The sequence below is a fragment of the Nyctereutes procyonoides genome, unplaced genomic scaffold, assembly GCF_905146905.1.
Source record: "Nyctereutes procyonoides isolate TBG_1078 unplaced genomic scaffold, NYPRO_anot_genome, whole genome shotgun sequence".
Lineage (NCBI taxonomy): Eukaryota > Metazoa > Chordata > Mammalia > Carnivora > Canidae > Nyctereutes > Nyctereutes procyonoides.
The window spans coordinates 24,122,964-24,183,302 of NW_026575135.1; the positions used below are offsets into that span (position 1 = coordinate 24,122,964).

The following is a 60,339-nucleotide window of genomic DNA, read 5'->3' on the forward strand; positions in this document are numbered from 1 at the left end:
CAGTCTTTCCTTGACTCTTATGAACTTAACATTTTTTAAGATTTCAGGATGGTTATTTTCTAGAATGTTTCAATATTTGGGTTTTTCTAATGTTCCCCATTGAAACTGTAAGTATTTTGTGGAGTAGGTACTTTGAAATTATGTAAACATCTTGTTACTCATCAAATGTTCATTCTTTTATTTATATCAGTATGAATTCATGGTTTCTTATTTTGTTCAATTGGCTGTAAACTGTTCCTATCAATATTTTTTTTCATGCTCAAATTGTTCCAGATTTGGCCAATGGGAGCTCCTTCAAACTGATTTTTGTGTTCTTTTGACATATTCTCATTATTCTTTGACCCCTTTTTAAAGACTTTTTGGTACATGATTTTCTTCTTTTTTTAAAAGATTTTATTTACCTATTCATGAGAGACAGAAAGAGAGAGAGGCAGAAACACAACACAGGCAGAGGGAGAAGCAGGCTCCATGCAGGGAGCCCAACGTGGGACTTGATCCCGGGTCCCCAGGATCATGACCGGAGCTGAAGGCAGTGCTAAACCACTGAGCCACCCAGGCTGCCCGGTACATGATTTTCTAGGCTCATCTTGTAATATCCCTGGTCCATCCCTGAAATCAGCCTTTTCTCCAAGAATACCTAGTTCCTTTTATTAGATAATGATAGATAGTGTTAGATATGCTCATTGCTATTGGGAAGTTTCTGCTCCCAGCACTTCTCCCAGGAATTTACTCATGTTTACATGTAAATATATACACACACCCCTATATTTATTTCATTATCTATCTATATTTTTATCTATCTATATATTGAAAATCATGAATTCACACCAATTTCTCACATATATATCAGTATATATACTGATATACTCAGATATATATATGTATATGTATATGCATATATAGTTACTTTTAACCAGTCTCTCTGGGTTTAACAATCCTTTCATCCCACTTGGGCTCTAACACCCTGTACTAGGCTGCCCTAATTCACAGAAACCCGTAATACCCTAATACTCCATGTAGGTCCTTGTTACTCTGCTTGGGCTTTGACACCCTGCACTGGGCTTCCATCCTCCTCACTCATCACTCCACCCTTTCTCTTTATTGGTTGGGCTTTGACACACTGTATGGTGTTTAGACTCCTACCTTGCTTATCCCTACCTAATGGTTTTTGGACTGACTTGCTCAGGGAGAGGAAGAGGAAGGGGAAGAAGGGAATTTGCTTTTTTTGATTTTGAGGAACTTATCTGGACCTGATTGAGATGATGAAATTCTATACCTGGAGCCTGACCTGAAGTCTTAACAGGCTGAGCCTTTGGGGGATCCAGGAGGAGATTAATGTATTCTACATGTGGAAAGAATGTAAATAATGTGTGACCACTGGGCAAACTACAGTGGATTAAAAAAGATGGCTGCAGATTCTTTACTCCTCCACCCAACAAGAGGAGGACACATCTACTCCCTTAGAATCTAGCCTGCTCAATGAATTGTTTTAACTAAAATACCCAAACAAGTGATGCTTAAGGCTGGGCCTTATGGGATCCACATCTTCTTACCTTGTCTTGAAATGCCCCTTTTCAGAATGTATCCTACAGTTTGGGAGGAAACCCAAGTAGCTGTGTGAAAGGCCTTTATAGAGAGGTCCAAACGGAGGAGAACCAAGACCCCTGACCCATGATCATTCTAAGCCAGCCTCTAGCCCGCACAAACTGCCAGTCATGTGAGTGAAGCCATTTTGGAATTTCCAACTGTGCCAGTGCCTCAGATGACACCATGTGAAGCAGAACTGCCAGTCAACCCACACAATTGTGAGAAAGAAATTGTTGAAGATATGAATTTCTGGGGTGCTATCTTAGGCAGAAACAGATAACTGAAATAACAGTTTACCATGTGCCAGGCACTATTCTGTGTCCTTCTAATTTACTAAGGTGAAAGAGAAATGTAAACTGACAGGTGCAGATAAGGGTGCTATGAAAGGGCAGAGCAAATACCACTAACCAGTTGAAGGCAGCCTGCAGGCAGAACCAGAGACCTGGGTGACTCTGCTTTGAACAGGCAAACTACAAAACCCAGATCCCAGTTTTTGGCCAGTCAGCTCTTCAACTTCCTCTCCCAGTTATCTTCTCTGATGGGATTAGTTTCTACTTGACAAAGTGGGATGTGGAAAGAGGTAGAGAAGTTTGCCTTGGGTCTGTTTCTCATACCAGTTCATGTTTGGACAGCTGGACAATATTGCTTTGATGGCTTCTGACCTTCTGAATCTTTCTGAAGCAAAAAATTTACACATTGTAGGTACCTCTAGATGGGGGTGGAGGTACTGATAACTTGGGTGAGAGGGTCATTGGCTCTGCATGTTCCCAAGGAATAGACAGCAAGTGTTTCTTTTCCTTGCTTCCTGGCCACCAAGAGGGTCATGGAATAAGTCTGTGACCCCTAACCTCCCTCCCCTCCACCCTGTCTCCTGGCAACTACCTGGACACATATAGGATATATCTTCATCTTCCCTGCCTCAGTTTTCAGATGGGGGATTTTTTTAGACCCATCCTCCCTCACTGGCCAGGTATTTTCCTCTAGGCATAGGCTGTTGGGGTCAGCTTCACACTTCACCAGTTCCCTGGTGAACAACTCTTATGTGCTTAAAATAACTTAGTGGGGGATCCCTAGGTGGCGCAGCGGTTTGGTGCCTGCCTTTGGCCCAGGGCGCGATCCTGGAGACCCGGGATCGAATCCCACATCGGGCTCCCGGTGAATGGAGCCTGCTTCTCCCTCTGCCTATGTCTCTGCCTCTCTCTCTTTCTCTCTCTGTGACTATCATAAATAAATAAAAATTAAAAACAAATAAAAAAAATAACTTAGTGGGATGGGGTGCTGGGTGGCTCATTCCGTTGAGCATCCAACTCTTGATCTCGGCTCAGGTCATGAGATTGAGCCGCATGTCAGGCTCAGTGTTGGGCATGGAGCTTGCTTAAGATTCTCTTTCTCCCTCTGCTCCACCTGCCCCCCCCATGCACCCTCTAAATAAATAAATAAATAAATAAATAAATAAATAAATAAATAAATAAAAATAACTTAGCAGGATGCCTGGATAACTCAGTCAGTTAAGCATCTGACTCTTGATTTGGCTCAGGTCATGATCTCAGGGTAGTGAGACTGACCCCTGTGTTAAGCTCTATGCTGGCTGTGGAGCCTATTTAAGATTTTCTCTCCCTCCCCCTCTACTCCCCACCCACTCCGATCGTGTGTGTGCACACTCACATGTGCTCTCTCTCTCTCAAAATAAAATAACTTAGCAATATTTCTTCCTTTGTCCCCTTCCCACATAATCAAGATGATCATAAGCATTCATTAAACAGGCAGTTTAACAAATATTTATTTACTCAGTGCCAGCTATGTACTAGTTTAGTTTGAGGAGCTGAGGATACAGTAGTGAAGAAGAGAGAAAGTTTCTGGACTCATGGAGCTGATTTTCTAATAAAAGAGACAGACAACAAATAAATATATTGTGTTGGGTAGTGATGCATGCTCTGAAAAAATCAAACAGGTTAAATAGATTTGGGTGGGAGATTATTCTACATAGGGGTAGTCTGAGAAGACCACTCTCTTAAGGTGACATTTGAGAGATCTGAATTAAATACGAGGGATGAGCATTTCAAACTAAGTGAATAGCAAGTACAAAGCCCTGTGGCAGGAAGAAATAAGAAAATTCAGAAAATAGCAATCAGGTTAGTGTGGCTAAAGCAGGTAGAGAGCATGGTAGAGAATGACAGATGTGGGTGGGGAAGAAAGACAGGAACCAATTAGATAGGGCTTCTCTACACATTTGGATTTTTGTTCTAAATAAAATGGCATGCTCTGATTTATGCTTACGAAGATCTTCCTAGATGCTGTTTGGAGATGAGATGAGGGAGGGGCCATGGAGGAGGTGAAAGCAGGGTGACCAATTAGAAAGCTACCATTATAACTCAGGACAAGATGATGGTAGCTTGGTCCAAGATAGTTATGAGAGGATTAGTAAGTGGTTAATTCTCATGATTTAAGTGTAGCACTGACAAGACTTGCTGAGGGACTGGAAATGGCATTTGAGCATTAAGGAAGCACATCAAAGACACCTTTTAGGTTTGGGGCTCGAGGAACTGGATGAACAATGGTGCCATTCTCTGAGGTCGGTTAAGAGTGAGAGTGGAGTATAGGGAGTAGGTTGTCAGGGGCAGGATGTATTGACTTTGAGATACTGCTAAGATAAGGCACTTGAGAATAAGTCTGGAGATGTAGGCCGGAGATGGAAATTCTACAGTCATCAGTGAACAGATGATTATAAATTACTCTTAGGGAATGCGTAGATAGAAAAGAGCCTCATGTGCTATGTTCCGAGGCCTTCCACAACAGGGGAAGACAGAAATTTTGTATCATTAATATATAGACACCATCAGTCACACCTAGGGAGTCCATACAGACAGAAAAGAGCATCGTGGACTATGGTCTGGGGCCTTCAACAACTGGGGAAGAGGAGAAGACTACAAGGAAGACAGGAGTCACCAGTGAAGCTGGTGGAAGATCAGGAAGTCAAGTGAGGAAAAGTATTCTCTATGATCAAGAGTCAACTCCTGAGTCTCAGTTTTCTCACCTGTGAAATGGGGATAGTAAAAGTGCCTACTTCAAAGTGTTGTTAGGATTGAGACAATGCATTATAAAGCAGTTAAGCTTGTGCTTGACGGGCATACAGTTAACTCTCAAGCTACGTGAGCTATCGCTTATTCCCTCCACTTCAGAATTGGCTGCCAAAGCCTCAGCTTCTCCATCCACATAAATAGCACCACTTCCATGAGTCCTTCTCAGGGGTGAGGTGTCCCCTGCTCACACATCAAGTGTGCCTGAGGAGTGCCCTCTGGGTCAAATTCGAACCAAGCAACTTCAGTGCCTAAGTCTCTCACCCGGGCAGCCTCCAGCTCTCACGCGCAAATCCACAAAGGGCAAATAGGTGGTAAATAAAGGTTCTGGAGTTAGAATTCTGCCTTTCAGCAGCTGTGGGATCTTAGGTAAGCTTCTTAACCTTCCCGAGCCTCGAACTCTATCTGTAAAATAGGGGCCATTCCTGCTTCCCGGGATTGTGTCTGAGCTCACGCAAATTGTAAACAAAGCCGGCTGCTCTCCTGCAGGCCAGCCTGGGAGTTCCTGAGGCTCTCTGCCACCCTCCCACGCAAAGCACGGATCCTCGAGGGGCGGGCGGGACGCACCTCCAACCGAGCTGGGTGGGCCCCCGCATGCCCCGCCCGGGCTGGGCGGTCCCAGGCTGAGCCGGACGCGCGGAGACTCGCGCACGCGGTGCCCCGCGGGGTGCGGGTGAGCCGCGCCTCCTGCTGGGCCCCCACGGCGGTGGAGGGGCCTGGCGCCGCCGGAGCCGGGGTACAGAACGCCCCAGAGAATCCCTCCGCGGCGGCCCCACCTCCTGGGCGTCGAAGCCCGTTTCCTGGACAACCTTGTCCCCCATCCCGCTTCCGGACCCAAGCGGGCCTGCCCCGGCGGCCCGGCTGCAACGCCGTCGCGGCCCCCAACCCGTCAAGTCAACGACCCGCCGGCTTCCTGCGCCGCCGCGCCGCGGGCCCAGGCCCACAGGCCCACAGGCCCACAGGCCCACTGCCCAAGCCCGTCAGCACAGCAGGAAGTGGCGGCGCCTCTCGAGGGCAGCCAGGAGGAGGAGGAGCGCGCGGCGGCGGAGGCGCGGCTCGGCGGCGACCGAGGGCACACGCCCAGGGCTGGGGAGCCGCAGCGCGCAGCGCCGAGCGGGCCGGGAGGGCGCCCGCCGGCCGGGGAGCCGACTCCGCCCCCCGCAGCCCCCCGCCGCGGCTCCGCGCGCGCCTCGCGGCCCCGCCCCCGGAGGCCCCGCCCCCGGCCCCGGCCGGCGGCCCCGCCCCCGCCCCGCCCCCGCCCCCGCCCGCGCCCCCGCCCGCGCCCCCGCCCGCGCCTCGGGCGCACTTCTAGTCGCTGGGCGGCCGCGCGCGCCGGAGTCTCGGCGTTCCGCCGCCTGCCAGCGGGCGCTGCGTTCCCCCGCGGCCCCGCGGCCCCTCCCCCCAGAGCCGCGGTCGGGCAGCCTGGCCGGCGGCCCGCGGGCGGGCCGCCCCTCCCCGCTGTAGCCCACCGGCCTCTTAAAGCGGCGGCGGCGGGAAGATGAGGTTTCGGGAGCCGCTCCTGGGCGGCAGCGCCGCGATGCCGGGCGCGTCCCTGCAGCGGGCCTGCCGCCTGCTCGTGGCCGTCTGCGCGCTGCATCTTGGCGCCACCCTCGTCTACTACTTGGCCGGCCGCGACTTGAGCCGCCTGCCTCAGCTGGTCGGGGTCCCCACGCCGCTGCAGGGCGGCTCCAGCGGCGCCGCCGCCATCGAGCAGCCCTCCGGGGAGCTCCGGCCCCGAGGGGCCCCGCCGCTGCCGCCTCTGGACGCTTCCTCCGAGCTGCGCTCGGGTCGCGACTCCAGCCCAGGCGGGGACTCCGGCCCCCGCCCCGGCTCGGCGAGCAACTTGACGTCGGCCCCGGTGCCCGCCACCTCGGCGCTGCCGCTGCTCGCATGCCCTGAGGAGTCCCCACTGCTCGGTGAGTCCTCGGGGACTTTCCCGAATTTCCTCGGCAGGGTCCCCTGGACGTTCGCCCGTGCGCTCTCCCGGGCTCTCCAGCCTCCCAGGTCCGGATCGCGGCGCCTCGTCCCAGCGAGGTTCCGGGCGGGATGAGGGGAGAGGGTGGGAGCCGAGTCCTTTTGGATTCACGTTGAAGCCTGGGGTGGGGGTGGTACGAGGAAGCCGCAGGCCCCTCTGGCCCCAGAACCGGGGAAGGCCTTGGAGACTGCCGCGCCCTGGCCCACGCCTCAAGGAGTTTCGCAGTTTGGGTTTGCTTAGGGCTTGGAGCTGCCCTCGCCCTGCCGCCTCTGGGAGGGACCGGGAGGCAGCTCAGGGTGACCCACTCCAGTTTGGGAAACTGATGATGAGGCCTCCAGCGCGGAAGGAAGTTGACCTTCCAGTTGGCATCTAGTTCACATATCTGGTCTTCCCATACAACCACTCTCTCCTGAGCGTGGGTGAACTTTTCCTGAGCTTTTGGGCAAATGTGTTGCTTGTTAACGTCTGGTGCCTCCTCAGTTAAATGCGGGTGTGGGGGGGAAATGAATGGTACCTCTGTCAGGATTGTTTTGGAAGATTAGATGCAACAATATAAACAGGCATTTACATTAATGAAGGTAAGCCCTTGGTAAACTGTGCAGATCCCTGCCCCTAAGTAAGTGAGCCTGAGCGAGCTGAACCCTCCCAAGGACTGAGGGAGTTTGTAGGAGCAGAGCGTGTGTAGTAGGGGGCTTGGAGGGCTAACCTGTAACCAGTTCACACCGACTTGTCCCTTCCGGGGAGAAGCGTGGAGTCTCGGGTATCTTGCCCAGATAATCGGAAGGGTGGCCACCAGCCTCTGTGTCAGCATATGCTGGGAGCTTGAGATGGTGGGTTTTGCATTCCTCCTGTTTGGAGGAGGCTGAGCCCATCCCCTCCGGCAGGCAGGATGTTTCCTTGACCTGTGTAATCCACAGGCAGTCAGGCTCAAGGCAGCCACAGGTTGTTCTCCAGATTATCATACAGGTGGCTGCTCATTTTAAATGCCAGTTTGTAGAGATTCTGGTACTGAGTAAGGGGCCCTGGCAGGAGGGCAGGCATCCTGCCAATAGGAACTCTGTCACCTTCCCGTAAAACCCTGGCAGAGCAGGCCTTCTATGTGTCTTGCTCAATTTGTCCAATAATTGCTTCAATATTTTCATATCAAGTTTGGGAAGAAGAACATGGAATTGGTCAGACATGAATTGTGGAAATAAGGGGACTTTTTTTTTTTTTAAAGCAGAAAATTGAATCCCTTTGGACTTGGTCTAGGAAGCAGACTAGTCCTATAAAATAAAGTTTAAACTATTTGCTAAGTGTCTGGTCTCAGGCATCTTACAGAGTGTGTCAGAGTCTTTTTCTCGTATGTAAAATGGGGTTGTTGGTGCTTAACTCCCAGGGTTATTTTTAGGACTAAATGAGATTATGTACTTTTAAGAACATGGCAAATGGGACTTGGGACTTAAAGTTCCATTTTCTCAGACTCCCAAAGAGATGGCTCTGAACACCAGAGAGAGAAAGAGGGAAGAGAGAGGTAAGTCCCCAGAACCCGGAGAGGCCAGTTTTTTTTTTTCTCTTTAATTGTTCCCTTTATGTTTATGCAGAAAAAAAAATAAATAACCAAATTAAAGTGCCCCAAAGTTCATTAGATAGATATTTGAGGTATATATATATATATATATATATATATATATATAGTCTTTTCAATGAAGCGTGAGAACCCGTGGTGCTTTGTTTTTGTTTTGTAATGGCGTTCCTCATGATTGGTGACCAGTTACTGGTATTTCTGAGCTGAATTTTGAATTGGCAGCAAGAAGGGACTTCCTGAGAGATAATATTTGGAGGGCCAGGAGAGAGACCCTGGGCCTGCTGTAGCTTGGCCACTTAGTGTGACATGCATGGGATCGTGATGTTTGGGCTGCTGCTGCTGTGGAGGTACCATAAAGTGAAAGCTTTTTTTTTTTTTTTTTTTTTTTTAATTTTAATCAAGCCCTCAGTTTTGAGTGCTTAGGTGCAGCTCACTGAATGGGGGCTCCTGGCTGAGAGGGGTCCTCGAAGCTGAAAGTCTCTTTAGGAGTGTGTGGGTTGAGGGGAGTTGAACCGATCTGTTCATCTGGGCAGGTGTCAACCAAAGCCCTTGCGGGGTGGTTTTGAGGTTGATGGGAGAAAGCATCGGTGGGGTTTAGAACTGTGGCCTTTTCACTACTTGCGGTTCCTTTCCACGACTTGGCTCTACTTTCTGGTGTCCAGGGGTCTGGGCCAGATACTGTGATAAGCTCCTATGTGGTACGTGGAGGGTAATGAGCATGCCCTACCCTGAAGGAGCCAGGCACCAGACTAGGCTGTTGATGGGCCACTGTTGGATCCCTCGTGGGTTGTCAGAGCCTTGGGATAGACTTCAGATATACTTGGGTTTGAATCCTGCCTCTCTTTACTCTGTGTGATGTAAGGCAGGTTGCAGTGTTTAGAGTCATTGTAGGCCTTGCCTCAGGATCCCCCATGGGGTAGTGTGAGGCCTTCAGGACTAGGGACTGCAGGGGGGACATGGACCTTTCCTGAGAATTCCTACAAGTTCTCAGGGGAGTTCTCTCAGAAAGCTCAGGCCTGCAGGCACTGTCCTCTTGGCCCTCAGGCTGTGGCATCTAGTTCACTGAACATGATCTGAGGCTCCCTTTCCCAGCTGTCTGGGTATGTCTGAGGCGTAGTCAACCCGGGAGGAGCAGTGGTCTTACATTTTCTTTTCTTTTCCTGAAATGTTCGCCTCTGCTCAGATTTGGTGGCAGCTTAATGTGACTTAACTGGTACTGGTAGTGGAACTGCCAGCCCAGAGAGGGTCTAGGTGGGGGGGCGGGCAGTATCTCAGGTTGGACTGGTTAAGGTGGACAAGACTGACCTAGGGGCTCAAATGGGGCCTGGTACAGCTGACACAGTCCCCTCAAGGGTGCATAGGGTGTGGGGGCGGGGTGGGGTGAGTAGTCCTATACTGCTTAAACCCAGAGTCTTCCCTTGCCCACCTCTGCTTTAAAGAGATCCTCTTCATTTGTTCAAACGAGGACTATGATCTATAGATGGGCACCAGAGAGTCATGGGCTCCTGGGCCAGCAGACAGCCACCATAGGTAGCCAGGGTCCTGGGAAAGCATTTGTCCATGAGTCAACTTGCCCAGCTTTTGTGGGAGCTGTCAACCAAGCCTCTGTTGTGGTTTGTGCCCTTGGGAAAACAAAGCACTTTCTGCGTCTCTCCTGGGCTCTCAGCTCTCAGGTGTTTTTCCACCAGCATGCTGTCCCCTTCTCCCATATGCACACATGTGGATGTGAGCAGGCTGCCCAGGACAGAATGTACTTTGAGGACATCTGTCCTAGCCTCAGCTCGGGGAAGAGCTCTCTCTCTCCCTTTTGGGGATGAGTTTTGGAGCCTCATCACTTCCTGGCTTGGAGTAGAGCCTCATCCTCAGGGTGGTGTGAGGCATGGGGAGCCTCCCCTTGTTCAGATCTTTAAGCTTTGGGAAATTAGATAGCTAGTATTTTAAACCAGTTTGTCCTGTTGTTTTACCTTGGGAAAATAGTTTGTTGGCAAATAGAAAGATAAGCCTTCTTGTCTAACAGTCTTGAGATTGAGAAATACCCTCTATGACTGTTGGGTTTGCTTTCTTCCACTCAGCCTGATGGTGGCAGGAGTGATTCCTGCCTGTTGCCATCTATCCCAGACTCTAAGCAAGCATGGAAGCCCCCACCTCCTTGGGGCATGGGGAGCAGGAGTCAAATGTGGGATTGTATTCAAACTGCAGCATTTTGGACCCATAGCATCCCAGGATGGGACTTTCTAGTTCCCTGTCCCCATCTCTCATTGTGCTGGGGCTGGAATTTGGATCCTGATTCCCAGCCCAGTGCTTTTCCTTGAGGCTATTGCCCAGTAGACACCTAGGGTAGAGGCTCAGAGCAGGCTACTATGACCTAGAATTTGGGAGGATCCTTGCTAGGTATGTCTGTGTGTCCGCCTGAAAGGTCTTATGTGGTACCTGGCCTGGCTGGACATCCTTGCTGGCTAAGGCATCTGATAGCTTCATTCATTTATTTCCAACAATGTGCCTGTGTTGTGCTTGGTACTAGACCTGCAAAGAGGAAGATGACAAAATGCCTCCTTTCGGAACTCACAGTCCAGGCAGCGGAGGCATATTGAACTGTACTGATGTCATTTAGGAAACTAAAATATGTATGTTTAGTCTCTCCTGTCCATCCTACCCAGAGTTGGTATCAAAGTTCTTCAGTCCTGGTTTTGGTTGTTCCTCTAATTTCTGAAGCCTTACTTAGCTCTGCTGAGTAATCCGTACCTTGCTGCTTTATAATGACTGTAATGAGACATCAGCAGTCATATGGTCTTTGTGTAGCAACAGGGTAGGGATTTCCAGGCTGAGACTAGACTAATTTATGGGTTGGGAACGATGGGACAGTTAATGTTCAGGCAGTCCCTGCCTTTCTGTGGATTTCACCCTGGGGACCTTCTGGGCTTTGGGGGCAGGTCTGGGAGCTCATCCTCTTTGGGCTGAGCTGGGCTCTGGGTATGTAAGAAAGGGGCCCAGTTGTCCTGTGGTCAAGTTGAACCTAGTGATTTCTCCCCTGCTTGCTTACCAAGTGCCTCCTATGCCATCTTCACTATTCAGTGTTCCCTGCCGGCTCCTGATGACAAGAAGCAGAGATTGGAATTCTGCTTGTAATTGTATCCACCTGGAAATTCCAGTTGTTCTTATCCAGTTTAGTAGCAATCCATTTGTTTTAGGACAAGTGGTCTGCCCTTGTGGCTTAAATCCCCTGAGTACTGGCACTGTGGCCATTTTCCACTTGGCCCTGGCACTGCCCAGGGTAGTCTAGGCAATGAGATCATTGTAAAGGCCAGCCAGCCAGACCCTGACTCCTGAGGAAGTTAATAAAGCCTGGGATTGTAAGGGTTCCTGGGCACCGGACTGTGGCTGTGATTGTAAAGGCCCCAGTTATGGAGGTCTGTGTTTACCTGGGCCCACTCAGGTCACATGCTTGGGGAGAGATTGCAGATCCTCTCGTAAAGGTCAGAACCTCCAGGTTCAAAGGTCATGGTGGCTTAAAGTGGGATAGAGTCTGTTTGGGAGCTGGTTCTGAGTGGACGTGGCCTAAAGGGATTCGTCCTTAGAAGGCAGAAGGGCTGAGTCACACGCTCAGTGTTTCAGGTTCCACTTTCCAGCCTGGCCTCAGCCCGCCCCTTCCCTACACAAATGAAGGCCAGGAGATATATAATTGGCTGTTGCTGAATTCTTTGGCAGTGATTTTAATGTCTGGTCTGGGTGTGTTATGTAGCTGCTTCCCTTTCCCCTCTGCCACCTCTCCAAAGCCCCTCACAAAGCCCAGAGAGAGAACGATTTGCTTCCCTGGAATGCTACAGGCTAGGGCTCTGGGTCTTTGCTTTTCCCTGTTTTTTTTTTTTTTTTTGAGAAGTGGGTAATATCTCCCTCTTTTTTTTTTTTTTTTTGTAAAAGGTAATGCAGGCTTATTGAAAATAAGTTAAAAGAGGTAGGAAAGCACACCTATATTCCTTTCTTTCACCTAGAGGAAACATGTTGGTGAATCTCCTGCTAGATCTCCTGCTAGTCTTTTTTATGTACGTACTTAAGAATATAGATGAACAGATAGATTGGCATAAATATAGATAGCCTGGTATCCAGCATTTGTCACTTAAGATTCTTTCTCATGAGCTTGGTCCTACACCTTTAAAAACCACAAAAGCTGTGTCGTGTCATTCTGTCAACTGAATATGCTGTAACTGTGTTTTATCATTCAGTTGTTGAACACACACACATGAAGTTTTTGTTTTTTCTTAGTGGCCCTCTGAGGCTTCTGCATAGAACATTGCACTTTCTGGATTGTTTGGCTAGTAGAGCTTTCTAAAAAGGGGGAATAAAGGGTGAACACTTTTTTTGGGAAGAGCTAGGTTTTAAAACCAGTCTTACTAAAAGATAGACCCATTCAAAATTACAGGTTTACTTAGTGCTGGCAGAGGAGTATCATTTATTGCTGAATGAAGTATATGTCTAGAATTCTGATTAAAAAGGAAACTAGGTACAGGAAGTGCCTAGGGCAGGGGCAGTGGGCCAAAGCTGTAGGACAGACACTTGAGCAGAAATCTGTTGTCAACAGAAGCAATGGGGATGATGCCCCAGGAGTCAGCTTTTTCAGTAACTTCTCCATTTGTCTCCTTAGCAGCCAAGTCCCTAGGCCTGGCTTATGTGGACTGTGGTACTAGGGAAACACCAGCCTGCTAGCTCAGTGCAGTTGACATGAAGAACTATTTCCACAAGCTGGCAACTCAGACTGTGAAACAGACAGCATAGCATTCCCACCTCCAGGGAGTTCTGAGATCTGGGGAGGGGCTGTGAAGTGAGAACCTATATGCTTCTAGGACTTGCTTTTGAGAGAGCCTCAGAGACCATTAGAGCCCAGTCGGGGACTCTTTCAGGTGGTTTGAGCAATCTGGACTCAGGTCAGTAAGCCAGGTTCTTCCCAAGGTGTCATTCTGCTTTGAAGTTATCCCACTTTGATTGGCCTCACCGGATCTCCATTCTCCTCTTTTGAGGGACACTTTGGCTTTGGGAATCTGCCAGGGGTCATTTGGCACAGAGCCTGGGGTTCTGGGGGGAGGCTATGCTGAGGAAAGGGGCAGGGTCATGTCAGACTGGCATGACCAGTAAGGTAGGAGGTCAGGTTCCTTCCTGCCCCACCACATGGGTCAGGAGGTCATGGGGAGGGGCCCTGATAAGGGGGTTCAATAATTGGCTGGCCCCGGTGACAGGGTACATTTTCAAAATGCCTTTCAAAGTTTCTTCCTGTTTTGCATAATGTCCTTTTGCCTTTTGAAATCCTGAAAGTGCAGAGCTGTCATTAGTGTTTCAGGACACCACCACCACCAGCTTGAAAAAAACAGGATAGGACTCTACGTTAAGGGTGGGCTTCAGGGAAACTGGGATTTGCATTATAGGAGCTTGGTGACTTGGCATTGAGGTGTTAGGTAGCTCCTGGCATTCAGATGAATATGAAGGCAGCCTGGGCAGGGTCCCTGCCTGACTGAAAATGGGTGGACCTGAGTCTTCACGCCAAGTCAGGAAGAGCCCTAAGGAAGAAGGTGAATGAAGACTGATTTGCTCACTCAGCAAGCTTTTGTTAGTAACCACACTCCCTGAGCATGGGAGATAGACATGGACAAGGGCTGGTTCCCACTCAGCAGTGGACAGACCCTGACAATAGCGTGTAGTCAGAGAGAGGAAATATGGGTGCCCCCAAGGCACTGAGGAGGTGCAGAGAGCCAGATGGGTGATCTGGGCCAGGTCCAGAACCAAAATGAAGGGCCTCTCTTCCAACACTGATTTTAGCATCCTTGTCTCCCTCAGTGTGTTTGCAGTCTCCCTGGTTGGGAAGAGCAGGGGTCTACTGCTAAGTGTAGCCCGTCATTTCCTGTTTGCTGTGACATGGGAAGAAGGCCGTGGCTGAAGTCCCAGCTCCTGCACACAGTCACCAGCAGGGCAGGAGAGGACAGGAAGTGGGAGGCAGAGTGAAAGGAAGATAATGAGAGAGAGAGAGAGAAGCTGGTGTAGTGGGGACCATGCTGCATAGAGGAGAGCTGAAGATAGCTAAACCGAGGGCCCGAAGGAAAGAAGGTGAAGGGAGAGAAAGCTACAGAATGAGGGGGTTCTTGGTCTCAGGCGGTTAGGGGCAAGCCTCAAAGGCCACCAGTATGAGAATTCCGAGATCTGGTCCTCCTAACTCATTACATCATTTTGGGCAAGTCCCAACTCTGGGGGCCCCTCTTTCCCTCTGTGAAGTTTGAGCGGGCTGGACCTGTTGGCTTTGAGTGTCTTCCTTCTCTTCCTCCTAAAGTCTAGGTTGGTATGGAGGGAAATCCTGGTCACATCTGCAACACAAAAGACCTCTGAAATTCCCTGTGAAGCTCACTACCTACTGCCCATTTCAGGGATCCCCTGGTGAAACTTCTGTTGAGAATTTTGTCTTCTCTAAGGAGGCACAAATGTTTTAGCAGATGAATGGCCTTTGAAATGGCATAGGGGATGTTTCTTTTCATCACTGTAGCTGTTTCATATGGGAGAGATGTTTTTCTTTCTGTGCCTCAGTGGTCTCCCCTGTGAAATAGGGTAACAATAGTGTCTGCCTCATTGTGAGGTGGGTTGGTAGGCATAAAAGGGCCTAAAATAATGCCTAATACTGAATAAGCTCTGAATTTATGTTATCTATTATTGGTAGCACTAATAGTTATTATTTGTGATTATTTTGGTTTTTGCTTTGTAGGATTTCTTCATGTTTTTAGTTGAAAATACATCACCACATTAAATGTTTAAAAAAATATGATTCTGTTTACTATGTAACCAAACATGTGCCTACTACTGTAACAAAACTTGACAATACTTTCTAAGTGCATACATACTTTGTTGTAATCGTAGTGTGAAATATTTTAGCATTCTGCTAATTTCATTCAACTCTTATCTTAAACTGTTACGTTATTCATAATTATCCTAATTATCTTTTCCGAGCTGCTATCTAAAATTCTTATGGAGGGGCGCCTGGGTGACTCACTGGGTTAAGCATCCGACTCTTGATTTCAGTTCAGGTCATGATCTCAGGGTCATAAGATGGAGCCCTTTTGGGGCTCCCTGCATACTGGCGAATCTGCTTGAGATTCTTTCCTTCCTCGCCTCTCCTCTCAAGTAAATAAATAAATCTTTAAAAAAAATTAAATCCCTGTGGCTGTTCCCTTAGCATTCAACATTCCAGGTTTTTCTGTCATAGTCTTTTTTAAAAAATATATATCATAGATCATGTTGAACATTTTTGCTTATGTTTAGCTCTTTGCTTCAGTTGAATTATTTCCTTGGAATAGATTTGGAATAAATTTCTAGAGAGGACTTCTTAGGCCAGAGGAGATTGTCACCTTTATGACATTGGTTCACATTGCTAGTTCCCTTTCCAGAAAGGTTGGAATAATCCACAGGCCCTAAACTTTAAATTTCTGGACTAGGGGTATTAGCTTTTAAAGAATATAGATACCTAGGGAAGGCCAGATCTATCTGGAGTCTCATTTACACTCCCGGCTTGTGTGTGTGTGTGTGTGTGTGTGTGTGTGTGTGTGTGTGTGTGTGTGAAGCTCCTTGTGTAGGGCACTACTGCCATGTTTGATATGGGCTCTTCCTGTAGGCAGGCTATTGCATCTGGGCTGTCCCTGTTGAGGTGTATCCACAAAGGAGCCTTACCTGGTGGCTCTTAGAACACCTACCTCATGTGCCTTTGCCAAAGAATTAGCTTACACAAGATAAGAAATTGTCCTTCTTCATTTGTGAAGCCAAACCTGTAGAATAGAGGCAGACCCTCGCTTTAAAAGGCTGCCTTAAAAATGGTGTTGATCTAAAACTTTGCCTGGAAGTACCACATGCACCTATCCAGAAAAGCCATGTTAAGGTTCTGATGGGCTAACCCATGTGGATCTCCTCCAGTCTGATTGAGGGGATTCAGAAATGAGGCCCAAAGGAAGAAAGACTTACATTATATCGGGCAAAAATAAGTTGATCAGTAGCTATGAATTGCCAGTTCTGCCTTTATGGCCACCCCCTTCACATACCTTTTTTGTAGATGAACAGGTGCCTGCTGACGTCCATAAGTAGTAGAATGACTTTAGAACCAGTGATTTCAGTGACCAGAGGTTTACAAATTAAGCAGATGGGGTGCATTCAACTTGTGACAGCTGCTCCTTTCATCTTGTAGCCACTCTTGTCCTCTTCTGCTGCATTCCACAGCAGTCAGCTGCGATTTAACACTTTAACACTGTACTCCCTGGAGCCACGTGTAGTCAGGCTAGAGCTCTTCTCTAGCATATTGTTCCTGGGGTGCCCAGGGCAATACTTTCTTCCTTTGTAAAATGGGGAGATAGTTCTTACTTCAAGGGGTTGGTAAGAAAATTGAATGAGATGAGGTATGTGTTGATATCAGTGCTCTGTCTTTTGTTCAATGTCTAACCGTATTCCCTTGGGTGCAGAAGACCTATAATCAATATAGTAGGGTGCAGAGTAAAATTTCATCCAAATGCAGGTTGGTTTGTTTTTTCATCTGCCCTGAGGCAATTAAGTGGCTCAGGGAGAGAGGTGTGAGTATGTAACCACAACCGGAGGACAAGGTTTAGCCTGCTTAGAGACCAGAGTCTCCACTAAAGAGACCTACCCCAGGCCACAAGGAGGCCTCCATCTTGTTGCATCTACAACACTGGGAGCTTGGAGTGTGTGTTGCCATGTGTCAGATGTGCCAGGATTCAGTGGTGTTCCACAGCCTGCCCTTCTCCAGGTGGACATTTTTCATCAGTGTCCTGGGGAGAGGCCATCATAGGATATAAATAGGTGAATGGAGGGAGCATTGGATGTTTCGTGGAGTCTCAAGGGGTGAGAAGAGATGTGTTAAGAGTGGGAGTTGGGGGAGGGGGCAGCCTGGGGTGCCGAGTGACTTGGGGTTGGTGTGTTATTAGAAAGACTTAGGCAGAAATCTGTAGATAGCCTGTCTTGTAAAAGAAAGTAAGAAATATTGATCTGTAGTTCTTTTTTTTTTTTTTTCAGTTTTTTAAAAGTATATTAAAGATTTATTGAAGAGAGAGAGTGCACACACGTGCACCAGCTAGGGGCTAGGGGAGGGGTAAAGGGAGGGAGGGAGGGAGGAGGGGAGAGAGAGAGAGAGAGAGAGAGAGAGAGAGAGAGAAAGTAAGTGAGTGTTGAGAGAGAAAGAGAAAATCCCAAAGCAGACTCCCCACTGAGCTTGGAGTCTGACCCTGAGCTTGATCCCTATGATCTTGACCTGAGCCGAAATCAAGTGTCAGGATGCTTAACTCACTGAGCCACCCAGGTACCTCACAGCTTTATTTTATATAATTGATAAGTATCAATGATTTGTAGTTTTCTTATTGTGGTATCTTTGTCCAGTTTTGGTATCGAGGTGGTACTGCCTCAAGAATGAGCAGGGGAGTGTTCCCTCCTCTTCCAGTTTTAGGGAGAGTTTATCAAGGATTCGTATTTTTCAGATGTCTATAGAATTCACCATGGGCCATCTGAGCCTGGGCATTTCTTTGTGAGATGTTATTTGATTACTAATTCAATTTCTTGTTGCATGTCTATTTAGATTTTCTGTTTATTCTTGAGTCAGTTTTGGTAATTTGTGTCTTCCTAGAGATTTGTCTCCTTTATCTAAGCCACCTAATTCATTGGCATACAGTTGTTCACAGTATTCCCCTGGGATCCCTTTTATTTCTCTGAGGTTGGTAGGGGTGTTTCCTCTTTTATTCTGATTTTGGTAATCTGAGTCTTCGCTCCTTTTTTCTAGCCAGAAGTATGTCGTTTTTGTTGATCTTTTCAAGGAACCAACTTTTGGTTCACTGATCTTCTGTATTGTTTTTCTGTTCTCTATTTCATTAATTTCTGCTCTGATCTTTATTATTTTGTTCCTTCTGCTTGCTTCTGTTTGCTCCTCTTTTTCCAGTGTCTTAAGGTGGAAAGTTAGGTTGTTGATTTGAGATCTAAAGGTCATGTAATTTTAATATTTTATTAGATGCTATCAAATTGCCCTCCAATTCATGCTCATCAACAGTGTTTGAGAAGTGCCTGTTTTCCACGTCTATGCCAGTTATCAATCTTTTCTATTTGCCATCGATGATCAAACATATCTTGTTTTAATTAGTTTCTTTGATTACTGATGATGTTGAACAAACTTTCATGTGCTTGTTCATTAGCCATTTGTTTATCTTCTCTAAATTACTTGTTAATACTTTTACCTGTTTTTTTTTTTTAAGATTTATTTGTGTGAGAGAGAGCACGTACTTGTGTGTGAGTGAGCTGGGGAAGGGGCAGAGGGAGAGGGAGAGAGTCTCCAACTGACTCTGTGCTGAGTGTGGAGCCCAACGTGGGGCTTGATCTCACGACCCTGAGATCATGACCTGAGCTGAAACCAAGAGTCGGACAGGACACTTAACCTACTGAGCCACCCATTTTTCTATTAGTTTTTAAAACATGTTTGTAGGATATAACTCCTTTATTATATATTATTTGTAAATATGGTCTGTTACCTATATTTTAACTTTTTTTTCTGGTATCTTTGACCATACAGAAATTTCAAATTTTTTTGTATTTAAATCTGTCTTTTTCTTTATGGCTTCAAGTTGTTTTTACACTCAGGAAGGTCTTCATCCCAAGATTATAAATTTTTTCTATTAGTTGGTTCTTTAACATTTTAGTTCTTGTCTGTGGTTCTAAGCTGGTTCTTTAACATTTTAGTTCTTGTCTGTGACCATAAAAGATGAACAGAATCACTGTTTAACCTTCATGTGTTTCAAGAAACCTTATATTGTACCTAAAAGGCCCTTTGAGGTCTCAGCCTCTTCCAAATCTGGTAGATTCAGGGGAAAAGGCAAAGTAATATTTAATATCTGTTTTATTGCTAAGCATTGTGATGAGTATATACAGGTGACTCTTGAACAACATGGAGGTTAGTAGGGGTGCTGAACCCCCACCCCCTGTGCTATTGAAAATCCACGAATAACTTCTAATTCTCCAAAATTTAACTACTTTTAGCCTCTTGTTCACTGGAAGCCTTACTGATAACATATATGATGAACATGTATTTCATATGTTATATGTATTATATACTATATTCTTACCATAAAATAAGCTAGAGAAAAAAGATCATTTGTTAAGAAAATCATAAGGAAAATACATTTATGGTATGGTACTGCAAAAAACCTCTGTATAAGTGGACCCATGCCGTTCAAACCCGTGTTTAAGGGTCAACTGTATATGTGTTATCTCATTTACTGCCTGAAAAGAACACATTATTATTCTTGTTCCTTAGAGGGGGAAATTGGAACTGATTGCATCCAAAGTCACCCTGGTACCAGAAAGGTATTATCAGCAATGTGTGGCTAGCTGACTGCCCAGATGGCCTATAGGGCAGCAGCCTCTACATAGTTGAAGGTCTGGTTTTATTTATTTATTTATTTATTTATTTATTTATTTATTTATTTATTTATTTATTTACTTACTTACTTACTTACTTACTTACCTACCTACCTACTTATGAGAGACACAGAGAGAGAGGCAGAGACACAGGCAGAGAGAGAAGCAGGCTCCATGCAGGAAGCCCGATGTGGGACTCGATCCTGGGACCCCAGGATCATGCCCTGGGCTAAAGGGAGGTGCTCAACTGTTGAGCCACCCAGGCGTCCCAAGGTCTGGTTTTAGATGGAGAGAGGATGTATTTGTAACCAGCACTGAAGTTCCAGAAATTGAGTTAGGGCTCCAGAAGTGATCAGAGGGGCAGCTGACTCATGAATAAAGCTCCCATGAGACTTATTTATATGCTGGAATACTACATTGCTGCTTTATTGGGAAGATTAGAATTGTTGTCAGGTGGTTTAGAGTTCTCTGGCTGCTGGCAGTAGTACAAGACAAGCCATAGTATAATCAAATCAGGCAGCTGGTAAGTCAGAAGTCAGAGCAGAAAAATGAGTTATACTCTAATGTGGGATGGTGTCTGGCTCTTATGGCTCATGAATCCATCCCCACAGCATAGCAGACCTTTTTTCAGGGACCAGAGTTTAGTCTATTGTCAGGGCTTTTTCTCCCTTGTACAGCCCTGGAAGGACATATCCAGTTCCATTTTCACACTCCCTTTTTTGTTTCCTTCTTTCCTGTCTTTCCATCTAGCCATCAGACTTTATTTCATGGCCTGTTATCATCACCGACTCTCCTGCCTTATTTTCTTTGTTCTATTTTATTCTCATTCCTATCTCCATTTCCTAGCCCCACCATGAGCAACCATTGTAATATGTTTAATGTATATCTGGTTTTCTCTTGCCAAATTGGAGCTGCTGCTTTATATATCTATATATACACACTTTTAATTAAAAATAATTTTTTAGATTAATGTACAGTAAAATTGGGCCTTTTTGGCATGTAGTTCTATGAACTGTAACACCGTGTATATTTGTATAACCACCACCATGATAAGGATTCAGAATAATTTCATCACCCAAAAAATCCCCCTTGAAATCACATTTTCCTCCCACCCTTAGCCCCTGGTAACCACTGATCTATTCTCCATTACCAGTGTTGTATCTCTTTGAGAGTGTTATAAATATGTATCATACAATATATGTTCATGGATTTTTATTTTATTTTTTTAAGTTTATTTAAATTCCAGTTAGTTAACATACAGTGTTACGTTAGTTCTAGGTGTGCAATATAGTGATTAAACACTTTCATACATTGCCCCGTGTTCATCATGACAAGTTCACTCTTTAATCCCCATCCCCTTTTTATTTAACCCATCCTCCACCCACTTTCCCTCTGGTAACCATCACTTTAGTTAAGAGTCTGTTTCTTGGTTTGCCACCCCCGCCCGCCTCTTTTTTCCCCCTTTGCTCATTTGTTTCTTAAATTCCATATATGAGTAAAATCATATGGTATTTGTCTTTCTCTGACTTATTTCCCTTAGCATAGTACTCTCTAGTTCCACCCACATTGTTGCAAATGGCAAGATTTCATGCTTTTTGATGGCTAGTATTCCATTATGTATATATGGAATAATTTATTCATCAATTGATGGACACTTTGGCAGTTTCCATAATTTGGCTATTGTATATAATGCAGCTATAAACATTGGGGTGCATGTATCCCTTTGAATTAGTATTTTTCTTCTCTTTAGGTAAATACCTAGTAGTACAATTGCTGGATTGATGGGTAGTCTATTTTTAACTTTTCGAGGAACCTCCATACTGTTTTCCAGAGTGGCTGTACCAGTTTGCATTCGCACCAACAGGGCAAGAGGGTTCTCCTTTCTCTACATCCTTGACAACACCTGTTGTTTCTTGTGTTGTTGATTTTAGCCATTCTGATAGGTTTGAGGTGATATCTCATTGTCATTTTTATTTGTATTTCCCTGATGATGAGTGATTTTGAGGATCTTTTCATGTGTCTGTTGGCTGTACCTGTATTTTTAACTTATGTAAGGTGTATTATTTTATTGTTTATTCTGATTCTAATTTTTTTTTACTCAGTTCCGTTTTTAACTTTTTAAAAGCTTGACATAATTTCAAACTTAAAGAAAAGTTGCTAGAATTATACAGAAAATTTCTGGATATCCTCTTGGTTCCCCTAAGTTCCTTCCCCAAATATCCTTTCACTATAGTTGCAGTTGCTTTTATTTCTCCTCTTTCTCTCTCTTCATGTATATATGTGTGTCATAGGTTGTGAACTGTGCCCCTTTACCACTAAATATTCAGCATGTATTTTCTAAAAAACAATAATTTTTTGTATAACCATAGTATAATAATCAAAATCAGGAAATCAACATAGAAAAATTCCTGTTATCTCATTGCAGACTTTATGAAGATTTTTGTCAGTTGTCCCAAGGATGTCCTTATTGAAGACCATGCATTGTATTCAGTTGTCATGTCTCTTTAGGCTCTTAATCTGGAACAATGCCCAGGTTTTCTATTATATGATACTGACATTGTTGAAGAGTATAGGCCAGTTATTTTGTAGAAGGACCCTCAATTTGGATCTGATTTTTCTTTGTGATGAGGTTCAGGTTATGTGTTTCTGACAAGAATAACATTCAAGTGATTCTAAGTTCTAATTTTTAGTGCGTCATGTCTGGATGGAAACCTGTTATCAGTTTCCTTCTTACTAGCAGTGTGAACTTTGGTCATTTCATTATGGTGGTGTTTGCTATTTCTCCATTATTAAGTTTACTATTTTGCCGCCTTTAATTAAGTATCTTAAAGGCATTTGCTTGAAATTATATAAATATCTGGTTATTCTTCAAGCATGCATCCACTAGTTTTTAGCATCTATTGATGATTCTTACCTGAATCAGTTCTTATTATGGTGGTTGGTGATCCCATTCTATCATTCCTTCTGTATTTATTACTTGGTATTTTCCTGAAAGGAAGAGCTTTCCCTTCTACCCTATTCATATATGAGTTCAGACTTAGGGATTCTTACTTTATTCAATAGCTCATAATCCTTTACTAACATTATTTATTTTTTAAATTTTTTTAAATATTCTATTTATTCATGAGACACACACACACACACACACACACACACACACAGAGAGAGAGAGAGAGAGAGAGAGAGAAAGAGAGGCAAAGACAGGCAGAGGGAGAAGCAGGCTCCATGCAGGGAGCCTGACATGGGAATCAATCCTGGGTCTCCAGGATCAGGCCCTGGGCTGAAGGTGGCACTAAACTGTTGAGCCACCGGGGCTGCCCCTCATTATTTATTTTGATGCTCAGATTATCCCAGATTGGCCAGTGAGATCCTCTTCAGGCTGGCTCCTGTCTTTTTGACATATCCCGTCATTCTTTGAGCACTTTCTTTTAGGCACAGCAAGATGATCCAAGCTACTTTTGTTCATTCCCTGACTCAGCCCTGGAATCAGCAATTTCTCCAACAAGCCCTAGTTCTTTTTAGTAAAGAATGGTATTTAGAAACCAAGAACTGGGCCCCAGGCATTCGCCTATTTATTTATTTATTTATTTATTTATTTATTTATAGATTTATTTGAGAGAGAGAATGCGTGCATGAGAGAGAGTAGGGGGAGGGGCAGAGGGAGAGTGAGAATCCCAAGCAGACTCCCCACTTAGCATGGAGCCCTGTGTGGTGCCTCAGTCTTATGACCCATGACATTATGACCTGAGCTGAAACCAAGAGTTGGTATGCTTAATTGACTGAACCACCCAGGTGCCCCTCACCCTTGTTTTTAAGGTCCATCCATGTTGCTATGTGTATATACGTCTAGTGTCCATGGTGTTCATCTCAATTTTCTTTCTCCTGTAAGGATAGTTTCCCACACTGCCTCCAACACTATCTTCACAAATACTTCTGTAAGGAACAGCCTTTTCTACATGTCCTTGATGGACCTGTGGGTATGTATTGATGCAGGAGTGCCAGATACCACTCCAGAATGGCCACTCATCATATACATTTCCACTGGTCTCTACTTCCAACAAATACTCGGCATTAACTAGCTTCCTAATTTTTGGCCAAGTGTATCAATATCCTGGGATAGGTCTCATTTTAACTTGTCTTTCTCTGATGACAAATGCTCCTATGCTTGATGGCCTATTGAGTTTCTTCTTTGGTAAATTGCTTGTTCATGATAATCATTAACCACTTTTTTCTGTGGGGTTCTTACATTTTTCTTGATGATATGCAGGAGTTCCTTATACATCCTAGGTAATAATCCCTTGCTGGTCCCAGACATTGCAGATTCTGGATTGAATCTGTCCTCTATCTGTTCACTTTGCCTGTGCTATCCTTTTTTTGAATACAACCCCTTTGTTTCCTGTTTGTGAGGTCTCTCAGCAGCACTTCATTTTCTAGAACTATGTTCATACCCTTTGTTCTTCCACAGTGTAAGTGTGCTAGCATAGCTGATCTCAGCCATTCTCTTCAACAAAGTCTATCTTTATGATGACTTAGAGTCTTACTGAGTTGTATCAAGAATGACTTTACCTTTAGAGTGTGAGGCCTGTATGTAATTATTAGTCCTATATTTATTCAGCAATTATATGCTGTAGGCCTACTCTGTGTTAGGCAGTCTGCTATTACTGAAAAGGTTCAGAGGTTGTGAACCTAGCCTGTCCGTGGCTTTTCAGAGGTAGAGTAGGGATTTGAGCCTCTTCTTACCATACTGCTTCCCTCGGAAACTGAATTTGATTCCTGTCCCACTGTGTGTCAGATTTTTGTATCTAACAAATGGCCTAGGAAAGTGGAGAGCAAAGTGTTCTCCCCCAGCATCCTGAGGAGGGTAAACTAATAAGGAGAAGAATGGAGGCAAATGTGTCTCTTGCCATCCTAGGCCCAGAGTCCTCAAGTGGTAGGCTCTGAGCTACCTGTTGGTGACTGGTGAGTGGCTCCAGGCTGAGAGTGGAGGTCCCAATGGAAGCAGGAAGATGGCCTCGGTCTGGAGAGGGAGGTCATAAAATAAAACCCCAGGCCTAAATCATTCTAATCCTTTTTGAGACACTCATATCTTCTCTTGCAGAAGTGCTGTAGTTCTAAGATGAGAGAGAGAGAGATGCCCTAAGATCTTCCTGGAGCTAACAGAATTTCCAGGCAAATTGGCTTCCCAAGCCTTTCCTGGTAGTGGTAACTGTGGGCAGGAACAGTTTCCAGAATTTCCACAAATTCCAGAGGAGGGAGGGAGAGAAGCCAAAGAGAGAAGAGCTGAGTGAGGAGGAAATCTGCCTTTGGGCCAGGACCAAACAAAGCAGAAAATCCTCCTAGGACAGATTTTCCCTGGAGGTCAACACTGGGAAGCCTGTTTACTGACTGGGCTTTAAAAGCCTGTGGTCCCCAGCACAGTTTCTTGACCTCAGTATCTCTGTGGTTTCACCATGGATGGAAACTTTCTTTTGGGTCACCCCAGGACAGAAGTGTACTGTTACACCCCCCAGTTCCAGGGCCTTCCTGAGGTGTCCTTGCTTCTCCTACTCCACTAAGTTCTGGAGCCATGACCATGTATGATATAGAAATGTGCTTGAGAAGGGTTTAGATCAGTCAGGTCAAATAAGATTCACTTTTATGCCACCTTGGATCAGTTGGTGGCTCCCTGGAACCCTAGATTAAGAGGGATTCTGAAGCAGTCTCGGTGGGCGTAGCATAGAGAGCGAGTGGAGGGACATGTGTGTCTTGCAATTTGCTGTCTGCTGCCTAGGCGCATTCATGAACATCAGAAGCCTAAAGGATTAATGAGGGCAAGATAAGGATGAATTTTTTTTTAATAAAAAGCACTTTTATTATTATTTGGTAAGGACAAGCCTTCCCTTTATGCAAGATCAAATCCTGGATGGACCCCTGATGTTAAAATTACCCCCTATCAGGTTATACCCTGATACGTAAGTGATGGTGACTTTTTTTAAATAACCAGTTGAGGTATCATTTGCATTATCATACATAAAATCCACCTATTTTAAGTGTGTAATTCAGTTATATTTACTAACTTGACAGAGCTATGAATCCGTCACCATAATTTAGTTTTAGAAATTTCCATCACCCAATAAGACCCCTTAACCCATTTACACTTAATCTCCTTTCTAAACCCTGGCAAATTCAGAAAATAGCAATTAGGTTAGTGTGGCTAACGCAGGCAGAGAACATGGTAGAGAATGACAGATGTGGGTGCGGAAGAAAGACAGGAACCAATTAGATAGGGCTTCTACACATTTGGATTTTTGTTCTGAATAAAATGGCATGCTCTGATTTATGCTTACAAAGATCTTCCTAGATGCTGTTTTGTCCTATAGATTGCCTTTTATGGATATTTACCTTCCAAACTAGGGTCTTTCCCTGGAATTTTTGACAGTCTCTAAAGGGATGGCTTTTTTTTTTTTTTTTTTTTTTTTTTTTGCCATTCAGGTGTATCCTTGAGAAAGTGCCAATCCCTCTGTCCTTCATTTTACCTCATGCACAGCCTTGGGGTTGAAATGTAATCCTTAAACAAATTTTTTTTCTACCTTATTCATTTTTTCCTTTCGTTTATTTTTTTAAAGCTCTATGTGGGGCATTAACTCATGGCTCTGAAATCAGGACTTGTGTGCTATACCTGAGCCAGCCAGGTGCCCGGAAACTTAATTCTTAAGGTCTCTGTAGCTCTGATCTGCCAGGACTCTCTGGGGTTCTGGTGTGAGGTAGGTCCTGACCCTTCAGGGTGGTGGAATCTGACTCGGGCTTTGTTTCCTTAGGGTTAGGTCTTGATACTTCTGGTGACAGAATCCTGGACTGAGTGACCACTCAAGGCTTTTCTGGTGATCTCATGACCCACGTCAGACTGAGTTTTGGGGTTATTCTCTCAAGGAACAAATGGTATTTGGTGAAGAGCCTGTTTTCATGTGGCTGTGTGAGGTTTAGATGAGGAAATGCAATGTTTTCATTAGGTTAGGCTGTCCACTGCCACAAAGTCTGAAATTATAGGCCTAGAACCTGGAGGAAACTCATTTTAAAATTGAAGGTGAGGGCTGTGCCTCTAGATCATGAATCAGTTGCTATAGCTGGACACAAAAAGGCATATTTAGAGCCCAGGAAAGCGAGTGTTTGGGGGTGTGGTTGCCTTGGTCATAGATGCACAATGAGGACCACAATCTAGATTCTCGAACATCAAAAGCCAGATGGTTCCCAGCCCTGTTAGTTCTGCTTCTTTGAACTCATAGTTGAACAAGTGCTGTGTGGGTCAACATACATTTGTGACTCCTACTCCACCAGAAACTGTCCCAGGTACAAAAAAGAATGGGACACAACCCTTGCCCTCAAGGAGAGGAGGGTCTAATGAAGGGAGCGGGTAGATAGACTGGCGCCCTAACCCCACAGGACTCCACTGTAGGCTTATAAAGTTTGTAATGTTGGTGTGAAAGGGTGTTGTGGGCAGGTAGAGTGGAGACTGACTGGTCCAAGGGGAAAACTTGGAAGAGGGGATGACATTTGGCTTGAACTTTGAATTGTTCCCTTACCTCTTTCACAAGGGTTTTTGGCGTAGCTTATAAGGGTACATACTGTAAAAAGGACAGATATAAATAAAATCAAAAGAAAAGAAAATGTGACTTACAAAGATAAAGCCTGAGGAAGAGTTAAAATGTAGATATTCACACCTTCTGGCCCAACATAATTATTACATCTGTCCCTTTGCAAAAGCCAAAAGTAAAACATGTTCTGTTATATGATAAGTATTGTCAGAGAGCATAAATATATGGTAGTTCCTGAGTATAGATTGTTTTTCTTGGTACCTACTCTTTTTTTTAACCTAATTTTTTTTTTTTTTTTTTTTTTTTTTTTTTAGAGACAGTGTGAGAGACAGGGCACATATGTACCCAGGTGGGGTTGTGGATGTTGGGCAGAGGCAGAGGGAGAATCCCAAGCAGGCTCTGTGCCCAGCTCTTCAGAGCCCAACTCAGGGTGATCTCACAACCCTGAGATCATGACCTGAGCTGAAATCAGGAGTCAGACATCCAACCAACTGAGCCCCCCAGGCATCCGTCTTGGTACCTACTCTTAAAGAGCTTTGTGGGGGTGGGAGGGTGGTGGTGGTTAATGAGTCAGCCTGTAAAACACCATTTCTCAAAAAGTATAGGTCCAAGGACCTGCATTAAAGTTATCTAAAGTGCTTGTTAAAATGGCAGAGTCCTGGTCCCCAGTCCCAGACTTACCAAATCATGAGCTCTGAGGAGTAGGATCCAGGAATCTGCAGTTTTATGTGCTTTCCCAAATGATTCCTCTTGCACTCCACAGTTTGAACCTCTGCAATAGAAGGAAACCTCACCAGCATTTTGAAAGCCAGTACAATTGCAAGTAAGAGTACTTGACCTCGGGGTGCCTGGGTGACTCAGCTGGAAGATCACACAATTGTTAATCTCGGGGTTGTTACACTGGGTGTAGAGATTACTAAAAATAATAATAATAAAAATAACTTTAAACATTAACTTAAAAAAAAAGAGTACTTGGTCTTTGTTTGAAGATTGGGTAGGAATTTAATGAGGCAAGATAGCAGAGTGCAAAGAAAGGGCAGTTTCACTGATGTGGATGGTTCGTTGATGGCCACGTCACTTTCAGGTGATATTTTTGGCTAACCTACAAAGTGTGACAGTTCAGGACATGGGAGGACCACTTTTAAGCACAGATAGAGGAGTATCAAATGGATGCCACTGTTCTCGATTAGTCCAGCTTCCTCTTGGCCCACCTGGGCTCTGCTCTGCAAACCTCCTCGGGCAGGCTCCTTTATTCTTTGAGCAATACTTTTGTTTTTTTCTGTACCCCCAAGTGCAGGGTTCTGAGACCACAAATGTGTTCTGCTTCCTGCTGAGAAAGCGTTTCCGTCTCTGGGGTCTAATGGTGGCTTGGATGGTGAGTTGGCAGAAAGAGCAGTGGGTGTTGAAATTGTATTGAGTGTATGGTATGCTGGAGACATGATCAAGTCAGCATTAGTACTAAATTATTCCTCTTTTCTGGTCACTGAGTTGTATGTTTTAAAATCTTTATTTTTCTATTTTTTATTTCTTTTAAAGATTTTTTTATTTATTCATGAAAGACACACACACACACACACACACACACACACACAGAGAGGCAGAGACACAGGCAGAGGGAGAAACAGGCTCCATGCAAGGAGCCCGACACGGGACTCGATCCCTGGACTCCAGGATCATGCCCTGGGCCGAAGGCAGGCGCTAAGCCACTGGGCCACCCAGGGATCCCCTGAAATCTTTATTTTGGAAGATACTTGGTTTTGGGGGAGGGGATGAAGGAGAGGGTGTCACACTTCCTGTCCTTGGGTTATATTTTGAAATATTTATTATTTAATTTTAAAGATAGACCAAAGGTATAAAGAAAAAAAACCACCATGAAATAAATCATTTCCAGTACTTTTGAAGCCTTTGTGAGCTAGATTTTAAAATTAAATGAGTAATGGTTACCATGGGACTTGAGAAGTCTCTTCTGGTGGCTCTCTGTTGCCACGTTTCCTTGAAGTGTATTGAAAGTCTCTTGGCTGCTTGTATCAGCAGCAGGTAAGCAGGGAGAAGAGCTGTATGCTGTCCACTCAGGTAAGATATGTCGGCATACTCTGTGTCTATAACAACCAAGTGGGCACAACTTTTGCATGATGAGTCTTCTCTGAGAGGAGATGCTTCTGTGCAAAGCTTTCTTAGACTCTCTTCCCTGGTATACCAGATACCATTTCCTCTGTGCCATTTCAGTTGTTCTCACCACTGTCATCCTCACCAGTTTGCTGGTCTCCCTCCTGTCTGAGAGCAAAGAGCTCTGTATGCCTGGCGCCAGCCTGGCCTTGTGCAGAGGATGGTGCTTTTAATTTCTAGTCTGAGGAGCCATAGGGAGGCCCAGGAGTTCATGAGACCACTGTAGACAGCTGTTACCCCAAGCCTGGGGATTTGGTAGGACCCAGTTTCCAGTGTGTTATCTGACCTTCAGAAGATCAGTACAGAGAAAAACAGCCTACCCACATGATCCTGTGAACAGCACTGTCGTTGACGGGGAGATGGTTTGAAGAGGCACTATGTCATGCTGTCAGGGCTGAGGCCTCTCCGAGGAAGACATGCCAGTATCCCAACTTGAGAGCTGCAGAACTTTGGGCACTGCCTGGTCTCACAGTTTCTAAATATTTGAATTTCATTACCCAGGAAAGTTTCAAAAGAAACTTAGGAACCTTGATCCTGGGCTGTTGAGCATGGATTTTTTAAAAATTAAAATAAATCGATTTAGTTTAATAATCCACCATGATTTCATAAAAGGACATTTTAATTAAAGAGCCAGAAGCACCTGACGGGAAGCAAGGGCATTCCCACTGATTACATTTAGCTTTATGAAGAACACATTGTCTTTACTTTTACCATTTTGTGGCAGGCTGGTGAACATTGTCATGACCTAGCATCACGTCAAAGATTGTATCCTGAGCCACTGGCCCGTCAGCTGGGAAGTGGTGACTAGATGTTCAAGGCTGTTTTGCTGAGGATAGAGGAATGAACTAGTGGCTCAGCCAGCGTGAAAGTGAGACAGAGAATCCGTGCTGGGTTGGCTCTAGATTAGCAGGGCTTTGATGGAGGGGCACGCGTGTGTTTGGGTTTGCCATGCCGGGCAAGGGAGCAGTGGAATTTGTCTGAGTTGAGCTCACACATTGAAGTTATTGAGCGCCTTACACGCAAGGCCGTGACCTGGACTCCCAGCCGAGAGGCCCACGTGGCGGGGCTTTAGCCGGGGGAGCCGAGGACAGGCTCACATCTGCTCAGCTGCTTACGTAACCCTGCTTCCAGCTCCCAGAGCCAAGAAAACACACAAGCCAGCCCAGCAGGGCCTAGGGCCTGTGGTAGCACACACCATGTGCTGCACAGCAAGGGAGCCTTGGCTCAGCATGAGGACTGTCATGAAGCCCTCAGTCCTTTGCTTCCTCCCCTCGCCCCTCTCTGAGGCCCCTGGCAGTGGCTCTGAGCTGATAGCGGCTCGTTGTGGTTCTGGGCATAGCTGGTCACTGCCCTCCTGGAGTCTGACCTCTGGATTTTCTCACTGGGACAGAGCCAGGCATGCCGTGGAGGACTGCCCCTGCAGCATGGCAGGGGGTGTGCAGGGCACTCAGGGAGGTCTCCTGACTGGCACTGGACCCAGGAGGCATTTGGCTCCAGGTCTGCAGCCACTGTTGACCAATCTCAGGAATGAGACACGGGGCCCTTAGGGCTGTGGAGGCTTCAGAGAAAGCAGGTGGGGAAAGAATTGCTGCAGATAGCAGGGTTGAGGATCAGGGTGCTCTGGATGTGTTGCAGAAACGATGGGTGTTGTGAGAAGTGCCCAGAGAGGAGCCGGAGAGTGAAAAGAGGCTGTTCAGTAATAAAGCTCTGCATGAAGCCATTGGAAGTACCTTAGACAGCTTTGAACCAGGGTAGTTTTCATTTAGGTCAGCAGGGAGCTTCTTGAAGTGAGGATGGGTCTTGACTCTCCCATCACCCGCCTCCCCCGCTGGGCACACAATCTGGCACACAATAGGTGTCCAGAAAGTGCTGATTAAAACAAATTGGAAGTGACTTTGACATACCATAGGAAAAGTTGGCATTAAACACTTCGAAAAAGAGTCTGGTTTGACACTTGAGTAGGCTCCCATGGATTGTCACATGCTGTTGATACCTCCTGTGTATGTGAGTGAGTGAGTGTGCTGGGTTTGGGGAAGGGGAGAGGGAATAGAAGATGGATCATCTAGGTTATCAGCTCCCAGAGTCTGGTGGACAGTGGTGTCAGTTGCCAAGGAAACCCTGGAGCAGTGCCAGGTTTGACTACAGGTGGTGAAGGTGGTGGCGATGCATTAGTCGTGTGTGTGTGTGTGTGTGTGTGTGTGTGTGTGTGTGTGTGTGTGTGTAGGAGTGTTGAATAAAAGTTCTTTTGGTGCTGGTTGGGTTCCAATCCCTGCAATCTACAGATGGGAAACTGGTATCCTGAGAATGGGTAGTACTTGCCTAAAGATTATCCAGCAAGTCACTGGTGGAGCTGAATCAGGGCCCAGGCAGCCTTTCTCCTGTCAAGGAAACTACCTCAGCACTACCTTTTAGGAATCCTCAAGTGGCCAAAACTAAGATACTTTCCAACCCACAGATGTCTGCTCTAGGGAGGTTGGGGAGACCATATGTGAATTCCTGTCTTCTGAGTTGGTTTCAGAAATTGTGTGGTAGGGTGACAGTCCAGATGCCTCTTAGGTTCCCGAAAATGGAGTTATGTTTAGCAGCATCTTCAGTAGGTAGGGTGGGGCTGTATGTGTGTGTGTGTGTGTGGGGGGGTGTTGCAGATGTTGTGGGGCCCTCTGAAGTGAGGAGAGCCCAGTAATCTTCTTTTCATGTTTTTCACAAGTGCACTGTGCTGCAGGGCCTCCCAGAAGCTTTGCCGGGGCGAAGCAGCCCAGGCCTAGTGGCCTTTGTGGGGAAGGGGTACCTCCACGAAAGCCACAAAGCTTGTGAAGATGAGAGGTCCAGCTCCCTGTTGCCCTAGCACCCCGGTTCCTTGGGATTTACCTGGGTCCTTCCCCAAATCAGCCAAGTCATCCCCTAGGGGAGTGGCCTGAGATTCCATATTTTTACGAATTACCTCACATGATTCTGATGATGGTTTGAGGAAAACTGGTTCAGGTGACCCCTTACTTAGTCCTGGAGCGTAGTACCTACTCACTCGAGGGCACCCCAGGAAGCTGGAACTGTGTCAGTTGTGTGAAGGACTGATCTGAGAGGCCCCTGTGTCCCTGTGCCAGGGCGTCTGCTGTCTGAGCTCTGGTAATGAAGAGAGCAAAAGGATGAAGCCAGATTGGCGCTTTATTAATTTTAAGATTCTGGTCTGTCCTTTCATGCAGAAGTCTGTTGCTAAAGGAAAGAAGGAAGGGCATTTTTGGCAAAGAGAAAAGTGTGGACACAGGCATGGTTTATTGGAATGGGGAGGGAGGTAGAGCTGACTGAAGGGCCTTGTTGCCGCGCTCAGAGGTTTGGCCTTACTTGTCAAAAACTATACAGTCTTTGACCATCACAGGTGTTTTTTTGTTTTGTTTTGTTTTGTTTTGTTTTTGTAGGAAAATGGTCTGATTAGATCTGTGTCTCAGAAGAAAATAAATGGATGGGAATGGGTCCAATGATTATGATCAGCATTGATCATAATCAGCATTGGAGGAAGCGAAGGTGTGAGAAGTAGCAGGGAATGCTGAGGAGGAGGAAATGGGGAGTCTGCACCTGCTGAGAAGCAGGAGGAACAAGAGTCATAGCTTACTTCTCTGGGGCTTGTTTCAGGAGGGCGAGTGATCTGTGGCAGACACAGGGTGTTTGGAGCACCACATTCTTTTTTTTCTTTTTCTTTTTCTTTTTTTTTAAAGATTTATTTATTTATTTATTCATGATAGACATAGAGAGAGAGAGGCAGAGACACAGGCAGAGGGAGAAGCAGGCCCCATGCCGAGAGCCCGACGTGGGACTCGATCCCGGGACTCCAGGATCGGGCCCTGGGCCAAAGGCAGGCGCCAAACCGCTGAGCCACCCAGGGATCCCCTGGAGCACCACATTCTTGATGAACAAATAGGGCAATGGAGTGATGCATGCCTGGCCTTGGGTGGGTCTCACCAGCATGTTTCAGGTGGATTTGCTTGCAATCTGTGGTCAGCAGTCTCACTTCTATTCTGTAGTTTCCTTTGTCTTTGTGGCCAGTTGGCTTCACAGGTGAAGCTGGTTACACTAGAGTAACAGTTCTCAAAATATGTTCCATGGTAGAATGATTCGGTGGGCAAATAAGTTTGGGAAATGGGAAACTTCAATATAAAGTGAAGGGAGTTTCTTGACTGCACAACTTCTCAGAGCCTTTGGTGTGCCTCATACTTTTCAGAAGCAAGATTAAGTATGCTTATTTGACCAGGGGACATGTTCTTCCATTGAGCGTCTTGCTGGAATTATTGTTTCCTGCAACCTACTTTGAAAAAGTCTGGCCCACAGGGAATACTGGAGTTCTGAGTTTGAGTATTGGCTCTGTCCCCAATTCCCTCTGCAACCCCAGGCCATCTTTTCCCTGTCCTCACCTTGCATACCACATGAGGGGCGTTCCCCAGTGGAGTGGTGCAGTCCTCTCCTAGTTCCACCTTAGGAAACAGGGACTTCCATGTCTGTGTCTGGATTTTAACATTGGCCTCTCCTTCTACTCCTAACCTGTCACTGCCTCACAATCCACCATCCATGTCTCATTGATTTTTCTTCTAAGCCGAGAGCTGTCTTATTAACATATTTCTCTCATCTGGAGCTATATTTTTCCAGGCCAGAAGCTTAGGGTAGGGGATCTCTTTGATTTTTCCTCCTTTCTTCATCCCCTTTGTTACTCTGCCTCCTATATTTACTCAGCATTCTTTTTCAGTGTTCTTTTTAGCTGTTTCTCCTCTTTTTTTTCCCTCAGTCTGATCTGGGATCTCAGTTCCTTCAGTCCCTATCCTTGAAGTATTTTTTGTTTTTTGTTTTTGTTTTTGTTTTTTTAAATCAGTGCATCAAGTGCCTTCCTGAGACAGGTTATTCATGCCACTTCTTGCTACCTTCCGATTTAAGGCTGATTCCCATATCACTGTCCTCCCCTACACACACACACACACACACACACACACACTCTCTCTCTCTCTCTCTCTCTCTCTCTCTCTCTCTCTCTCTCCCCTTTCTCCAACTAGGCTAATTTCAAAGAGTTGATGGAAGTCATTTGTGTAAGGCCACACATCTGAGCTGGGAGGTGGCAAAGTTAGGTCTCAACCTCAGGATTTCTGAGAAAGTGCTTTCTCATCCATTTTCTCTGATCCTTACAACAACCTTTCAGGAAGTCTGAGCAGCAATCACTCTATTTCCATTTAGAGCTGAGAAACATAGAATCTCAGGGGGTGGGTCCTGGGCAGATGAGTGCTTCATAGGGTGGCCAGCTGTCCAGCTTTGCCTGGTACTGAGGGGTTTCTTGGGATGGTTGATCATGCTAGTGCTGGACATGAGTGCCTTTTCCACAGCCACACTGCCTCCCAGAGGATATGTCTCCCGAGGCTGTGGCCTGGGTGAACCCTGTAGCCTGCTAACTTCTCCTTCCTTCCACCTCTCTAGTCGGCCCTATGGTGATCGAGTTTAACATGCCTGTGGACCTGAAGCTTGTGGAGAAACAGAATCCAGAGGTGAAGGTGGGCGGCCGCTATACCCCCAAGAACTGCATCTCTCCCCACAAGGTGGCCATCATTATTCCATTCCGTAACCGGCAGGAACATCTCAAGTACTGGCTGTATTACTTGCACCCAATCCTACAGCGTCAGCAGTTAGACTACGGCATCTATGTTATCAACCAGGTGAGGTCTGGGAAGATGGAGTGAGGGAGGGAGCATGTGTGTGTGTTTGCACACATGTGAGCACATACATGCACGCAAATATGTGAGTAATGAGGGGTGAGAGAAAGAACATGATACTAGATACGTGGCATTTTATAACCCCACCGCCATCACCCTCCTTAAATGATGCAGATAAGCTAAATACCATACAACTTGCTTGCTTGTTGCTGTTAGCTCATTAGGCAAGGGTAATTGCCAGGGTATTTTGTTTTCTTTTTGTTGTTAAGTACCCTCCCAGCAAAACTGAGAGAAAAATGACAATCCTAAGTCTCCCAAAGTAAAGCACTGACTATTTCCTGTCTTTGGGTGTCTGTGTATTTTCCTTTAAAAAGAAAAAACATTAAAAAAAAAGGGGGGGGATCCCTGGGTGGCGCAGCGGTTTGGCGCCTGCCTTTGGCACAGGGCGTGATCCTGGAGACCCGGGATCGAATCCCACGTCGGGCTCCCGATGCATGGAGCCTGCTTCTCCCTCTGCCTGTGTCTCTGCCTCTCTGTCTCTGTGACTATCATAAATTAAAATAAAAATAAAATAAATAAATAAAAAGGAAAAACAAAACACCCATTTAAATGTCAGAGTTTTAGGCAGCTTCAAAATGATCTGGTCTGATTGTATCTCCTAGGACATGTGCAGGAGATGGCACCCTTAGATCAGGCCTGAATACCAGCTCCCAGCAAAATGGCTGGCAAAGTCTGATTCGTAGGCCACTGAGTGTCATGTACACCGGGCTGGGTCTGAGAAAAGATACTGCATGTCTGACTCGTGTATGTTGAGCTTAGCTATGCTAAGGAAACTAATTTTGAAGACGTGCCAGCCTTTATCAGCATGTCCTGGAGAATCCGATTGATCTAAAATGCAGTTTTTAAAAAATAACTTTGCTGAATTCTAGTTTGTTGAGAAGCATTATTTTTCTAAGAGTGTAACTCTGGTGTTTTGAGTTAATTCTGAATATCTAAATTTATATTTTTATAGACTATCACCTGCTAGGTGGAATAACACATTTATGCTGTCTGCTTACTAAAGTGCATTGAAATTCATCCAAAGAGATAATACAGTATGCCCAATTCTAAAAGGCCCACTCACTGTCCATTTCATTTCAAGATAAACTGTGGATCTGCTTGAGGTAGTAAAGTTGTTGGGAGTTGACAGCTTCTATCAGAGTTAGAAGGACTTTGTATGCCCTTCCTGGGACCAGAGGAAAGATGGAAATAGCAGTGTGTCCATCAGCCATTTCTGAGCACTGTCATGACATAGTGCTGCAAAGAGATTCTAAAGAAGTAAGGTCCCAGTTCTATCTGTCCTGAGGCTTCCTTCCCCACAATGGCAAATAGGACCCTTCCAGGGAATAATCTGTTAAAAATCCCAAATAGCACATGATTGGATGGTGGCTGCCATATGCTTTGGAAGCTCAGAGGAAGGGAGAGCAATGAGTAACCTTAAAGAACCGGGATATAAACTATGTTCCTAAGAGCTAGAGGGACACCTGGGCATCCCAACTGGAGCCAGTGAACAGGGACTTTAATGCAGAAAGGAGCTTGGCATGTTCCTGGAGATATAGTTGAGCATAGGGGTAGGAAAGCAGCAGAGGTGGTAGGGCCAGGTGCTGGAGCTGAATCTGTCAGGGAGGGAAGAGCAGAACAGTCCTGTTAAAAGGAAACTGAAGTTCAAGGTGGGGGAGTAGGTGGCAGGCAATCCCCTTGAGGCTGTTGAGTCCCCTGGCCAAGTGAGGCACAGACCAAGGTCCTGAGAAAATCTGCAGGCAAGGCAGCCAGACAATTGTAGATCATCTTGGAAGAATATTTGACAATGTAAGAGAGAATAGGTAAATGCCCTATACAATCCAAGCCACTTCAATTATTTGTTTAAGAAAACCTGTGTCATCAAGGAACATTTGATGCCAATGAACACATGATCATGGCAAGATCCAGGAGCATTACTAAAGCAGTGGCAGTGATTTGCCTAGAAGAGGAAGCCACCATCACTAGGAGCTAGTAAGGATCACTAAAAAGCCATGCCAGCTATATCTCCTTCTCTCTTTGACAGTTATACCAGTAGATGAGTGATCACTGTATTGTCAGATCTTATTACGCAGAGCATCTGATGGCTTCCCACAAATCTGTCTGACCACAGGGGAAACAACTATGGGCTAGATAGCATATGAATTAGATTAAAATATACCTTTGAGTAAAGAGGGTAAAGGAATTAGCGGTGATGCAGAGTTTTTGAATTTAGGTGACTGAGGTCAAGGAAGACTGGAGGGAAAGATGGTGATGTAGAGATATGTTATATTTTAGGGGAATGAGAGACTTCCCCATTCAAGTATAAAGTCAAAACGAACACTGGATTGGTGAAATTTAGCCACGATCTTACATTCCTCACTATTTTAAATTCCTATGGTGTACTATATATAACTGTTTCCCAGGTGTCACACAACAGATTTCTGAATGTTTTATACTAGCTGTATGCCCCTACCTGCCCTAGTCTAAGCGGGGGGGACCAACTAAACAAGCCAGCTTGGACAGTGACACCACTGTACTGGCTCATGCTGGACCCTGCATAAGACAGGGCTTCTTCCAAAGTGTGCTTTCTGAAAAGGAGCTCTGAAGCCAAATGCATTTGAAAAGTGCTGGATTGAACAACGGGAAGCAGGCTTCATTCCTGCAGAGCGTTTAGTGTGCTGGTGTACATTACAGCCTCCAGAGCTACTCAGCACACGGTGTTTTCTGAACTTGGCTGACTGGAGATCTGTTTTCCAAGAACGTCTCAAGCAATGAATGTTCTATGAATGACACTTTGGGGAAAGCAGGCCTAAACGAATACCTCCCCGCTACAACGTCTCTAACTTCCCTAGTATACTGAGACCCTTCTGGCCCCATCTCGTCCCACTTGCAACTTAACACTGGAAATATTTTATTTTTAGCTTTCCAAACATATTAATACATTTTTTGCCTCCAGTCTTGTTAGTATCATCATCTCACCACCCTCCCTCCATGTCTTTTTGTTTCTCCATCTTTTCTTTCTTTTCTAAGGGTTAACTTTCCACCTTAGGAAAATCTTTTCCTCCTTATCTCTCTCTTCCCCAGCTAATCTTATTTATTCTGCTCCACCCCTATCCTGATTATTTGGGAAAATGTGATCTGACTTCCAGATAACTGAATCATGAAGAAACTTGAAGTTTGCTCTAGCTTTCCAGTAAAGAATATCATTTGTATGTATCCATAAAGAGCACATAATAATAAGGTGGTGATAGGAAACCTCATCCTTGAAAGAGGCAGAAGAAGAAATATTTGGAACATGGCCCACCTACAAATTAGGAATTTCCTCTGTTCTCTTTTGTTATATAAAAAAGAGGAAGAAAGAGAGTTGGTCGCATCTGGCTTTGACCTTTGTGTAAATAGGCAGCAGTCAAGCCTCCCCTCATCTCCCTGCCTCAGACACCCTGCAGTGGCCTAGGCTCTTCATTCACTGCCTGCCCCATTAAAGATGAGAGAGGGAAAGAATGCTTACAGTAGGAGGGGCCTCGGAGACATCTATTCCAAGGGTTCTAACAGGTTTTTGAGAATGGGAACCTCCTGCCACATTAAAATGTTATGTAATCCCCCATCAATATCAGGATACAATGCGCTATTCTACTTAAAGTAGAGTCCCCATCCCTAACCCTCATTTCTCACTTCAGTCTTTGCTGGGATCTGCCTGGACCCCCAAGGCAGAGGAGGAAACAAGGCTCAGAGAGGAGAAGTGACCGGGAGGAAGTCGTAAGTAACAGGAGGGCTGCAGCTCAAAGCCCAGCCCCTGTTACCTAGTGCCCTCTCACTGCATCAGCACTAACTCCACTCTCTAGGCCATTTGGTCCCTTCTTCAAAGTCTTTTTCCAAGCTGGGTATAAGGGCTGGCAGTGAGCTTCAGGCTTTGACTGCCTGGGCTCCGGCTCTGCCATTTCCCAGGCTCTGTGATCCTAGGCTTGAACTCTTCAGACCTCTGTTTCCTTATTGGTGGGAGGGGGAGGTTTTGGTATTTAAACATGAGGGCTGTAAAGCACCTGGTGAACCCTCAGTAAACATTTACTGTTCATGGTATGATTTGTGTTCCTTCTCACCCCTCCTTTCTCCCTGCCTCTTTCCTCTGCCCAGTGCTGTCGTGATGAGCTCTTGACTACTCCCCCTGCCTCCTCCACTCCTTCTCAGTACCAGCCCCAGGACCTTCCCTCCCATTTTTATGGCTTCTGTGGGGTCAGAGGATGGTGGATGATGACAGAAAACGGAATATCAGGGGACTTAGGGACCATGGCAAGCCTAACAGCTTCTTCTGAGTAGGATTGTGTCTCAAGCTCCGCACACAGGGGTGAGCTTTCATGGGCTTTTGTGGCTCCTGCCCGTCTCCATATCTAGCTGTTAACCACTCACTTTTGGTTTAGGTCCCTCCAATTACCATAACAACTTGCAAAAAACAAAAAACAAAACAAAACAAAAAAACCCAACAAACTTGCAGCTCACGGTAAGTGAGGTGGAGGGGAGTGGGGAAGGCTTTACCAGCGGAGATTACTGTTCGTGTTCAGGTCTCCACCACTCCTCCTCCCACCGGTGCTCCAGCCTCACATCAGAGCTCTGGCATGTCTGTCCTCTTGGAGCTGAGGATGGTGCTCTGTGGCACAGATGTCCCACAGTCTAACGCCGGGACCTCAGTGCAGGGGTGGATATCAAGATATGATGCCATAGCAGATGAGGGAGGGGCATTGTAATTCTTGATACTCAGGAAAGGAGACTGTAAAACCACCTAGGGGGAAAGAAAGGCAGGTTACTACCTGGTAGTAAAAGCCATACAAAAGAAATAGAGGATATTTGTGAGGTTAACGAGCACAAAAATTACCAAACAGATGAGGAATGCAGGCCCAGCCAGTCAGGTGGGTTGGTAATAACTGTGCAGCCCTTTGTCCTGAGTCAGGGCCCAGAAACGGTCTCTCCAATTTTGTTTGTCTATCCTCTGGTGCTTCTGGTCTCACCCAGCTGTCCCAGATTTTCCTATTTCTGACCATGTTACTCCTTAAGCCCTTCAGATGTCCCCACTGCCCACAGCCAAGGTTGTAAAGGGTCCAAAGCCCCGAGCTTGGCATTTAAGACCTGCAGTCCTCCCATGACCTCCCTCTAGTCACTTCCTTGTCAGTCCTTCTTTGGTCACACTTGACACCACAGTCACAACAGACTCTCCATCTACACTGAGACACACTCTGTGTTCCCTTCTTGTGCCTTTGCTTATGCTGCCCCCTCTTCCCCATGTGCCTGTCCTTCCTTCCCCTAGTTGCTTTCTTTCTAGCCACCATTGAACCCCTGCCCCGAGGCTCCCATCCCCTTGCCCCACCTTAGCTCTGTGAAGCCTTGGAGTAGAGCCCACTTCTCCTTCTCTGCTGTTCCCAGGCTAGTCAGTGCTTTCTGGTGAGGGGTGAGGGCTGATTCTGTATGTACATGCCCTCCCTGGCCTGTGGCCTCTAGACCAAAGGCTCCTCAGGTCTGCCACCCTCTGTCTCTCTGACAGCTCCATGCACAGTCCAGTGCTTAGTCAGGGTTTGGAGCTAGAAGTTGCTCCCTATGATCCTTGCCCATTTACTGAACACCCATTCCTAGGACCCCTTGCTCCTCGTTCTCTGGTGAGATCTGTTCCTCTTGGAAATAAAGCCTCCTTTCCCAGGTCAGGTTGTGACCCTTGGGAACCCACCTGCACAGCCCTTCCCTGGGGCCTCTCCCCAAAGCTTCCTCCTCCTCACTTATAGGAACAGGCTGCCTGGGACATTTCCCTCAGGGTGACCTTGCTCTTCAGGAAAAATGCAGAGAATCTACCTTAGCCCTGTGGTTATTGATGGTCATAAAAGTTTATGGTCCTTTGGTCCTTTCATGGCCTCATTTCAAATTTTGACCCTACCAGCCCCCCCCCGCTCGTGAGTACCCTCTTTGTTCCTGCTGAGAGAAAGCTCATGAAGGTAAGCAGCTTGCTCAGGGCCCCCATGATGGCTGGATGGCAGAGCTGGGATTTGGACAGAGATCACCTGAGGACTAAGGAGTGCCTTGGCTTGCTACATTTAGTCCTGAACACACTCATTCCCCTCACTGGGAAACAGCTCCATATCCATTGGCAACACCACTTTAAATCTCAGTGGGTCATGAGAGGTGAGTAGCAGCTTTGGAGTAATAGCCTCAAAACCCCCTGGGAGGCTTGCCCAGTTGTCAGGCTGACAGGTAAATCCTGGTCTGAAAGCCCAGGTGTGCAGTAGAAGGGGACCTGCCTGAGGAGTGTTTGACTTCGGAATTTTTTCCTACATGAAGCTAGGATGAATTAGAGTGAATTAGACACATGGGTCCATCCTGTTATGGAAGAGGACAATTGCCTGGGCCTATGGCCCCCACTAGTTTGATTTCTGTCTTGATTTTGTCCACCATCCTTCTCCTCACCCCCCAATCCCTGCCTTTCATTTTCTCCTGAAGCTGTCGGCACCCAGCTTCACCCCTGAAGCTGCAGACTGATGTATGCAGGAATGGGGCTCGGGAGTGGTAGAGCCAGTCCCGTCCTGCAGCAGCCCCTTCCTTGAGTGCTTGGATTCTTCTGGATCTGGGGGCCCAGGAGCATTGTGGGAAGGCTAGGAGTGTCTGTGTCCCACCAGAGTTTGTGTGCTGTCCCAGTGACTGGTTGTTGCCTTTGCTGTATGTTTTCTCCACTCCTCCTCGGTGGCTTGGTCCACTCTCCTGGGGGATGTGGCAGAGCACTTACAGGGACCCACAGAGCTTGCCAGTTGCCTCCCTGGACATGGTTCTGGGAAGTTGTTTGCTCTGCTCACCTGTGATGTCATAAAGGGGAGTGACAGCTTCTTCGGAATTTGCCTTTGCCCTGGAATAGGAGGGTCAGAATGGGTGCCCCCCTTTTCTTCACAGCCTTGACATTGCCTCTTTTCCTTATCTCACTCCCTTGCATCCATCCTTGTCTCTTTTTTCTTTTTTTTTTTTCCTTCTAGTGGGGGCCTTTTGCTTTTACTTGTTAATCCTGTTTGTAGCAAAGCAAGCTGAAGGAGGAGCTCCTCTCTGTGATCTACTTCTTACTCTCCACCTACCTCCTCTTCTGTGCCCTCCACCTCCTAGAGAGAGAGAGAGAGAGAGGAGTGCCGGCCTAACTCCTGCTGTGACTGCTGCCGCCGCTGCCACCACTGCTGCCACCCTGGTAATGTCCACATGCCCCAAATCAAACCTGAGCCTGGGCCCTGGGGTCTCCAGGCAAGGTCATAGTCTTTGTGGGCTCACTTGGAAATACTGAGGTCTCTGGAAGCCAGCCTGTTGTGCAGAGGTCTGAGATACATTGCCTTAAAATTAAGCCACAATTGAGCTCATACTGTATGTGTATATCCTTTTGTGTCTTGTGTTTTTCTTCAATTCTGTGTCATCAGCATCTTCCCATGTTCTCTCATAGCCTTCATAATCCCCACTGTCCACACTCTCCTACTAGTTAAGCATGTGGCTTTACTGTAATGAACTTAGCCATTCCTCTACTAGAAGGCATTTGGGTAAAAAAAAAAGAATACTAATAATAAATTTAAAAAATGTAAAAAGAAGGCATGTAGGTGATTCCCACTTTCTCACTGGTGTTGATAATACCGTAATGAACATCTCTGACTTGGAAGCTTATTCAGTGCTTGCTTCTTCCACATTTAGAATTGTTTCCCCAGGCTAGATTTTCCAACCCAGACTTAGAGGTGCAGAAGCAGTTTAAACATGTTTATGGTCTTTCATATAAGTGGTCAAATTCCTATTTGAAAGAGAAGACTTTATTTTCTAAAATGTTTTCCTGAAGAAAGTCAGATCTCAGGGCCTCAGGGCCTCAGGTCCAAGGAAAGAGAAGTATATACTACTATGGCTCCTGTGGAGCTAGGGTTGAAAAACTCTATTCTCTGTGCTCACCTCACCTAGAATTCTTGCTGGGCTGTTCTATTTGCTCACTTCTCTCTGAAGGCAACTTAGGGCTTCTGACCTATGTTCTATCCAGCTGGGGTTAAGGATTTGCTCACTCTTACCAGTTACTTTGGCAAACAGAGCCACCAACCCCTCAGCTCTCTGAGCCCTAAGGTCCCCATTTTCTTTACTCTCTGGGTGAAGAGCTGAAATCTCAGATCCAGGTTTTGTTGAGAGCCCTTTCCAAGCTTGAGGCTACCATATTATTATGGTTAAGAGCCGAGGCCCAACTGCTGTGAAATCATGGGTGAGTGGATATTAGCCTTCCACAAACTCAGCATTTGTATAATCCCAGCAATTCTCCAGGGATCACCTCCCAGCCAGTCTGTCTACTACCCCAGCATCCACACGTAGAGCTGTGGATCAGTCCTGCCATAGGACCGCCCAGCCAGAGTTTTCTCTGCTTTTCTGCCACCCACTCAGCCTAGGCCTTTTCTCTTGGTGACTGATTGGGCACAGAAAAACATGCAAGGGGAGTTTGGGCAAACATTTCCACTGACTGTAGACCTGTTTCCAGATCTGTGGGCTTGAAAGCCTGTGGGTTACTGTGGGTATTGAGAAGGGTGTGTGTGTGGCTTTGTGATGGGCCAGGATATGTCTATGGGAGCAAAATTGTCTCTCCCATCACATAGAAATTCTGATTCATTGAGTCTTGGCTTCGGCTTGCTGTTTCCAACCTCATTGTTGCTGTGACTTTTGGTGGAGGGGAGGAGTCAGATATGGTCAGTCCCTAAGTTGTCATGGTAGGGAGAAATGTCTACTGGTATATATACACATGGGCCTAACATCCAGGGAAGGCAGGGTGGTTTAACCAATCCTTTAGAGACTGTTAGAACTTGGTCAAGGAAGGCCATGGTCTTCGGCAGCTGGTTATGTGTCTTGCTATTACGAGGAGAAGTCTACTTTCGCCTTAACGACAGTTAAGATTTGCCTAACTGGGGATTTTTTTTTTTAAGATTTTATTTATTTATTCATGAGAGTCAGAGAGAGAGAGAGAGACAGAGACAGAGACATAAGTAGAGGGAGAAGCAGGCTCCCCACAAGGAGCCCGATGTGGGACTCAATCCGGGATCCCGGGATTATGCCCTGAACAGAAAGGCAGATGCTCAACTGTTGAGCCACCCAGGCGTCCCTTGCCTGGGGATTAGACTAGACTTTGGTACCTTTTCTAAAAGCCCCATGGGGCAGCCCAGGTAGCTCAGTGGTTTAGCACTGCCTTCAGCCCAGGGCATGATCCTGGAGACCCAGGATCAAGTTCCACATCGGGCTCCCTGCATGGAGCCTGCTTCTCCCTCTGCCTGTGTCTCTGTGTCTCTCTGTGTCTCTCGTTAATGAATAAATAAAATCTTAAAAAAAAAAAAAAGCCCCATGAAGGCTGCTTGTGTGTACAGTGCACATGCCCAGGGAGCAGGTGAGGCATGAAATGGAAAAGTGGAGCCCTTGCATTAGCCCTTGGAGGAAAGCATTCTCTACCTGCCCGCCATTACTGCCCATCTCTGATGTATCTCCTATGAATCATGCAGCAGCTTCCAACTGGATCTCCCTGCCTTCAGTTGTGAGGTGGGGCACAAGTCCCTCCTTGACACACAGAACAATCTTTGTTTATAATCTTCAAGGGCTCCCTATGGCTTAAATAAAGGACAAAGCCTGTGTACTTTAGTAGAGTTTCCAGGCTCCCTGTCCCTGGCATGATTGGATCCACATTCACCCTCATGTCTTATTCTGGCTTCCCCATTTGTATTTCTCATAGCTCCTTGAATGGTCCCCCCCCCCCCTCCTTGAGTGGTTCCCCACACACACACACAGCCATTAGAAATGCTGCTTTCTCTTCTAGGAACACTTTTCTTATGCCTCTCTAGTCCCCCAGGATTTGATCAGTGTTTTCATACTCCACATCACCCCATTACAATTCCCCATTTATAACTCAGAACTACTCAGAAGTAGAGCCTATGTGTTTTCCTTTTCTGTATCCCTACAGCTAGGCATGAAGTAGACATCCAATAAATGACCAGAATAAGTATATGAGATAGAGGGAGAAATATGACCCTCGGTCCTCTTCTGTGTCTGGAGCTGGCTTTTCTCTTCTTTCTTAACTTTTTTTTTCTTTCTGATAATCATTTTATTGAGATATAATTATATACCATACAATTCACCTACTTAAAGTACATAATCCAGTGGCTTTTGGTGTATTCAGGAGTTGTGCAGCCATCACCATAATCAATTTTAGAACGTTTTCATTGCATCAAAAATAAACCCTGTATTTCATAGCTACTAAATCGCTTCATTCCTCCTGGCTTTGGGCAGCCACTAATCTACTTTCTCTCTCTATGGATTTGCCTATTCTGGACATTTCATATAAATGAAATGATACAATCTGTTGTCCTTTGTGACTGACTTCTTTAACCTAACATGATGTTTTCAAGGTTGATCCATGTGATAGCATGTATTAGTACTTCATTCTTTTTTATTGTTGAATACTATTGCATTTTAGGGATATACCACATTTTATTTATCCATTCATTAGTTGACAGACATTTGGATTGTTTCTATTTTTTATCTATTTTGAATAATGCTGTTATGAATGTTGTAGAAAGGTTTTTGTGGGACATAAGATTTCCTTTCTCTTGGATATAGATCCAGGAGTGGAATCACTGGATCATATGCTAAGTCTTTGATTATCCATCTAAGGAGCTGCCAGACTGTTTTCTAAGATGGCTGCATCATTTCACATTCCCACTGGCAGTGTATGAGGGTTCTGTTTTCAATGGATATACTACTTGTTTTCTCCTTAGTCTATATGAGGGCTCTAGAGAAAGGTTGTAACAGTCTTACAGAGCTATCTGATGCTTCTTATGACATTTGTTCCTGTCATTCAGATCTGCCAGAAGGGCCCTAGATTTGTTGTGTGAGGTGACTGAGGGCAGCCTCTTCCCCCTTTCTTCTTCCTGAGGAGCTTGGCTTCACACCTGTGCCAATCTCCTTACTACTCCAGGCCAGCATGCCTGGCCATACCTAGGTTTCAGTCCTCTCCGGATTGGCATTGTTGGCTTTGCTTGACTGAGTGATACACCCATTTTTAGGTACAGGCCCAGTCATAAAAGGTTTACAGGTTTTTCTATGAGCTTTGACTGGTGAGACAGTTTCTCTGTCCCACCTGCAGGAATGCCATATTATATTTGTCCTCCTTCCTTCTTTCTTCCTATCCTTCCCTTCTGTTAAGAGGAGCCAGTTGTCCTTAAAGGAGGGGATATATGTAACTCTTGCCTACCAACATAAAATGAAACCTGCACTAAAACGCTCAGCCTTTCAGAGGGACTTCTGCTGTTAGTGCCCCAGTTCCTCTTCATGTGTGACTTCCCAACCATATCATACCTCTAAAGGTCTCTCTGACTTTCTTCTGCTGCTATAGAGATTCTAATTTTGTGAGCCTCTTGGGTCTCCTCCCTGTTTGGGAGCTTTGTATTGCTCAACAAACTTTGCTTTGCTGCCCACCAAAAAAAAAAAAAAAAAAAAAAAGGTGAGGCACAGACTAACTCACTTGAACCCTAATCCTTTTTAGAACCCCCCCACCCACCCACCATCAGAGAAGCAGGATTTGGGAGGGCTTTTGAAGATGATTGGGAAAGACACACACAAACACCAGAGAAGGGAAAGTCTCCATGTTGGATTTCTGGGAGACAATTTGAAAGATTTGACTATTCAAGATGGATGGGAAGACCTAATCCTATAATAATGATAATAGCTGACATTTGTTGCCAGGCAATGTGCAAAGGCCTTTTCATGCATTGTCTGATCTAATAAAACATATCTGTTGTCATCCAAATAACCAGATGAGGAAATGGAGACTTAGAGGTGTGATTTACTCGAAGTCATATAGGTAAGAAGCCAAGAAGCTGTCATTCCTGGGATAAAAATGCATGTGTCTGTAATTGGCTTGACTGGACTGTAGTGGTGCTTGATAAATACTTACCTGAGGGAAGGAAGCAGACTCACAGATGCATGTGCCTGTTGAGAAGGGGCAGGAATGAGGGCTGATTGTCTTCCCACCCTCTAGACAGGAATGAACACTTCCAGTTAGTGGTGGCGGTTGGCAGACTTGCCAGGGCCCGCCTTTCTTATCGAGGTTACTCAAAGTGTTATACCATTTCACCCAAAGAAGCTTAGAGTTTTCTAGACTCCCAGGAGAGGAAAGAGAAAATTCATACTTTCCTTATACCATTCTGCTGGTCTGATGTTTCAAAGGGCCCTGGTAGGGAATTAACAACTGTAAAAATGTACCCTCCTTTCCCTTCTACCAGAATCATAGAGGTGAGGCCAGGATGAGAAGAGTGACATACAGTGCAGGCTATGCCTGCCTAATTCTAACTGTGGATCAGACACTGAAGCGCCTCAGTGAGTCGAAGGAGCTGTTATGCCACATGTGGGGGAAGGGTAGAATAGATCAGCTCAAAAAAAAAAAAAAAGAATAGATCAGCTCCTTAGATTTCTCCTCTAGGCTGCCATTGTTCTTGGGGCATGGTGCCAGAGGTATCCATTCATTGTTCCAAATTCCTGGTTTCTGGGAGAGGAAAAATGCTTAGGATAGTCTCAGATATCTACTTAGCTCAAACGGTGATGGCTAGCAGTCCAGGCCCTGTGTTTTGAGCATGGCCATCAAGAGCTCCCTGCCCCTGTTAGTCGAGAATATATTAAATGAAGGGAGCTTGGAGTGGCTATCTTCCAGCGTCTACTACTCAGGTATGAAAAGGCTTTGTTGGGACACACTTTCACTTGTCAGAAAAGCGTTCAGTGGGGCTGAATTATGTTTGAAACTATTCAGAGGAAGCTAACATTTAGGATCTTCATGGAGCTAGAGGAGCTAGAGGATGAAAAGTACCAGGTGCAGATACCTCTCTCCATTGTCAGGAGGTAGAAGGGTCTGGGAAGAATGAAGGAAATCTGGGTTGGGATGAAGGTTGTTACAAGATTGTTGAGACATTTAAAAGCCTGTAAAACACTTGCCCTGCATGTCATATCTCCCAATGAATTTTAGCAATGTGTTGTAATAATAGCAATTAAAACAACTTTATAGTTTATGTCTGGTTTCTAAACTTTAAACTTCTTTTCACCTCAAGACTTGCAGAGAATTAGGTGAAGGCAGGATTCTGAATGACTCTTCAGTGGTGGGTACAACCAAAGATCACAGTGTATGCTGTTGGGCTCAGCCTTCCCCCTTTCACCATGCTTGATTAGAAAGCTTTGTCATGGGCTGAAGAGAGGAGCTCTCTCTTGTATAAAATGTTTCCTTAATTCATTCACTGTTCTCTTGGCTGCTCTTTCTGACTTCCTGGTACTTGTGTTCATTTCTCTCAGTCACCCACCTGAGGTTGGGCATCGGTGGCACCATCTGTATGCTCTATATTCACACAGGCAGCCTTAGCACTAGTTTTCAAATCCTTTCTTGGGGCCTGGAGAGAGGATATTGGGGATCCCACCTTTGAGAATGTGTAGCCACTGTAGGCCCTTGTGAGATACATTTTTTCCCAAAGTAGAAGGTTCTAGGCCCTGGTCTTGTTGATTCCCTAGAGATATTAGGAGAGAACACTAAATGGGGATTTCAGAGTATTGGGTCCAGCATCAGTTGTGTCAGTCACTTTTGTACCTTTGTTTCTTCATGGCATTTTTGGGAGGATTCTGACTGGGATGAGTATATGTATGGAAGGGTTTATGGACTGCTAAGTGTAAGGGTAGCAGTGTTGATACTGTTACTGTCCTTACATGGGGCTGTGAGAATTGGTAAGAGCAGAGAACCATGGTGGTGACCCTGGAAAGGCTTATGGTTGAAGCTTCCCAGAAGAATTGTCATCTGCCATTATTTGTTGAAATCCATCCTTTGTTCTACTCATCCATCTATCCGTGTGTCCATACATCCATCCAGCAGTTATTTATTGAGCTCTTATTGTAAGCCATGCAGTGTTCTAGGCACTGAGTGAACAAAAAGTTAAAAATTTCAGCTTTTATTGAGCTTATTTATATTCTAGTGAAGGAACTGAAAATAAAGAAGTAAATAAAATATGAAGTACCTTTGCACCAACAGACTTGGTGCTTCAGGACTCAGTGGTTGGCCTCCAGAAGCAGGTGTCCTTTTCTCTCTCATACACCCTGTTTCTGTCATAGCCTGTATCACAGTGCTTCCTACCCTACATTGTGAACACAATGAGAGCTAAGATTGATTTGGGTTCATCATATTTCTCTGGTACTTAGTTTAGTGTCAGACACCTGGGAAAGCACACAATGTGGTAATCAAACAATAGTCAACCATACCAAGAGAAACGAAGCAAAAAGTCCAATAGACACCTGTTTCCTGGCTATCTTTATGGTATTAATCTATATGTAGTACATAAATATATGACACATATGTTTAAATACCTTTTCATGTAACAATGCTATCTTGAAAATTATCTTCTTTTAGAGCTTCCTTATTTTTTTTAAAACAACTCTATTCCATTATTTGGATGTTCCATAATTTATATAGCCATTTCCTTAGCAATGCTTATGTAATTGTTTGCAGTCTTTTGTTATAATGAAAATCCATGGTGAGCAAGTTGTTCATATATGCAAGTCCTACATGATAATTCTTAGAAGTGGGATTGTTGACATGGGGCATGCCATTCGGTATTGATTTATAAAGTGAGAGCAGAGAAACGAGTGCACTCGTGATCACATGTAGTCTGATAAGTCACCAATCTTTGTCAGTGTTCTGCTCAGTGGCCTCATGATATCTGATATCACTTATTTTGTTTCTGCACCAGGCTGGAGAAACCATGTTCAATCGTGCTAAGCTCCTCAATATTGGCTTTCAAGAGGCCTTGAAGGACTATGACTACAACTGCTTTGTGTTCAGTGACGTGGACCTCATTCCAATGAATGACCATAATGCCTACAGGTGTTTTTCACAGCCACGGCACATTTCTGTAGCAATGGATAAGTTTGGATTTAGGTAAGAGATATTTACCAGAATCTGCAGAAAACATGCTCTGCCCCTACATAAGGACTAGGAGATGCAGCTCCTCCAGCCCAGGAGTTTCTCTTTAGGTTCTAGAGGAGAATCCTTCCCCTGAGAACAGGGTGCTTTTTAAGCCCAAAGTCAGTTATTGTTTGAGGAGGAAAGTGAAATCCAGGAACACACATATCTCTGCATATCCAGGCAAGAAGAGTGTTTATGTTTGGGATGGATCTAGCCTTTAAGCTCCAAACAGCTGCCATATTTCCTTGCTTTTTTCTGTCCCCTTCCCCACACAGTTTGGGAAGCAAGTTGGAATCATTTGCCCCCAATAAATTCTTGGATTTGGGTGCCTTAGCAGATATACCTTGGTGCTTTAAGAAAGAACATGATGCACAGGCTTCTGTTTAAACATTGGGACCCAGACTTTTCCATCAAAATGCCCCTAGTGAGGGTGCCAACTGATGCCTGTCCCCCAAGGGCAGTGGGATAATCCAAAGCATATTGTCATAGGTAGAAAATAGCCTTGTACTTCTTTTTTAATCTTAAAAAATAAATCTGTATTTTGTTCCATAATTATCCATGTTTCTATTAATATAGAATTGTTTTAAATCACCTATCAGTTGAGTAAACTGACCTTTCCTTCCCTGTTCTAAGTCAGCGTGAAGTTCCACGAAGCTGCTGTAGGTACTCTATGTGCTATGCATCCCTGGCTTAGGCTGATACCCCAGTGTGGCAGTCCTGTGCCAAACAGCAATCCCTTGGTTTAGATACAGATGCTATTCTTCAGATTCATTTTACTCCCATAATTTCATTCTATCCTCCTTTCCTGGGGGGCTGGGGCCTGAGAGATGAAAACGGGGATGCTAAGGGGCACCTGGCTAGCTCAGTTGGTACAGCATGTGATTCTTGATGTCGGGTTCCCAAATTCAAGCCTTACTTTGGGCATGGAGCCTACTTAATTAAAAAGAAAAGAAAATATGGACGCTGTAAAGTCCTTTCCCCAGACCTGACCCTAAACTCGCTGTCTTAAAGAAGGGAGAATTTGACTATAAATGTCACCCTGCATCTCCCGTCTTTCCTCCCTACCTCTCCTTGTTTGTATATCTTCTCTTTGAGATACACAGGCTCAAACCCTGTCCCCTGTCTTAGAGCATGGTGGTGATGACATCATTTTTTGCCATAGCACCATGCTTGTTTTACCCAGCACCAGTCAGGCTTGGGGGACAGGCTGTTGGTTAGAGAAAACAGCGCAGACAGTGAAACTGAATCTCATCATCTCAGCTGTACTTTCCCATGAGGTCACCAAGAGTCCTTTTTTGTAAAAACACTGATTGTGAGAAACCATATTGGCCTGGCCACCTGGTTCAAACCCTTCCTTGCTGTCAGGCACAGACTGTAGTATGAGGTATGCCCAAAGGTGGATAACTAGGCACCTAGGTGATGACATGTAATTACAGATAGATTACCTTTGACTCATTAAATTGGGCCCCCAGGGTTCTTCGTGGATACTTAACAGTATTGAAAATAATAATTGCACCTTTTTTTGTATGTTCTATATGGTTTGGCTGACTTTCCCCCTCAAAGTCTGAGTTAAAGTTTTCCTTAATTTGTATGATGAGTTTCAGTCTCTTTGGATTCCAGTAAGAGCCCTAGTGTGGTTTAGTGCTGTACACAAGGTCATCACAAAACCACAGCCTTTAAAGGACCCATGGGAAAGCCTTTGCATGGCTTCTTGGCATGACTTGAGTCTTTAACATTTCTCATTGATGCTCCAGCTGCATCCTTCAGGAGCCCATGATTCATTACCATTGAAGTAGTAAAATACAAAAAGGTGGAAAGATGAGAGTCCAGATGCCCTAATGCTTGAAAATGTGTCAAAATAGATTCACCATTATACATTTTGCCAAGTTAGGATGTGGTAGAAATTTCCTAGAAAATTTTACTTTAGCAGATTTTCAGAAATGCTATTTCAACTATTTGGGTCAGTGTTCAAAGTATACCTGTGGAAGAATGAAAGTTAGACTGGTAGATGGGCTGAGGGTGGGAAGGGAGGGCATAACAGAGTGGGCATAGGGAGGCTTTACCACAATCTCAGTTTCCAGGACCTCCTGGATAAGATTTTCCATGCAGGAGCAGGATACATGGAAAGCAGATTCCTGAACCGGGCACAAGAAGTGGGTTTTTGCTCTTGTCACTGACTAATTTTCCAGGTAACCACAGAAGCAACACAGTATTCTTAGAGCAAGATTATACTCTTTGATATCTGTGTCTTCTCTAAGATAATCTGAGTCTGATATAAAAACAGAACAAAGAAAACCCTCATAAATCCCCAATTAAAAAGTCCCAGAAAATAAAAATAACTTTAGAAGTGTTTATGCTAAAAAAAAAAAAAAAAGTGTTTATGCTTTGAGCAGGCTTTATTTTGAAAAGTCAAAACTTAACTAATCACTGGTCTTCTTTGTGTGTGTGTGTGTTTCCCCCAGCCTACCTTATGTTCAGTATTTTGGAGGTGTCTCTGCTCTCAGTAAAGAACAGTTTCTCACCATCAATGGATTTCCTAATAATTATTGGGGCTGGGGAGGTGAAGATGATGACATTTATAACAGGTAATGGTCACAATTTAGATCTCTCTTTTCCCTGTCTCCCTTTACTTCCAGTTTTTCAATCAGTAGCAGATTATTCTGCAAGGATTGACCCTTCGGTGGATATAGTCCCCACTTGGCCCATATTCTTAGATGCACCCCGCTGTCAGTGCTCTAGGTGCTGAAGAATGTCTTCAGGAAGATTAGCTTCTGTGATTTTTGCATTAGTCTTGGAACATGCAAAATGAGAACCAAGTGAAGAATTGAGTTTACTTTGATTTATAGCACATGCTGTTTTGTCCTGAAGAAGTAAACATGTGTCCCTTGTAAAAATTCGGCATTTCATTGTGGTCCCACTTGATTTTGAAACAAGTTTCTTTGGGCAGGATCCTAAGTTCCTTTACAGAATCTTTGTGTTCTTTGTTTATTTTGGAACATTTTTAACATACACAAAAGAGGACTGAGTAGCATAATGAACTTCTGTGGACCCACCCAGCCCCAACAACCATCTCTCCACTGCCAGCCCTGCCCCATCCACACCCCGGGGCTCCCTGTAAGCTGGTAAGCCTTTATCATATGGATTGTCATGGCAGATACTTAAAAAAAAAATTCCAGTGGCATTTGAAACTGCACTCTGCCCAGTTCTCCCTGGCCATGAGGACTTTAGCTCTGTCAGCCACAGATATCTTAATTGCACCTTCTCCCTCTGGGAGCTAGCCTGAGCTTATCAGTGAGCTTGATATCAGAATATACCCTAGCATCTTCCTGAATTAGAGTACATTAATTTTTTTTTAAAGATTTTATTTATTCATGAGAGACACAGAGAGAGAGGCAGAGACATAGGCAGAGGGAGGAGCAGGCTCCCCATGGGGAGCCTAATGAGGGACTCGATCCAGGACCCCAGGATGATGCCCTGTGCCGAAGGCAGACACTCAACCACTAAGCAACCCAGGTGCCCTGGAGTACACTAATTTGATCAGTTCACAGAAGGTGTCTGTCAGAGCAGCACCCATGTCAGCTTAATGTGAGAACCTATCATACGACCCAAGTCTTTACTATCAGCCTGGAAGAAAACCTGAGTTTGAGTGTGTGCAAATTGATTTACAGGCATCTCCAGCGTGCAGAATGCTGTGTCATACAGGCCCCAGTGGGGAAGATGAAGCCCTGGATAGGGGGTCCAGACAGAAACAAAGTTGCTTCCACAGTGCCACCTGGGCAAGCACTGGGCCTTTGGGATGGTGCTCAGGGCTGATGTGACCTCCACAGACCTGAGCAGTTAAGAAGGTTAATGGGAGGGAGCACTGAAGGTGGAGAGACTAGAAGGATGAGTGATTTGTGGAGCAGCTTTCTTGAAAGATAAAGGACTTCACTCTTACACACTGACTTGCCATGTGCCAGGCACTAGGTCAGCCCTGGGGGAGATGAGGCCAGAAACCTTCAAGTATATCCACAACCAGCCAATCCTGCCTCTTAACTGACTTGTATTTCTGCTGTCAAGGCTTTGGTTTTGGTCCTCATTCCTTTCCCGCAGACCTCCACAGAATCTTCCATCCTGTTCTGGCTGCCTCTAGTCTTGTTCTCTGCTCTTCATTCTTATAATGATTATCAGAGAGTCTTCCTTTTGGCCAAAAACCTTTGGGGAACGGTGTATTATATCCCTTTCAGACACTGGCACTGATCATTGGGAGGCTAAAAGCTCTGAGAAGGCCTCCATGATTGAGCCTTCCCCCTTCTTTCCAGCCTCATCTCTGGCCACTTCTTACTCCAGACCCTTTCCACCAGTCCCCGGAAGTTTGTGTTCCCTGAGGGCCCTGTGTTTGCTCTCTCTTCCTCTTCCTAAGCTGTCCTGGCTGCCCGAAATCCTCTAGCACACATTGCTTCATCTTCATAGCTGGCTCAGCCTAGACTTGCTCAGGGAGAGTGAGTGGCTTCTCTTTCTGTGCTCAGCAGCCCTACCTCCCCTCTTCACCTCCATCCTGACACTGATGGTCCTATGTTCTAAGTTTGTGCTATACGATCTATGAGGGCAGACACCCCCAGTGCCTGGCACAAAACAGTCACCAACACCAACTGCAGAACCAGTGTGAGTTTTAACCAGTACCACAGTGGGTTGGGGTATGGGCTGAGTGAGAATAGTAAACAAGATGGTGGATGGGGTACAAGTCTTATAGCTGGGGCTTTTGGACCCCAGCCTCATGGCAGCTCTACAGTGATGACTTATCTTTTTACTCCTTGCAGATTAGTTTTTAAAGGTATGTCTGTATCTCGCCCTAATGCTATGGTTGGCAAGTGTCGGATGATCCGCCACTCAAGAGACAAGAAAAATGAACCCAATCCTCAGAGGTGTGTTCTGTGTTCATTTACATTCCTTCTTTCCCCTTTCAAATGGGGTAGGCTACAGGATTGAGGCTCTGGAGAGGGCTCCATGCCTTGATGAAAAGGGAGGGTTCTCTCCATGGGAACGGTAGATTGAGTTGATGGACATGTGATGAAAGATGTTTAATGTTTTTTTTCTTAAGATTTATGTTTTGGGGGATCCCTGGGTGGCGCAGTGGTTTGGCGCCTGCCTTTGGCCCAGGGCGTGATCCTGGAGACCCAGGATCGAATCCCACGTCGGGCTCCCGGTGCATGGAGCCTGCTTCTCCCTCTGCCTGTGTCTCTGCCTCTCTCTCTCTCTCTCTCTCTGTGACTATCATAAATAAATTTTAAAAAATTAAAAAATAAAAAAAATAAAAATAAAGATTTATGTTTTGACACCAACCTTTTACCTATTTTTCTTTGTAGGTTTGACCGAATTGCACATACCAAGGAGACAATGCTCTCTGATGGTTTGAACACTCTCACTTACGAGGTCTTGGACAAAGAGAGAAACCCATTGTATACCAAAATCACAGTGGACATCGGGACACCGAGCTAGCATTTTGGTACACTAGTAAGAGACCTGAAAATGGCCAGGGACCTTTGCTGTGCGTCTCTGCCAATCTGCTGGGCTGGTCCCTTTCATTCTTAACAATCAGAGTGATAGGCCTCCTTCATTCATGATTCTGATGCCTTCCCAGATGACCAGGACAAGTGGGATATTTTGCCCCAAACTTGGCTCAGCATGTGACTTCTTAACTCTACAAGGTGTTTGTAAATGTAGAAACCATCAGCCTTTGGGGGACTCTCGGCATGTTCACAGTGTCACCCCAAAGAATCAGTACGCAGCCCCAACTTTGATGACTTTGGGACTCATTCCCAGTGACAACTGCTAATTAGTTGTGAAATAGGTAAGAATTTCGCTTTAAATTGTGGTATTCTTATTATTTTATGAAAGAATGGAGAGTGCTGCTGAAATCGGATTGGTGTGATGTTTTTTGTTTGCATATTTTAACAGAAAAATACTATCTCAACTATTCTCATTTTACCCCTCCCCCACCTTCTTTTAGTGGTATGCAATTACTATAATCAGTGTGTGTGTGTGTGTGTGTGTGTGTGTGTGTGTGTGTGTGTCTTAGCAAAAGGATTTTAAAACTTGAGCCTTGGACCTTTTGCTCTGCTTATGTGTGAATTCCAAGGCAACATTAGTCATCAGAGCAAAAGCCTTGGGTGTTCTCACATTCAGTGGCCTTTCTCCAGATTGTCTGATTTCTGAATGTAAAGACTTTTTTAAAAAGCAGTTTGTAGTATTTTAAAGAAAGAACAAATCGGGTTCTAATTATGATTTAGCTTGATTCTGTGTTCATCCAGATTTGCATAGCTATTTAGTGTTAAATCACGGCAATTTATTTTTCTGAGCATGCTATATAAACTTGAATTTCCTATGTATTTTTATTGTGGTGTTTTAAATGTAGGGAGGGACTGAGCATTTTTTTAGGGGGAAAAATATTGTATGCTGTACTGGCCAGGAGCAGACCTCTGATTTAGTCGGCAGGCCAGATTTTGTGAAGTACAAAATCACCTTTGGGCCCTTTGAGGGCAAGGCCTCCCTGGCCAGAGTTATCTTGCTAGACCTCTGGGGGAGGCAGAAGCTTAGGCCTGTGAACCAGAGCTCCCCACCCCCCTCCCCAGGCGGGAGGGGGCCCTAGGCTGTGGAGTTGTAAATGACAGCCATCAGGTTGTTTGTCCATTAGTCTGGGGATGGGGAGGAAAGCTCTGTTACAGCCCCTGTGGAGTCAGGGGGCCACCTCCTTTGCTGTGCTGGCCACACTTCCTGGCCTGCCTTGCAGGACCCATTCTCCTTCCTCCCCATTTCTTGTTCCTTTGCCTCTTGCCCGTTCCCTAAACCTTGCCTGTGGGACTCAGGGTCAAACAAACTATTCATTCTCCAGCATGAATGTGCCTTTTAATTAGAGATCTAGAAAGAAGTTCAGCTGAACCTTCCCACGCTCCCCGACAACCATTCATGGTGCCTGAAGCCTCCCATTACCCCTCAGGTTTTTCACCGGTGCTCCCAGTCCAGGGAGGCTGATCCACAGGGGTGACTTCTCCAAACCCATCTCTGCTGGGAGAGGGTTAGCCTCCCCGGGGTGAGATGCACAAGGCAGTTGCTACCACTGGGTGCTCCTGCATTTCAGCCGTCTGATCCCAGGGCTGACCCTTCAGCTGGTGGCAGCCCAGAGCCCCTGCCCTTAGTGTGGAGGTTGAGCTAGCGCTCAGCTCCAATCTTACCTGTGCCTTTATTGCTTTGAGCATCTTGAGATGCTAACGTGGTTCTTTTCCAGAAGCCTTTGTGTTGGTTAAAAATTCTTTTCCACTGCAGGAGCAGCTGGGCTATGCAAAGAGTATTCCTTCTGTCAGTTCCCCCCATTCCCTAAAAGAGATGTCAGTGGAACCAGGAATGACCACACTGAGAGGGAGTGTAGGGAAATGCAAAGAATGAAGGCCTCTTTCTGTCCCCAGATCCTGACTTTTCCGAAGTGCCTTAAGAGAAAACAGACAAATACCCTGGGTGGTAATTTCTTTGTTACTTACTTTACTCTTAAAGAAAATTCTGACGTTCTGTTTTCCTGGTGCACTTTCCTTTACGTTCCATTGGAATAGTCAAGTATGTGGTTCATTCTCAGAACCAAGGGAAATCCTGCTTTCACCTGTTGCTGACCTTCTGGTGCTCTTGGAGGGGGGCCCACTTGGGTCTAAGGTTAGGCCCGGATGCTTGCCTGGTTCTTAAGTTGCAGGTGTCCTGTTTCCTCCCTGAGAATTTCAGGCCTGAGGGCTCAGGGAGCATTTCCTTCGCCTGGAAGTTGTCACCGTGATGTTGTTGTGTGCTGTGTCTTTCTCTGTTTCTGTCCATCCCATTGCTGGTGACCCTGTAAAAGTGGCCTTTGGGAAAGATTAAAAGGAAATGCTGGTGCTGGCTCTCAGTCCAGGCAGGTCTCTGCCCACCTCAGGGCTGGGTGTGGGGGTGCCCCCACTCAGCCAGGAGGGGGCAGCTTTCCTGTCCTAGGGACCTGTTGTGTATTTTGATCTCCTGTGTATGCAAATGTATGAATTTACCATTGTAAGTGGGGTGAGGGGAAGGTGTCTGACCTTGGTGTTCAAAACAACTGTATTTTTGTCTTTAAAATCCAGTAATATAACGTGAATAAATGACCTTATCTTTGTAACCTCAGGTGGTTTGTTTTCTGATTTAAGGGGTTTGGGCTGGAGGGAAGTGACTGGGATTGCCTACTGGGAGGATGAGAAGAAACTAAAGGTCTGCCATCTGCGCCTGCCCCATCATTGCGGGCTGGGCGGGGCCGGTGGGGGGCGGGGACTGCCTCACTCATCCATGCTCCAAACACCTCCCTGGAATCCACTGTTTCTGAGGCTTAAAAGAGATGATGTGTCTAAAATAATGCTTGGCACCTCACAGGTGCTTACTACGTAGTAGCTAGTGCCACTTCAAGATAAAATTTTCCCTAGTGATTCTCTGGCCACATTCTGCTTTATTCAACAAATGCCAAGATAGTTCTGAGCTCAGGCTCCGAGCCATTTGCACAAGGTGTTCACAGTGTAACTAAATGGTATTCTACAAAATAAGATTTCCTGGCAGCCCTGGGAAGTTTATGGAGGTGTTCTGTGGGGTCTAGTTGTGACTCGAGGTTCTGAGACTGTATCTCCCCCAGTGCCTCCTCCTTCTCCTGCCCCCAGGATCGGGCACCAGCAGCCTCCTAGATGATGGCTTGGTTGACTTGGCATCTGGAGGAAACCAGTGGGCAAGAGAGTTCACCCTCACTGTCTGGGCTGACGGAGCTGTGAACATGGAACCAACTGGGGAAACAGGAACAGGAAAGGCAGTGCTTTATAGTGCCCACAGTGCCATTCAGCTGTCCCCACCCATCCTTGTGACTGCTAGAAGGACCCCTAGGGGCTTCAGACCTGGACAGAGGTGGCCCGGGGCTCAGGTCTGACCTTTGAACAGGAGACTCTGGTCTTTTGGACAGAGTGCTGTCTTATGAGTCTTTGCAAGCTGTAAGGTGTGGGTTAAGTGGGGCATCTTCTGTCCCCAAAGATGCACATATCTACATAGATACATACCTACAAACATGCAGAACGACCTGACATGTGCCTATAAGACCAGAGTGCCTGGATTCAAGTCCTACCGTTGCCTCTTCCTGGTGCTGTGATGTGACCACTCCTCTTCTGGAGATAGCCAGGGCCTCACCAGGGGTGTTTTCCCACCTGCCTTACCTGAACAAAAGTGTTTAGAATGGGAGGATTGGAGAGGAAGGGGCCTTGAACCCCTGGTAGGCTCCAAGGGTGCCAGGTAGGGAAGGAGGCGGCGGGGGGGGGGGGCGCAGACAGGCTCCTGGGGTTGGCCACTTCCTTGAGATGTGCTCTGTCTCTAGTCTCCCACTTCACATGGACCCAGACCAAGTCTGAGCCAGCAGAGCCCAGTAGTTACTGTGTGGATTTGGTGGGCACCAGACCCCCCTACATGGAAGAATGTGAGCTGGATGCCAAATCACTGACTTACAAACGTCCTTCAGAGGCAGGACTGTGGTGCCCAGGCTGGTGGGTACTTGTGGAGGTGTATGAGTGGAACCTCTCAAGGCAGGACTGTTTGCTGCTGGTGACAGAGGGAAGCTGTGTGTGGGGAGGATGGGGGAAGAGGTCAAGGAAATGAGAAGATGGCCAAGTTCTAGATGTTGCCAAGTCCCCGCCACACTTGCAGACTCCCCTCCTCTCGTTTGTTCCAGGAGGTGAGAGAGTTTGGACATTCCCAGGGGCCCATTTCTTAGAACTGGAACCTCTTAACCCTGTCAGAAAGGAAATGAGGTTTGTCTGGCTGAGCAGGTCATGCCAGACCAGCCTCATTTCCTTCTCTGGCAGAGTACCCAGGCAGGGAATGTGGCTGTTGCCTTTATCTGGGCTCAGGGAACTGTACCCTGGCTGTGAGGCAGAGGAACCTTCAGGGCATGGTTGTTGTGGGGAGCGATAGGGTCAGTGGACCAGAAACCAGAGGAACGTGACACTCCCAAGGACATCTGCCCTTGAGCAAGGTGCTTGCCACGTCACCAGACAGGGAAGGTGGCCAGTAAAAGCCCTATAAACAGCGGTGATTACCTCTGGCTCTTTCTGCCTTCCCACTCACTGTGTAACTCTGGGCAAGTGGAGTCCCCTCTCTGAGCCCTCAGTTTTCGGACTTGCTCTCAGAATCCACCTCTGGTCTCCCCATAGTTTTGCCCTTCCCTCCAGTAGGAAGTGCCCTCATCTTGGGTTTCCTCTTGTTCCTGAG

General features: G+C 45.8%; 1 protein-coding gene across 1 annotated transcript; it reads left to right on the plus strand.

The window, feature by feature from the left end:
* The first annotated feature begins 5,976 nt into the window (after positions 1–5,976).
* Positions 5,977–58,225, plus strand: B4GALT1 (beta-1,4-galactosyltransferase 1). The gene is made up of 6 exons (XM_055302049.1): positions 5,977–6,580; positions 34,816–35,051; positions 49,865–50,052; positions 52,542–52,664; positions 54,879–54,983; positions 55,425–58,225. The coding sequence occupies exons 1-6, from the start codon at positions 6,163–6,165 to the stop codon at positions 55,555–55,557; spliced, it is 1,203 nt and encodes a 400-aa protein (XP_055158024.1). The 5' UTR covers positions 5,977–6,162; the 3' UTR covers positions 55,558–58,225.
* The last annotated feature ends 2,114 nt before the right edge of the window (positions 58,226–60,339 follow it).

Bases quoted from the DNA above. Each gene is read 5' to 3' on its own strand.
- B4GALT1 (XM_055302049.1), top strand. From the start codon at position 6,163: ATGAGGTTTCGGGAGCCGCTCCTGGGCGGCAGCGCCGCGATGCCGGGC. The intron at 6,581-34,815 runs GTGAGTCCTCGG...CCACCTCTCTAG, and splicing joins TGAGGAGTCCCCACTGCTCG to TCGGCCCTATGGTGATCGAG. The intron at 35,052-49,864 runs GTGAGGTCTGGG...TTTCTGCACCAG, and splicing joins GCATCTATGTTATCAACCAG to GCTGGAGAAACCATGTTCAA.